The 59,907-nt window shown below is 38.2% G+C and overlaps 3 protein-coding genes and 1 pseudogene across 3 annotated transcripts; 2 read left to right on the forward strand and 2 right to left on the reverse strand.

The window, feature by feature from the left end:
* The first annotated feature begins 15,750 nt into the window (after positions 1–15,750).
* Positions 15,751–18,366, forward strand: LOC145786388 (N(6)-adenosine-methyltransferase subunit METTL3-like). Its single transcript, XM_082598035.1, has one exon. The coding sequence runs from the start codon at positions 15,778–15,780 to the stop codon at positions 17,575–17,577; it is 1,800 nt and encodes a 599-aa protein (XP_082454161.1). The 5' UTR covers positions 15,751–15,777; the 3' UTR covers positions 17,578–18,366.
* Positions 18,367–24,109: 5,743 nt separating this feature from the next.
* On the reverse strand, positions 24,110–28,460 carry LOC145786726 (endoribonuclease LACTB2-like). The gene has a single exon (XM_082598450.1). It carries the CDS (start codon positions 26,870–26,872, stop codon positions 26,000–26,002), a length of 873 nt encoding a protein of 290 aa, XP_082454576.1. The 5' UTR covers positions 26,873–28,460; the 3' UTR covers positions 24,110–25,999.
* An 84-nt stretch (positions 28,461–28,544) lies between these two features.
* Positions 28,545–30,475, reverse strand: LOC145786546 (PRKCA-binding protein-like). Its single transcript, XM_082598219.1, has one exon. It carries the CDS (start codon positions 30,433–30,435, stop codon positions 29,272–29,274), a length of 1,164 nt encoding a protein of 387 aa, XP_082454345.1. The 5' UTR covers positions 30,436–30,475; the 3' UTR covers positions 28,545–29,271.
* Positions 30,476–55,431: 24,956 nt separating this feature from the next.
* Positions 55,432–57,547, forward strand: LOC145786162 (sodium-dependent phosphate transport protein 2B pseudogene; annotated as a pseudogene).
* The last annotated feature ends 2,360 nt before the right edge of the window (positions 57,548–59,907 follow it).

The raw sequence follows: 59,907 nt of genomic DNA on the forward strand, positions 1-59,907 counted from the left end.
CCTTGAATATTTTGTGTTGCTGCCAAATTGATTCACTTGAACTTGGCATATTAATGTTCTAGCTCAAACGCTTATGCTAACATAGCAAAACTAGTTTAACTGTACAACTAAACAATACAAAGTGCAATATTCTTAGTTTGTTAGAGTAAACACAAATGTTGTTTGTTTACAGTAAAATAGGGTGAAAAATGCATTACAAAACATTGCAGTTGTTTTAGGCGGCAACTCACTTCTTGAATTCAGGCATTCTGTGCTGTAAGTGATGCCATTCAAATAATCTAATAATTTTCATTGACCAACATTTTAAGATGTTACAATTTATTTACATGATGATGAACCGTTAATTGACAAAAAATTTGTTTCAACATACCCTTTTTTATTCTTAAAATGCTGAACAAACAAAGAAAAAGATTGCATACCTTCAAACAAACGCAAAACAAACTCCTGCATATTCATGAATGGCATCACTAAACTGCTTGAACTGCTGAAGATGACGTCAGAAAGTTTAAAACAAATTTTCGCGCGACGTCATGTCAAGCGGAACAGATTCTAAACTCAAGGTATAAAAGAGTGAGAAGGGAGGGAAACCTTTTATTTTGTCTGCTGCGAAAAGCAGTATGCGGTATAAATATAAACCGGTACAAATATATTCAACAACAGACAGGAAGCAGCGAAAGACTATATTAGTCATCGAGTCAGCTGCTTCCCGTGTTTTTAATGTGACAAATTAGTAAAGCATCGGCATTACGTTGCAAACAAGATAAGCATAAGTTCCGCAAAAATGTAAACAAAAAAGTGGGTTCCTGTGGTTTCATTGTAACATCAAAAAATATCATGCCCTGCAAAAGTAAGTCAGTATGAGAAAAAAAACACCTATGCCAAAACAACAACTATTAACTGCTAGTATGAAGGACGAAGCAAAAACACTAAAAGTAGGCCTATCTTTATAAATTCATACTTTAACAAAATCTGTCAGTTCATAGGCCGACTTGAGTACAGTTAATAAGATTGCAGTCGATAATAAGTAGTAGGGGAAGGGAAGGTAATTTGATACGGAAGGTAATTTGATACACCCCCCCTACAGAAATGTACAAAAAATATTAGTCAAAAATATTGTCATTAAGTGGAAGATCTGTGAAAATAATGCCTACAAAAATTGCAACATGCAGCTAACTCGTGCTTTTGCGGCATAAAATTGTAAAAGTGTGTTTTTTGAATATTTTCGTAAATTTTTTAACTCATGATTATTTCCATCTTGAAAATTAAAGAAAAGTTCCTGAAAGATGAAACCAAACTCATTTGACAGTTCATTGATAAGGCTTCAAGGGCATGTCACGTTTTTTCTGCAATGTGCATCCAAGCATACAAAAATCAGAATTTTATAACTTTTTTTGAAAAAGGTAAATTGATACATGCGGAGAAGGTAAATTGATACAGTATATTAAATTATTTTTTGTGACTGTAATAAATGTTGTCATTGATCTAGTTGATTTAAATAAGTTGTTCCTTATTAACTAGACCTGCTACTTTGGGAAACAACTATTATATAGGCTTTTGTAGGCCTACACGCTATCTGCTGTCAAAAAATGAGAACAGCGCAAAACACCCCCCTTGAATAAGAACTCCAGCCAATCATCCTTCCCATGTCCATCCCGCAGCAGAAGTTTCGCCGCAAACATATGCCTCAACAGTCATCCTTGCACCCAAGCAAGCCAACCACATAATAAATTTTCATTTATTGCTTTGCTGTCAAAGCGGATTTCTGTGTTAGTTTTACTGTATCAAATTACCTTCCGGGTGTATCAATTTACCTTCCGTGGAAGGTAAATTGATACATTTGAGTGAAGTTTTTTAAATTTCAATTAAAAAAAAAGTAACAAAAATAGAAAGTGAAAATGTTTTTAAAAAGTGTGTAAGGGATCAGACTTTCATTTCAGCTTAAAATCAATAGTTTGTGTCACGTAATTTTCAGTTAACAGGCAAAAATGTTAAAAGTGTATCAAATTACCTTCCCTTCCCCTACGTCGCACAAGTTCGTGAGTGGTTAATAGTAACTTACTAACAATGTTCAATCCGAAATAATCGTCAATGTTGTGACAATAAAAACAGTCACGGACCAAGTTCATCCATATAATAAATTTTTAGTTTTTTTGTGAAAGTTTTAATAAGCTACTCGTAGCCTCAGCTATTTCTGAAGGTAAATCATTCCATATTTTTGGGCCTAAGAATTTCAAACTGCCTTGACCCTTTCTTGAGCTGACACTACGTAGGCTAAGTGAAAGTTATTTTTTTGAGAAGCTCTCGTGCCATGGCAATGCACCTCAGTAATTTCTTGAAAGTAAGGTTTAAAGCAGCCAGCCTACAGAACTTGAACAAAAAAGCATGTCCGTGAAGTTCAGTTAAGTTTGTTGTTATTTCTGACCATCACAACAACGAAAAATAATATATGTTAAACATAGCAGTGGTCTAGAAAAAGGTAAAAGCAATAAAACGCGAACGTTATAATGTGCATGATACCAAAGCAGGACAATCAGTTTAAAATATGGCACGGTCGCAACACCTTAAAAATATAAAGAGAAATTCAAAGAAAGAATTAGAATGTATTTCTTTTCTACAGTATCATATTTCAATGTCTTCACTGGCCCCCAAAATTAAGCATTGCAAGTACAATTACATGCAAAAAAAAATTAAGTTTTTGTATTCAACTTTTTGAATATTCGGAAGGTGTAAAACCAAATTTAAAGTTGTTATTCTGTAAAAAATAGTTCTTTAAAAACTTCTTTGAGAAGTTTTCACGTTTCTTAAAAACTTGTTTTAATTTCCACAAAGATGTCATTGCTGTGATGTTATTCGTAGTTTTAAAAATGATATTTAAAATAGCACACCAGTTTACTTTTTAGTTATCTGCATGCATTGCATGGTCTTGAAAATTTGAATACACTTTGAGTTTGTAACTTGATGATGTTGTTTTATTGCCGTCTAATCGAAAAAATAACAATATGAAAGTCTGGGATTAGGTTTTTCGTTAGCAGGCAAAGTCACAAATTTCTGATGTCGGTCGCATTCTGTTTCTCGGCGGCCGAATGCGACAAAAATTAACAGTGGTGTGACAGCAAAATAGCTGCGTGGCCGAGTGGTGAGAACGCCTACGCGTCTACGCTCAAAAGAACGTCTGTGAGAACGGGGGGGAACAACTTAGCCTACACAGAATTGCCAGATGAGCCTAATTTTAGCCAAAGCGCACCGGTTGCTGACTAGACTGAATCCCAACACTGATTGCGTCTGCAACTGCAACATATAATTACAGTCAGTGCTGTATTCGAGGGTATACGGCGGTATACGCAGTATGCTCTCTGTTTTTTCGAGCAATTATAGTATGCCCTCTGGTTTTCCAAAAATATATAATTTTGTACGTCTTGTCCAATTTTGATGTTGATAATTCATGTTATGGTAGAATAAAGGTTAGTATTTTGCAAGTTGTGAATTATTTATCATTTTGGCAAATCTGACAGTATACCCTGTGCTTTTTTTACGAATACAGCACTGATTACAGTGAAAAAATTATAAGGGCAGCTGATCACAAAATGCAGTTCTCTCATAAGGATGAAGATATTTAGAATTAAGAGAAACAATGAAATTTCACTCTGAAATCTATGAGCGAGTATCTGAAGTAAGTCAATCGATCGTAAACACAAATTTGTGATATTTTGAAAAGGCAAAAAAAATTAGCCTCAATAAAGTATGCCTAGCCCAGTTTAAAGGTTCTGGAAGTACAATTTAGATAAGCAAAATAAAAAGATTCAGGGTTACCAGATTGGCCTTTTTAAGGCCAAATTTCTCGAATTTGGCTTTTTTTAAAGCCGTTTGGCCTTAGAAATTATACGTTTGGCCTTTTTCTAGATTTGGCCTTAAATTTGGCCTTTTTTAAATTTAATCTTTAAAATGCATAATAATCAATATTTCTCTTACATATAGGCTACTTGCTACTTTCAGAATTATTTTTGCTATAGTTTATTAAAATTCGCTACAAGTCATAAGATATCGATAAATATGAATGTTATAGACATTATTTTGGAATTATAATGTTAACGCTCAAAAGTAGGTGGCCTACACAGAAATGTAACGACTAACGTGTTCACTTTCAGTTCAATTTATTTTTGTTTTGTTGGCAAAAAAAAAGAAAAAAACAAAGATATACAAAAACACAATAAACACAAATAATTCGCACAACAAAGATGGCAGCGATAGACCAAAAGGTCACTAAAGTCAGCTGCATTTTCGATCGATCGGTAGTCCAACACAACCGCTGGCTTGCCAGCAGAGCATGCTTTCAGAAGTTCAGTTGTTGAGCAATACAAGTGATTCGTGGTTGTGCAATTGAGTGCGTTTCAAATTACTATTATTGTGATGTTATAAATAAATTTGTGATGAGCAAATATATTATTGATCATAGACTTGTTACAAAAGAATCTTTTTTTAATAATTACTGTAGTAATGTTCACTTAAATGATACATACATCAATACATCATTCATTTATTTTTAGTCATTAACGCGTCCGGGACGAAAAAGATACTAACTAAGTATAGTAACTACAATAGTCGATATAGGCCTACCAGGACGTTAATGAACGGGAAATGGTGACAAAACCTTGAAAGGTTTAAAACGTGCCTGAATAGTAAATCATGTAGTAGCCTGTATGTCTGTAGTTAGCACGGCCACAAAACCCAAAAAACAAACAGAAGCACACATGTAGCAATAAATGATAGCCTAATGAAAAGTGTTGTGGTTCGCATTTGCCAGTTCCAATATTAATGTGGATGAGCAGTCATCATAATAAAAATAGGATGGAGAAAGAAAACCAGGCATAAAAGAAACCCATCCTTAGGCAAAAGCCCGTTTTGATGCGGCCCAGGAAAGCAAAGTGTTGAGCTCTTCCCATGGTCAGACTGCACATCACGCAGTAGCCTACGACGATTGAGGAATTTAGACGACATGAACATAAATTATTCAATTATGACGATATGAATTTAGCTTTATTCACTGACGACATTTTAATATTGATTGCCTTCATATTTGACCTTCTTATGAAAAGTGTTCAGGTCTGTTCGACACTACAGTAAGACTCTTTCCTGTTGGACCATTCCTTTCATACCTTGCTAAGGTATTGCCTTTGTAGCGGACATCGAGTGGTCTGAACATCCTCCCATACCTAGCTGTAGCTGCTACAGCAACATCCCGGGTACTAGCATGTAGTGGGGATGATCTTGAGAACAATACCTTGCTTCTTTTGTGAGTAGGAGTTTATTACAAAGAAATGAATGAACTTCCACGTCGGAACGTTGTAGCCAAATAATGCCTTGAATTCAAATAGAACGAGCTAAACTAATTCAGAACATGAAAAACTACACTACAACCATAATTAAACTAACACCGTGACTTCCGAGAAAGGCATCCGTGACAAACTGACTGAGAAAATAAGGCACCACATAACTGGCCGACAGAAACCATACTGGAAACTCACAAACTGACTGTGTTTATTTAACGCTGAACAATTGATTTAAAGAGGCTTATTGCTTCAAGCAATGCAGCATGCAGGGCCGTAGCCAGACCGCAGAGCAAGGGGGTCCAACTGTTTTTAGGGAGGGCCGAAAAATTTTAAATGGGCAAAATCATTATAATTGTGGCTGTTGCTCGAGAATGTTGGGATTTTGCCAAGGGGGGGCGAATTTTTTTTCAGGGGGGCAAGGTCCCCCGGCTGGCTACGGGCCTGGCAGCATGTGTCAAATGCGCAACACCTACAACAACGTAAAACTACGTACGGTATGTAAAATCAAACCCTGATAAGTGGTGAAAATTCACGAGAAAACGCCCTAATTTTCAGCCAGCTTTTCAAATTCCTACCAAGCACAAATTTCACAACGGCAATTAAACTGTCTAAAGCAAACATGAAAAAAGATCGCAGGCGCTAGGCCTACACCTCCTAAGAAAATTTTCCATGGATTTTTCTTGTATTATTTTGGCATTAAGACCTTTTCACAGTCTGACAACCCTGATAACAATGCTTATTTTATCTTGTTTAAGTTTGGCTTATTTTTGGCCTTTTTTCTACCTATTTGGCCTCAATTTGGCCTTTTTTCTTGTTGAGTTTGGCCTTTTTTTCAATTTTTAGTCTGGCAACCCTGAAAAGATTATTGCCATGGCTTCTCCTGTTGTTCAGTGCTGTGTTGCCAGATTGGGCTACTTATCGCAAATTGGGCTACTTTCCATATGTGATTTGCGACAAAAAATTGAGCTTGGCGACTTGCGACGCATTCTCATGTTTCCAAGACGTAGCAAGGGACATGGTTGAGTGAGTTTCTAGTCTATTCTAGCGTTACATTATCTCCGTTTTATGTCTTTGACCGAGTGGTTAGCGCGTTGGGCTCGCAGTCGAGAGCCTGCATGTTCGACTCCAGCCACCCGCACTTGCTGTTGTTTCTCTGGGCAAGAAACTTTACGATAATTGCCTCTACCCAGTGATCGATTTCGAGTAATGGGTAGTACCAAATTTAAGTCATAAGTAAAGTAGACAACCGGAAACAGACAATGCAGTCGGCTGCAGCGTGGGTCAGGTGTACGTCGGAAGGCGTACACCGATGCATAGCGCTCAAGTCCGCTTTCCCGCAATGCAGGATAAATACCGGTATATGAAAAAACAAACTCTTACTGTAGAAGTCAGAACGCAGAAGTGCTTGAAAAGGGGTGCAACCTAGTTCGTACCTTGAACAGTTCGGATCCTCAGTTCGAACCCTGAAAAGATCGAGAGAAAAATTAAAAAAAACCGAAGTCGCTGATCGCAGTTTAATAGCACAAAGCCGAAGTCGCTGATCGGAGTTTCCGCAAACAAACTCAAGGTTAGGGTTAGGTCAGGGACCTCAGAATACTGGGGTTAGGTTAGCGGAAACCCGCGGTTAGCGGAAACTGAGGAAAAATATTTGCAGAAACTGCGATCAGCGAGGGTTAGGGTTAGAGAGCATAGATTACTCGATGGTTAGGGTAAGCCGAAACTGCGGTTAGCGGAAACTGCGGAAAAATGTTTGCGGAAACTGCGATCAACGAGGGTTAGTTAGAGCATAGATTGCTCTATAGTTAGGGCTAGGGTAAAGGTTAGCGGAAACTGCGGGAAAATGTTTGCGAAAATTGCGATCAGCGAAGGTTACGGTTAGAGCATAGATTAATCTATGGTTAGAATTAGGGTAAAGGTTAGCGGAAACTACGGGAAATGTTTGCGGAAACTGCGATCAGCGACTTCGGCTTTGTGCTATCTTTCTCTCGATCTTTTCAGGGGGAAAATTTTCAAATGTTTGCGGAAACTGCGATCAGTGACTTCCGCTTTTTTTAATTTTTTTTCTCGATCTTTTTAGGGTACGAACTGAGGGTCCGAACTGTTCAGGGTACGAACTAGGTTGCATCCCTTGAAAAGTAGTGTGCTGAAAAAGTAGTGAGAGTCTAATCTGTACCCGATAGAGCCTGATGTGAACGTGCCTTACTGTACTGGTAACTCTGTTGCTATTTAGCAGAGTAATTTGTGCAATTTCACAGGGTTTGTTAAGTTGATTTTTCATATATGTGTTTTTTAGCTGTACATTCAAGAGCATTTGACGCCTTGTATGTTATTAATTAACATTTTTTTCAGGCTCTTCCACTGACTGGCATGCAGTTTTTACATAGTTTACTAATCAATGTAGTAATAATTGGAATAAGAATGAATGGCTTGATGAAAATGTATGTTTGTTGAATTTGTGTAATGATGATTGTACACCTTGTCCTTCAGTGAAAAAAAAAACCCAACACATGAAAAAACTGAGGCTAAGCAGTTCTGTTATGAAGTATGCCTAACAGAGACATCCAAAAGATTGTGGCTGTGTCAGTGTTAGAACGCCTCACGGGGGGTCTGGGGGGCGAAGCCCCCCAGAAGTTGGAAAACATAGTTCCCGCGTCCCCTGCTATAAATTGGGCTACTTTGGGAGCAAATTTGCTACTTTTTTGGCTACTTTTTTTTCAAAATCTGGCAACTCTGGTTCAGTGAACAGTCACCTACTGTTTTGCTGCTGTTAGTGTTAACCATGGTTGCCAGTTTGGATTTTTTAAAGCCAAATTTGAAAATTTAGGCTTTTTTTGAACCTCTTTGGATTTTTTTGTTTAAAAAAAAATCCAAATGAAATTTGGCTTTTTTAGGCTTTTTTTTGTTTCATTCAAAAATTTCATGAGTGTTATGTTAAGAAGAGATCAAACTATCACAAAAGAGAAAAATTGCCTTGAAAACCTTGAAGTGCTTCTCAATAAATACTAGCGTAACATGTTGTGATGGGATGATGATGATTTTTCAAGGCTTAAGTACTTTGCACTTATCTAAAGTCCTTTCCCAAACTGCTCGAGTCCTCTTTGATCAGTTGCCAGTGAGATTTCTCCAAGGTGATAATGTACAGGAAATAGAGCAACAATACAGGAAGATAGGCTTTATTGACTGGTTGGTCATCTGAAACTGAAGTAGCCTATTTGCTGGAAAAATCCCAAAAGATACAGCAGATTTTTGGATTGGTGTCAAAACATATACAAATTCTGTAGGTACACATGGATTTGCAAACTTGGCCACATATGCTTTGTCTTGTTTAACAGATCAGTTTGTTTTTATTTCTGACCACCACAACAACAAAAAAACAATATAGGCCTATGCCAAACATAGCAGAGGTCTAGAAAAAGGTTAACCATGCCAAACTGTAGAAGGGATTATTTCTACCGTCACTTTGACCAAAACAAAGGAGAGAAATAGAATGCGGTTGCAAATGTTGGACTCATTGCTGAGAATAAAATCGCATTTGCATTCCTCAAAGCAATGCTGACTGCTGTAAACACTTTAAAGTAACACCAAGGATGCTATCTTTGTTTACATCAAAGAACATGTATCAAACTGACAAAGTTGATGAAGGTTCAGTAAACGAAGCCCTTTTGTGGCTGCTGCAAGAAGACGATGATCCCATTTAAATTTTTTGACTAGATGACCGCTATGTTTGTCTATTCGCTACAGACCCAGTCGCTTTAGAATATTGTTAAACTGTTATTTTTGTCTTTTAGTGTCTTGTCGCGACTGATTTTGTTTCATATAAGCTAGTTTATAGGTAGCTTTGTGTCTTTTAAGGAAAAACATAGGCTTGTTAAGAGTTTGTAGTAGATTTGGCTTTTTTTGGCTTTTTTTTTAGGCAAGTTTGGCTTTTTTTATTTTGGCCATCTGGCAACCCTGGTGTTAACGTACGCCACTGTTTTGCACTAGGCCTATGTCGTACATATAGTCTGGTGCAATGAGGATAAAGAAGACAGATTGTCCCTCTGCAAATTGTAAGTTAGCAATGACGCTACGTTCAGTTTATTTTGATTTGTTGGCGTAAAAACAAATTTATACAAACACAAAAAAATTGCACAACAAGGATAGCAGCGAAAAACCAAAAGGTTATCTAAGTCCTCTGCCACCTTAATAGTAATAACATATAACAATTGGAAAGAGGGCTCTAGAACTTCTTACTTTCAAAACTTGGAAAGTTAATAACAAAAGAAAACTTCATCCAGTGATCCAGTCAGCTGCTTTCCAGCAGGCTTGCCAGATTGGCTTTTTTACGGCCAACTTTGTCAAATTTGGCCTTTTTTGAAGTTACCGGTAGTGGTTTGGCCGATACATTTTTGTTTGGCCTTTTGGCCTTTTTTTAATTTCCTGATTGCCACCATCATTTTGTTTAGATTTTCTATGAAAACTGCAAGAAAAAATACTCAGGCAATTGGTGTGCTAGAGAGAGGCACGTTGGCAGCCCACTGTCAATCAATCATCAATCATTTTATTTTTCGTCATTAACGCGTCCGGGACAAAAAAGATACTAACTACAAAAATCGATATAAACCTACCAGCACGTTAACGAACGGGAAAAGGTGGCAAAACCTTGAAAGGTTTAAAACGTGCCTGAATGAAAAATTATGTAGTAGGCTATATATCAGTAGTTAGCACGGCCACAAAAAACAAATAGCAAAAAATAAAACAAAAACAGAGAGAAGCACACATGTAGTAATGAATGACAGCCTAATGAAAAGTGTTGTGGATTGAATTTGCCAGTTCCAATATTGATGTGGATGAGCAGTCATAATAATAATAATAGGATGGAGAAAGAAAACCGGACATAAAAGAAACCCATCCTCAGGCAAAAGCCCGTTTCAATGTGGCCCAGGAGAGCAGGTGTTGAGCTCTTTCTACGGTTAGACTGCACATCACACAGTAGCCTAAGACGATTGAGGTTTGATATCCAGTTTAAGTTATTGTTTCTTGTCCTGGTGGGTGATGAAATGGATGAGCTGGTAGATGATGATGTGGATGATGATGTCCTGATGGTGTTGATGAAGCTCTCATCCCCTTTTGCAACGTGTCGTGTTGATTATGGAGTATTGCGTTTGCTGTTAATATCTACAAACAAAAAAGTACAGCACAAGCAATCGATATTACCGGTATTGTTAGGTAAGCCTAGTCTTTTGTAAATAATTTCGGATTTCTACTAAAATTTTCACAAGAAGCCTTTCTACGTTATCTTTCTATTCAATCTATACTATTGCGTGTCCGTTTTGCTTAAATGTTGTTTTAGTTTGTGAATAAAAAGTGACTTTGTATCGGTCTTTCTAATTGAAGAAGGAAATTCGTTCCATGTTTTCGCACCTGTGAATTCTATTGAATGTTGAGTAAGCGTTTTTGAGAAGTATGGAATGTTTAGAGAATCATTATCATGGTTTCTTGTAGACAAGCTGTGAACCTCTTTGACATATTTAAAAAGGTTGGTGAAGCAATCTGGTAGTAAATTGTTGTGAAATTTAAACACGAAAACACCAATTTCCAGTTTGAACAATTGCTCAATTGATATCGGGATCTTGCTACAACTTCTATCATTGTTGGGACGGAAAATATGATGAAATTTGTCACAGATTTTTTGAAGTTTTTGTTTAAGTCCTTCGTTGCCATATTTCCAAGTCGTAATGCAATACCTCAGGTTACTTTCAATTAAAGAATGGTATAAGCAGATCAAATTTGACAAATTAAGACAGGGTCTAATCTTGGTAATTATGCCAAAATTTCTTCAAAGCTTTTGCAGCAAATGTTGCATGTGTGGTTTCCATGAAAGATTTTAATTCAGAGTCAGGCCAAGGAAACTGATATTTTGTACTCTCTCAATTGGTTGATCATTTATACTTAAGATTTGCTTACACTTATTCGCACGTAAACTGTTAGTATCAAATACCATGTATTTTGTTTTGTTTACATTGAGTGATAACTTATTTGCTACAAGCCATTTGACATCTTCTTGCATTTCTGTATTGGCCGCTTCATGCAATTTATCCACACTCTTACCTGACATCAGAAGATTTGTGTCATCCGCAAAAATGATAGAATCAGTACAATTTAAACAATTTGGGAAGTCGTTAATGTAAATTATGAATAATAGGGGGCCTAAAATAGAACCTTGGGGCACACCACACTTTGTCTCTAATGGAGTTGAAACACTACCAGAAATTTCTACTGTCTGAAAACGATTATTTAAGTAGCTTCGAAACCACTGGAGGGGTGTTCCTCTGATACCATAGTGATAAAGTTTTGTCAGAAGTATTTCATGATTTACTGTGTCAAAAGCCTTTGATAAATCTAGAAAGATGCCAAGGGTTGCTTCTTTATTTTCCATAAAAAACTGATAGGAAATAGGACCGTAACAGGTTCTATTTGATATGAACAATAACAAAAAAAAACTATATATATTGTTACAATTTAAAATATATTAGCACTTTTGTCTTATACTTTGGTAGATCTCTATTTCAGCTAAACTTTTATATGAGATGCCGCCTTAAAAGTGGAAGACCAGTTATGACAGTGGCTGTAGGCAGGGGCGCCGGAACGATTTTTGACTGAGGGGCCAGGGTTGTGAAAAAATGGCACTTTTGTAGCTGAAAGGCCAATTTTTTTTTTTTGGTTTTAAAATAAAGCGATAATGTTCATCTATCAGCTCATTATCGAGTAATGTTACAAGTGTCAGTATACAAAGAACAATGGCACGGAAGGGCATCATGCTATGTTATAATGATGTCACCGACTGTGATACAGAATTTTGTGTCGTGAATATTATTTTGAGGCAAAAATGAAAAATTATAATTAGGCTAAAAGCGAATAGCAGGAATTGTTATACAGTATATATTGCAAAATGTGCGGTAGTTTACATGACCTCAAAAGGGCACCATTGCTCCCCTGCCCTCCATCCTCAAGCTCCCGGTGCCGGCACCCCTGGCCGTAGGTATAATTCCAATTGATATAAAACGTATTTTTGGGTGAAGAAAGCTGCAGGTAGACCGGAAAATGCTTATTGCAGGCTTTGGCACATTTCTATAGCACCAAAAGCGAGTAATCTTTTGAGTCATGAAAAATCCAAGAAGCACAAAAAAGAACCCCAGATAATTTGCAGATGCTGGGTGTGAGTGGCTTATAATGTAGGTTTCTTCGTTCTGCAAATGATCTAATAACTTTTGTATAATTTTACCAAAAAATCTTTGCTGATGATGTTACTGAATCTTTTCTTGTGCATGTTTGCAAATCTTTGATGATATGTGATAATTACTGCTTTCAAACTGGGTTATTTGCCTCACAAATACTGTCGCAATGCTTATTTTATCTTGTTTGAGTTTGGCTTTTTTTTGGCCTTTTTTTCTAACTATTTGGCCTCAAAGTTGGCCCATTTTTTGGTGAGTTGGCCTTTTTTGAAAATTAAAGTCTGGCAACCCTTCTTTCCAGTGTAAGAGTTAGTTAAGTAGGGATTGCTAGGGGCTTTATACAATAAACTGATGTAGATTTCAACAGGATTTATAGGTATTTTATACAGTAAGTGAAAATTCTATATATATAGCTATGTTGCTGCTGTTAATCCTGTTATGTTTAATAAAAGGAAGAGGCTATTTTTCCACACTTAATGCCATGGTTACAATCAGGTGTTGCCAGAGTTAGGATTAAAGTTAGGAAGGGGTAAGGGTTAGAGTTAGGAATAAGATTAGGGTTTTGATCTTTGCCCAGGACTAAAAAAATTTCCAAAATACAAGTTTTTGTATTCAACAGCTTCAAACTTTTCTCAAATTAAGGCAGAATTCCTTATCTGGAAACAGTATTGAGGCTATTATTACACTATATAGTGTAAACATAGCCACAGCCTTAATAAAAAGTGTACCGTATCTTTGAAGAAAGGCAGAGGCTATATTCACCATTGTATTACAAATCGCAGTGACTATTCTTACCATGTATTGTGCATATAGCCTCAGAGGCTATATGCGGACAAAATGTCGGATTTTGTAGGTTTATTGCGGCGATGGCCGCCTTCAGTTTCGAGGCCTGGGTGCTGGGCAGCCTACCTAATTGATTATTCTTTTTTGTTTGTTTATCAACTAATTTCACAAGTTATATAGTATACCAAACTGAAAGAATAACGTAACAAACACCACAAAAAATATTGGAAATGTAATAGCCTACTTTTGCAATTCTGCTTTTGTAGCCTATGCTTCAGAAAAAAAGCGTATTCTCAGCGAATATCAAGTCTTTTCGGCAGCGTTATTCATAATCACTCACTGGGAACGACACGCACATTGACGCTCGAGGTAAAATGCAACAGCCCGCCGCATATGAAATCTATTAGACAGCGTTATTCATATTCATTCACCCGGGAGGACATCGGCATTGACGCTCGACCTGAAATTCAATAGCCTGCCGCATATGAAGCTTTTTCTGGTGGCGTAAATAATTGCGCGTCCCGATGTATGAGGGAACGACATCGTCGCCACCCGGTCATGTTTGGTCACGGCTTCCACAAACCAACATTTTTTCACTCCATTTGTGTTTCACGTTTTTTTCTCCAGTTGCATTCGTACATGAAATTGTTTTCTCTTATACTTGCATTTGCATTCACAAATAAGTCAAAGTCTCTCACACGCTGACAAAAAATATTGCTGATAAAACTTTGACAAAAAGTTTAAGCATCGACCTACAATAACTCAAAAGACTCTACTTCGACTTGGGAAGCAATGCATTTAAATACAACTGCAAATATATTTTAGAGCCATGTTTGGATTGTTTTCACCTGAGTGAACGCAAAAATATATCAATTAACAGATTTTTAAAAACATGAATTTGTAACAGCCGTTTTATTTTGGCTATCCGGCACAAGAATTTGGTCGCCGGGAAGAAGCTTTGGTAGGCCATGCTTGGTCATCGGAAGAATAAAGGAGCTTAGAGGACTGGGTGAAGAGCACGTGCAACTTCGTTTGGCTAGTGTGGTCACACCTCCTATCGGTGAATTAAAATTTACCAACGGAAGTTCTCAAACTTCAACACAATTAAAAAAGCTCTTGCAAAGAAAAGGCAGAGCTGGAATCAGCAAAAAAGCATTATCATCGTTCAGCCGATTTGAATGTGAATTAAGTTTTTTAAAACAAAAATGCTTTTGGGCTGTGTCGAACCAAGGCATCATTGGAATACCGCGTCAGAAGTTAGAAGAGATGAGCCATTAAACTTGTTGTTGAAAATTACCTGTTTAGAGGTAATAAATGGAGCTCACTTGTCAAAGAAAGAGTGAAAGAAAAAAATGCGTCATGCTCAATTGGCCTAGTTTAGTTTAAGAAAACTAGTTTTTTGTTGACAGCTAGCCTACCAACATTAGACAATGATGCTTGTTTAGGTGGTCTACATTTAGGCCTGGTTGACTTGTTAATAGTGATGACAATCATGTAGAAATATTTTTAAAACAGCTTACCATTCAAAACAAGTTTGAAGAAAAGTGAATAATGTGTCCGTTCTTAAAATAGTTGGATTCAAAAGAATATGTTCACAGCAATCAAAAGTTAACGACGTACCAGCAACTAAACCTATAAGTATTATGCAACAGCTCTTCTGCAAGTCACCAGGTGTATTATATTTGGAATTCTGCTTATGACAAATGTTTTTATGAGTTTAATTACAATTTTCACTCAGCTTTTGAAAATATATCATTCTTTTAGTTGTACAGAAACAGTCTTTTCTTGCTCGAATGGTCTAATTTGTCAATAAAGAAAAAGTTTTTGACCAGAGAAAAGTTAAATCTAACTTATATAATAATTTGAGATGGAAAAGGTTAAGCTGTTGTTTTCCGACAATGAAAAATAAATTGAATTTAATATTGCAACCATTGCATGCAGTCAAACTAATGAATTTTTCTTCCATTTTCTTCCTCTGGTCTTTCGCTTCCTTCCTCTCTCACTTCTATGTAATGTACCAGTGGATTTGTCGTGATAATTTGAGAAAAAAATAAACCAGTGATTGATTGAATATGTAGCTACTATATAGCATGTATTTCAACAACAAAAAACATTTGAACTTGTGCATCTGGTTTTTTTCTGTCAGTCAGTCTTGTGCATCTGATTTTGCTTCACTTATCTTGCAACTGTTGCAAAGTAATATTCCAGTTTCAAGTGTGAGTTTAGGTCAGAGTTGTCAAATTGCTCTGTTGACCAAGTGAATGCCGCACCCTTGCCGCATGTTTGAGGCCCTTGGTCTATTTGAAATGTTGCAGGGCAATTGTTTTAGAAAATTAGGATTTTATGAATTAGCTTTGAGTTGCATTATATACGCAAAACATTTACTACAGTATAGCTACAACATTATCTTGTGTTTATAGGATTAACTGGAAAAGTTGTGTTAACTAAAAACAATGTCTTCAGAAACTTGGAAGAGTATTCAGGAACATAAAAGAAAGCAAGAAAATCTTCGTGAGAGAATTCAAAAGCGAAGAAGAGAGAGACAAGTTGTGACAAGTGAAATAAAAGACAATAACAGTGACATCACTAATGCTTCTACTTCTAATGCAGCAGTAGAGCCTGCATCTTTAACAGTGGTGGCTTCCGTTAATCCACAAGTAGAGCAAATGCTGCAGCAATATTTATGCTTAAATTCTCATGTGTTTCCTTTGACATCAAGAACAATATTGAATGGCTTGCAACAGGTACCCATTTCCTGTAAAACAATTTCCGACTCCCTCACCATTGAAGAAATTGAGCTTCTTTTGCAAAAACAGGCAGCACAACAGTTTATGTCAGTTTCTAACTGCTCTGATACAGAACAATGTAAGGATGGGTCATTGATTGAGGTAACTTCTGTTGAACTTGATAAGTTAATTGCTGTTGCTGGGGAACTCAATGAAAAAATTGACTTGAAATGCAGCGATGGTAACAAAGAAAAAACAAATGCCAGTGAATCCACTGACAACAGGAAAGAAAAGTCTTCTCGTAAACGTACCAGTGACAAATTGCATGATAAGCGTGAATCAAGTCGAAACAAGGTCACAAAGGCTGATAAAGAAAAAAAAGAGATTTCTGATGACATCGATGATATACAAGCTTTGTTGTCTACCAAAACTGCCAAAGAACAAGATACAACCAGAGTAGCAGATGAAATCCAAGAACTGCTCAGTGTAGCCTCAACCAAAGAACTCACACTTGCTGAAAAGTTTCGATCATTAGGAGGATCACAAGTCAGAGAATTTTGCCCATATGCCACAAGAGAAGAGTGCTTGAAGCATAACCGGTTCTATTCTTGTCAAAAACTTCATTTCAGAAAAATACTGAAACCCCACACAGATGAATCTCTGGGAGATTGTTCCTTTTTAAATACCTGTTTCCACATGGACACTTGCAAGTATGTTCATTATGAAATAGACTACAGGGGAACCGATCTTGATCCAAGAAAAGGTCGGAAAAGTAGCAGAAGAAAAGATCCTGAAGAAGGGGGAAAAGCATTGATTCCAAAATTTGCATCAGATGATGATTACATCCAGCGAAAAATGCTTCCTCCTCAATGGATTAATTGTGATATTCGTTATCTTGATTTTTCACTTCTTGGAAAATTTTCTGTCATAATGGCTGATCCTCCGTGGGATATCCACATGGAGTTACCATATGGAACAATGCAAGATACTGAAATGCGAAATTTAAGGATACAAGATCTTTCCGATGACGGTTTAATATTTCTATGGGTAACTGGAAGGGCAATGGAACTGGGGCGGGAATTATTTGATTGTTGGGGATATAAACGATGTGACGAGTTGATATGGGTAAAAACAAATCAGTTGCAAAGACTTATTCGCACAGGAAGAACAGGTCATTGGTTAAATCACGGAAAAGAACATTGTTTAATTGGAATTAAAGGAAATCCCAGTGGGATTAATCGAAGACTTGACTGTGATGTTTTGGTTGCTGAAGTTAGAGCAACAAGTCATAAGCCAGACGAAATTTATGGCATTATTGAACGGCTGTCGCCAGGGACAAGGAAGTTAGAATTATTTGGAAGAATGCATAACATACAGCCAAACTGGATAACCCTTGGAAACCAACTAGACGGTGTTCATTTGGTTGAATATGACGTAGTTGAAAAGTTTCGATCGAAATATCCCGACGGTTTAGTGACAAAACCTAAACCACTGCTTGAAGTACCAGTTGCTATGGAACCATATTGATTGCTATTTAAGTACCATGTTATTAGCCTATCTTATTAAACTTTTTTATATTGTTTGGTTGATAATGCTATGACTTCACTAAATCTTCTGAATTGCTTGTGGCCGGAAAAATTATTAATCTTAAATGGTGATTTTTACAACGTTTGTCTCGTCTGGAGCCTACAAGTAAGATCAACTCATAACGACCACGGTATGCTTCGTGTTTTTACTGGATTTTCACCATACCGTTTTTAGCTAATAAACTGTTCCGTCCAGGGATATTTATCTAATATGTTTTTAACTAATATCCCTGGTTTCGTTTATAACTGTGTTTGAAGTAGGCTAGAGCCTGCATTGCCAGGTTATAGAAATCGGCAATGAATTTAAAAGCAAATACATTTGCCCCGCTTGTTTGTCAACCTCGTGAGTGGAGATAAAATGGTTCAGTTGTTCGACACTGAATTTATCAGTCAAGAGATCTTTTTAAATGTAAGTTTGTGAGGTAGTTTTATGATTCGCCACTGCCACTATGATTCGCCACATATGTTTTTTTTCCGTACTGTTAATCCAATTATATATTGTATCCAGTAATCCAGTAAACTAATTGCTAGGAATGTGCCTGCAATCTTTGATAAAACATGAGACACAAATTGAAAAGCAGTCCATATGCGAACAAAACTAGTGTCTCATGTTTTATCAAAGAAAACTTACTTGCAAGCGTTGTGGTTTAATGTGTAGATTCGATTGTATGGTCTGTTAGCTACTAACCAACTTTACTTTCATTTTCCATCATAAGACACGATTACCAGTTACGTTGTGTAGCGTATAGGCTACTGGCACTTATCAGGGTAGACTTTTTCAAAATCGAAACATTTTTTTATTATCCTATTCCTACGACTTTCAAAAAGCACAAACAGGCCTCGAAATTCACGGCGGTCATGTCCGCGGGAAGTACCATCTAGATCGGTCATATTTGTCCGCAGAGAAACTCCGCAGAAATACAGAAACTAACCATACAAATCGTCATTGTATAATACAAACAATTGTTGCGAGAATATAATTTCCTGCGCATTCTAGCGCGCATCTAGAAAATGTGAATACTGTATCTCTCACCCAGATAACAAAATCTATCGTTCTTATATTAATTCAATGTAGACGCAGACGTTGAATCAATGTAAAAATGATAGATTTTGTTGTCTGGGTAGCTTCCATTCAAGCAGGAAAACGTTCGATTTTTACGTTGCTTCAACGATGGATGCCATTGAATTAGGGTAACAAAGGTGAAATCTTCGCTAAGAACCGATGGGAGTACAGGTACTTCCACACTAATCAGTGCAACTTAGTTCAAGTTTTACGTCACAATGTCTGGCTTTGATCTCCGAGTAATATTGATAAGGCAAGGTTGGTTACAAAACGAGATGATACAGGTTCAGTAGGCTATTACAGTAGTCTACAGCAAGATGCAGAAAAATTTGTTAAGTTTTGGTATTACTATAAGAAAGAAAAGGCCCAGGGAAAATTCACTTTCGCTCACATGACACGCAAAAATAAACTTAAAGAAAAAAGCTTAGTGAAACTTTGCACTGCAGAAAACAGTAGCGTTAGTGTAGAAGTTTTTCCGACTCGTTCCCAGAGCATTATGACGCAAGAAGCCACACGACCTCGTTCGGTAGAAGTTAATCAGTTAATGCAGCTACACGGCGCTTTGACTCTTCAAGCGCACGTCTTTCAGAGTGACTTTGCTGAAATTTTAAAAAGCTTTCTAAACCGTAGCTATAGTTCTCAAATGGCGAAGAATTTTCAAGATAAACTGATTAAGCATGACGATGGACGCAAAAACTGGTGTGTCCGCCGTGAGGCTTAATTTGTCAGCCCAGATAGCTGCTCAGACCGGACACGTTTGTCCGCCGTCAACAAAAACGAATTTCGAGGAAGCACAAGTGTGCGTTTTAGAACTGTTTAAGTAACATACTACACCATTTTTTAGCTTTTTTCATCTTACGTGATGTTCACATAATATGATGACTCTGGCAATTTCTCAAGTGTGTCCCCAAAGTGGCTTTCCCTTTCTGGTTTGTGGCTTATGAGAATTTAAGACGATGTGAGTGATCTGGAGCAGGATAAGTAGGCTATCCACCAGTCTTTCTTTTCTTGGCACTAAACTCACCCCCGTCAATTGGAGTGCAGTCGATGATATGGTTTGCGGTTTGTTCCTTCTCGTCGTGCTCACAGATAGCACCATCCTCCATTATTGGCCTATAACTCGGAACAATCCAACGTTGGTAGCCTACAGCGATCGTGGAGGCCAATGTCGGAGACTGAGGTACGGAGTCCTGTTACAAAATGTCCATTCGTCGCTCCCTCAAATACCTACACTTAAGAGAATGTGTTTGGCACAGGCCCGGATTTAGGGGGGGGGGGGCAGAGGGTGCAGGTGCCCCCGGCCCCAGACTTTTAAAGGCCCCCCTACGTGGAAAAGTGTGATTTTGTGTTATTTTTTTTTCTTTCAACCTTTGAAGTCTTTACAAAATGCTGTGCAGTGGTGGATTAATACTACTGTATACGTAGAAATAGTTTTTCGCGCCGTAGGCGCGAAAATTTTTTTGCATGGGGGGCCCCCGATCTAAAAGTGCCCCGGGCCCCCCATCAGCTAAATCCGGCCCTGGTTTGGCATGTTGGTGGTTGTAAGTTAGAAGGGACTCTGATTTTAAGGATTCTTAACTTTCTCTTATTTCATTTTTATTAGCAAAAAAAAAACACTTTCTGAAAAAAAATATGACTGCGCTGACCATGCGTCTGTCCGGGTATGGGGGGGGGGGTGACTTGTCCTCACACCCGTTGGTCGACAATTTAGTGTTGAACTGTTTTATTCGCAAGAGTACAAACAAACATAGCCAGGTCGAAGACTTTAAGAAACCGGCCTGCCACACCCCGCGGCGGCGGGAGCGGCGTGATTTATGGGGTGACGATGCACCCGGAGGGTTAAGTCCACCAGCTTAGGTCGCGAGGGCCAGGCTGGGGAGTCGAGGTACCTGTGGAGGGAGAGTGTAAATCAAAACACTATATGGCCCGTCCGCAAATTTAGAATGGCGGAGCGGGCCAGGGAGACAGGCTCTTTCTGCATAGCCCAGAATGAAGCTCTGCGACGGACCGGGCGACCCGTCGCGTGTGGACGCTGGCACCGGCAGTAATTGACCGCCGGGCAGCGCCCACGTCTCCTTCACGCGTCCTCGCGCAGGTACTTTGACTCTTATACCCGGTCTGCCAGTAGGCAGAGCGGATAAAATTTGGGGTCTCCCACGAGGAGGAGAGTCGAACCATTTAAGGATAATTTGGCTCTCGTGGCAGACGAATATTCAATAAAAATGTGGAGCTGAGGCTCGATGAATCAATATACTGTAATAAAAAAAAAAAAGATATGTAATTAATACTCACTGGAGAAGAGTAAGCTTTCATTCGGCGAGCACAGATGTGCACTGGCCAGACGTTGAGGCAGGTTCGCCCAGCTGGGTCGGGGAGGCTAGCGATCGAAACCAGAGGCACTGATAGGCTACATTATCGGTAAAAATAGAAAATTGGGGTAGAAGTTTTGAGGCTGCATCGAGTTGATCAGGGGATCGTGTTGATCAATGCATTGAAAGCGGAGAGATGTTGATCCGAGCGGGCAAGAACAGCGTTACAAGGCGAAAGCAGCGTATGACAGTTCGAAACAATTGATTGATTAGTACATAGAGAATCTAGTGATGATTGAAATTGCTTAATTGCTATTAAACCAGTCTCAAGTCACAATGTACATGAGGTATTTTATTTCCTTCCTTTTTACTTTAGAATGATTGTTTTTGAAGAGACTGGAGTATCATATAAAAAAAATGGCGCAGGTTTATAGAAATAAGATGATGACATACAGGGCCTATGAGAGGGGAGTACGGAGGGTACGGCGTACCCTTGAGGGCCCAGGCCTGTGTTTGTTGGGGGGCCCGAAATTGTGGTTTTATAGTTTACGCGCAAAAATGTTTGGTTAAAACCATCCTAAACGACTAATTTCAAGCATAAAAGTTGTTATTCTTTAGTCCTGGGGGGGCCGTAATTTAGCAAAAGGGCCCAGAAAGGTAATCGATTGCCTTTCGAGCAAATTAGGGGCCTAAAGTGGTAATTTAATGCTTTACGTGCAAAAATGTTCTGTTAAAAGCACCCTAAATTAAATCATAAAAGTTAGTTATTCTCCTGTCCTAGAGGGAGGAGGGGCATAGTGTAGCAAAAGCAGGTTTGAGAAAAAGCCGGGGTGTTTTTTTGTTTTGTTTTTTAAAAACTATCTGACAGAGGTAGTTTCACGCTTATTTCACTTCAAAATGAATTTCGGAGTTAGAGCAGGAGCCGGAGAATACTATCGGAGCAGGACCGGAGTCAAAAAAAGTGACTTCTCTCGTTCACCTCTGCTAGTGCTGGACATGTGGTGAATGCAAAAGTTAATGAAGAAAGGTTAGGATTGGTCAGATGATTAACCTGATTATGTTTTAACAAGATTTTATGTTTGAGACTTGGTAGAGAGCTTGGCTTGCACCAGATATAACACTCAGTAACGTTAATGGATTTAACATTAAACACACAAAAAAATAACATGAAAAAACTACTAAATCCAACGTTTTCGACATAACATACCGGTAGTGTCCTCTTCAGAAATAATTATAAGCTACATCTAAGAGAAATAAAAAATGAATTTAAAAATTTTACATTGAAGATGTACAATAAGCGACACCTCTCAACAGCACCATCAACAACTGACACACGAATTCAATCCAGGATACACAAATTGGCGAGGGACAGATCACATGATATGCACAACACAAAATAATAGTTTTATTGCAGCCTGGTACTATTATTGCGCACAGATGTCCAATTCTGCTGTAAAATGTTGTGTGGTGTGCAATACGCCTAAGCAAACATCACACTTTTTGCCCAAGACAAAGGGGTCCGAAGTGAGAGGGGGGCCCGGAATGACTCTTCGTACCCCTAATGAAAATTTCTCTCAGAGGCCCTGATGACATAAGGTGATCAATTTTAAGCCAATATTGTTATAAGGTTATAACGTCTAAACGGTTTGCTGTCTTGCGCGCTCGGATACTTACTGCAACGTTATTAGGAAATAAGTTTCTGATCGCTGATGTCGTCTTTTCCTTACATGCGAAAGTGGGAGCTCCTGATGTTGGGTTTTCAGCGAAGGCAAGTCGACCTTTGTGTTCTACTAGAAACAACTCAGGTTTGTGGTACCGAAATAAAGCAAAATCCCGAAAGCGGATTAAGCTGTTTCGTGCCACACGGGAATTATTGTTTAAACTTTGGTGCCATTATCTTATCTAGTGGTTGTTTTTCTTTGTTTTTGTGTTTTTTTTTCCGTACTATTAATCCAATTATATATTGTATCCAGTAAAACATCCCATGTGGGGGCACCTTGACCTAGATAACCGCATGGTTTTTTCGGTGCCTCCATGGTGTAGTTTCCATATCAAAAAAGCGATTTGTTATATCTCCTGATGTGTAGCCTACATTGAAAATGAATGTGGAGCTATGCCGAAATAAACTTGATTGATTGATTATCTCGACTCCAACGTACCGGTTATTATTAACTTATTTAGTCTTGGATAGTGCAAGAACTTTATTTGGCTACTGCCGGTTTAAATTGTGTTAGGCCTAGGACTACTACCGAAATGTCTTTCATGAAAAAACTGTTGGTTTTAAATATTGCGCCTTATTTTTATTATAACTAAAAATTATAGAAAACCAACTCCCAAACCAAAATAGCCTATGGGACGTTATCAATGAATGAGTTCTGTTTAGAATAAGCGACCTTCTTAGCGTCAGCACAAGGCTGATTAGACCTACTATAGCTAGAACAGCGAGGAAGGCGTTTCGCTAACCATACCGGTTGTAGCATGAATCGAGGGGGGGGGGGGATCCAGAAAGTAGCCTTGTAGTGGGCGGTTTTAACAAAAGATCGATGTGTAATTTGACTTTGCAAATAGCCCACACACCATGAATAAAGTTAATTTTCTGCGTTTTAAGGGGACGATCGCCCGCCACTGGCATGAATGAATTAGTGGTGCGGTAATGAGCCCAGCCTTGCAAGCGTGTCTGTCGCTGTCATATCTTGCTACACTCCACTGCAGAGAGACAGAAATGCGTTCTACTGTTTTAACGGATATGACTCACACTCAGCTTCACCACTAAATAATTACACTGTTTGGTTTGTGCGTTTACCATGGGCAATTTCCAATTTTTGTTTACAAAAAAGTAAGAATTTGACAAAAACTCCATAACGTCGACCGAAACATCAAGCATGTTAGCCTATAGGCCTAGCTATGGTCTATAAAAGTAGGCTTACGTCTCCTTACAAACATGTACGTCCGTTATCGCTTTCCTTCGGCACAAACAAGCCTTAGCCGATTTTAACTGGATACACGAGCTAGCTTGCTTCCCCACAGCAGCTAACAATATCGCAAGCTGCCATTTCTGCTTAAAATCCAGATAAAATATTTTCGCATATAACCAAGCATCATTGAAATTGACCAATCAATCAATGGTTTATTTGCCAGAAACAGTACACATACAAATATGCGAGTTACATATTGGCTACACTGCGAAAGTTTCCACACTAACAGTGAAACAAGGAAGCGACCAAACGGTCCACTACATATTTAAACTTTAAAATAATCAACAATCATTGCGGTACATAGCCTACTAAAAATTAAACGAGGCTGTTCACCAGGTATTTAGTTAAAACATGATATAACTTACATTCTTCTGGTGCAAACTAAGCTGAACTATCACAAGATGTACAAAGTGATAATCTGCCTGCGATAATTTTTGTTTGAAATTTGAATTTCTTTTTGCATGTTTGGTTGGTTTTCAGCAACATGGTTCTATGTTTTGCCATGCTGGACAGGTAGTCACTACCTGATCTAGCCCCTTAAAGAAGTCAGTAGTGTCTGATTGACGAAACGTCAGTATAAAGATAAAATGCACTTTAAAATTGCTGAAAAAAATCTGAAAACATTTGGCCCTCAGAGCAAATTGAGTTTGAGACTCATATACTAGACCAGCGTTTCTCAACCTGGGGGTCGCGAAGGTCATTTCATGGGGGTCGCAAAGATATTCAATTATTCTTAAGATTTTCGAAATCGGAAAAAATTTCTGGATAAATGAAAAATCTTTGCAGCAATCACTTTTGTGTACAGTAATGTCGTAGCAAGTTACCATATTATTGGTTGCACTGTTACGAAAGAGAACGTGTAGCTCGGTTGTATGCCAATTATCATCGTTTGTTCAAGTAGAACGATATTTCCGTGAGCTCAAAGAAAGAGATGCCGCATTTGTACGAAATCCGTTATCTACTGCTTTGGATGTTGCTGATATTCCAGATGAATTACAAGACCAATTTTATGATCTTCAAAATAATTCTTCCGCATGTGACGTTTTTCATGAAATGCCACTCTCTCAGTTCTGGTGTGCTATGCGTAATTCATACCCACCACTATCTGAACTAGCTTTTCGAATATTAATTCCATTTGACACAACATACCTCTGCGAAAGTGTTTTTTCAGCTTTTGTCCATATCAAAACGAAGGCAAGAGATTGAAGGAAAGTTGAAGATGATATGAGATTGGCGTTATCAAGCACTCAACCACTAATTTCGAAGTTGGCCAAGCAGTTGCAGAGTCAACCATCGCATTAAAAGTTGTAACATTCAACAGTTCTTTGAAATTAAATGTTATCGAAATGTATTTTTGTGCTAATTTGTATATCTATAGAAAACATAGCAGGAAGGGGGTCGCAGGCTGTTTTAAATACCTAAAAGGGGTCATGAACCACAAAAGGTTGAGAAACACTGTACTAGACAATTGCCATACTACAGTGATGATAATTTTGTAATTCAAAATGCAAAAGTATGAATTCATATAAAATCTTTTCAAGACTCGCGATAAAATGTGATTGTAAATGAAGTTTTTTAAAAATATTTCTTGGTTTGGCAATGCGCTTTGGAATCTAACTTCTAAATCACCAACTCAATACAACACATGTGACACTTTTACTGCTACAAGAATAGAACTCTGTAACTATTAAGGGACTGTTCAAATATCATATGGCCCCTTCGAGGAGCAGTTGTGACATTATATATATTGATGAAAACGCTATACAGGTTTTTTGGCATTATTATGGGAATGGCAAACAGCAATAAGGTGGCGTCATGTGATGTCAGAAAAGTCCTTAAGCGCAAAACGAACAGTTAAATATGGCACTTGCTCAATTATATGTAAACCTTAATTGCATGTTTCATTGTAACACAATATGAGAAAAGCCTTGCTTAAAAAAAATTACAGTCGGCAGTAAGTCATTTACTGTAATTGTACTTATATCCAGAGTGAGCAAAAATAACATTTGAATTAATTCACATCATGCTCGCTGGAGACGATTTTATTACACTCCATTTTCCATTAACTTCAACCACTTTTTTTTCTTTCTTGAGTTTTTCTAAATGATTGTTTACATTTTTGTCTGCTGCAATGTGCAGTACAATAGGGACATCAGTATAAATGTGCTTAACTATCACCATGCTTTCAATCGGATTTGGATGAAAATGCTGAAGACAGTCAAGTATTTGTTGTTCTCTTTCATTACGATGATCAATGTAGTGTTTTATGAACTCAGTTGGATTAGTAACAACCTTTCCATGTCCTGGGTATAGTACATCCACTTGCTTGCTTGCTATTACAGATAAAGAGTTCATGTAATCATACAAATCTTCAAAAACAGCAGTACCTTCACCTAATATACAATCACCGGTAAAAATCGCGTTTTCTTCTTCTAAATGTAAAGCGATGTGATCTTCTGCATGGCCGGGAGTATGCATCACTTTGAGAGAAGCTCCTTCTGTGACGAGAGTTTGGTGATTTTCAACAAAAGTATAATGTAATGATGGTGATGTTGGTATGTCCTCTTGTCCAAGCTTATACTTATACAATGGAGTGGTATTGTCAATCAGTTTGTGGCTGAACAAGCCGTGTACGCCACCAACATGATCTGTGTGCCAGTGGGTTAATATAACAGCCTCAATTGACATGTCATGCTCGTTCAGGCATTCTTTGAGGGAAGCTAGATACTCTGGGACTTCTGGGCTTCCAGTGTCTATCAGAAACCGCTTTTTTCCGGTTCCAACGAGGTATGTGTTTGTTCCTTGCAATGTCATATGGCCAGGATTGCATCCTAAGACTCGGAATATTCTTTGTGACAACTGTTCAAGTTTGGGTATTACCGAAAGCATGCTTCTTATCACTTGCACGTATCTCACCAGTATTTCATTGACAAGACTTTGTAAGAAACAAGAAGTTAATTGGATACAAATAAATTTTAGTATACTTGCGGATCCTGAAATACAATAACACAATTCACACGTTCACATCAAATATATATGGGCAAAAACGATGCGGTAGCCTACATAATGTAATCTATCAGGTATACAGCATGGTGGGGAACTTTAATAAATGGATAATTTTAACGCATTACATATAAAGAAAAAAATAGTACCGGTATTTACTGTTTTGCTTAATATGTACAGTTGCACACTGCATAATACTAGATGCTTTATCTGTCCTAACTCTACGGAAATAAATGGATGACAAATATAACCAAGCTAACATTAAAAACAATTTAGTTTGTTTTTAATATAAAGTATTAAGTACAAATTGTCATATTTAATTAGCCATAACTTTTGAAAAAAATGCCCTGTATCAAAAAAAAAAAACGAGTGAAACTTGCCAAAACTGCCAACAATCTAAATAAAATTCATGTTTACAAAACCATGCCACCGTACATATTGTGTGACAAATAAAATCACATTGCACAACACAAAATATAACACATATAAGACTATTAATCAAATTTGAACAAAATCCCTTCAAAATTTTACTTTGAAAATCAGAACATAAAAACTGTGATTTGTGGTAACATAAACTTTTACTGCATTGGTCAAAAAGTTGACATAATTTTTAATATTTAAGGTCTTTAAAAATAAGCTATATACACTATACAATATACATACTACATAGCTTTTAGAACACATGTTATTGGTAACAACGCACAAGTTAAAAAAGGTTAATATATTCTTTCAAAACAAAATGGTTTTCAGGAAGCCTATGCATTTTCACAACAAGCACATTCAAACGTGGTACAAACAAAATCTTTACTGTCACACCTACAATGCAATTGAAACAGCCAGTTTACAAAATGACTGTAGACACGATTTCACCATATAAGAGTAGCAACTATTGCCAATGCAAACTTTACTTTTTATATTTTCAAATCTAATATGCATCACGGTACAGTAGCCTACTCAAGTTTGTGGAATATATATTCTTAAAACTATACAAAGTGTCAATGAAAACATATACCACACAAAAATGTCATATAAACGTGACAATGACAGCCCAAATTTGAATCCGCTTACACTACAACTATACATACAACAGAAGCTCATAGAATTTTCTCAAATAAAACAGCAGAGTGCAAACAATACAGCTCTCAACTTACCATTTCACTGAGCATCACACAATGAAAAGCAAGCTAAATATTAATCATCACTAAGTTTGAATCCTGAATTCAAAACCAATAAACCACAACATTGAAAATTTACACAAAAACCTGTTTTTATTTCAATATAAGCGCCAACTGTACATGATTGTTTTTCCATTAACAGACACAGTTCAGTTTTTTAAAACTTTGGATACGATAACTAGACAACGTGGATATCACAATAGTAAGACAAATGAGAGTGTGCACTTAGCAAAGACTCAATAAAAGGAAAACTTGTATATACAGTAGAACTCGGTTAATCCGGATTCGGTTAATCCGGATCTTTGACTAATCCGGATGGAATCACCGGACAAATTGAATCCGGATTAACCGAGTTCTACTGTACTTACAAGAGAATTGCCTGGAACTGAAATGTGATTTAATGAAAGAAAACGTTGTCAGTTGTTAACTCACATATGAGTTCAGACTAGCCAAGTAGAAATTAACCATGAAGATTGAAAAGTTTGTATGTCACTATGCTACGGTTACAGAGTTATCTGAAGTACACGCCACACAAGGATCTGTATAGTGTACTGTATATACTACAATGTTGGTAATTAAGACTAAAGACAAAACACTATTATATAATAATAGTAGTTCCAAATTTAAACTTAAATTAACTTTTTTGTCGAAAAACTGACATTTTTAGATTACAATATATTACAAAAATACCTTAGGCCTACTTCATATATATGTTTATAAGCTTCTTGCGTTTTGTGTAAGCTTCTGAACTGCATAGTATTTAGCAATGGTTTGTGTTAAAAATGAGCATGTTTTACTAATTTTTCTACTTGAAAAAAAAAAAAGATTCTGCCATCAATGCATCTTCTATTGTATGAAACAATATAGGTACAATAAGCACCTTTCTAGTTATAATAATCTGCATTTGACAACAACTGCACAAGAAAATACAAAACAATTGAAAAGAATTAATTATGATTTATTGCACTGAGCTGCAAATATAATACAGCTGGCAGCAATCAATTTATGACACACTTTAAAAAGTCCTTAAATGATATCAAAAACTGTTGACGTTAGACAAACCAATGCAAAAATGACAATGAAGACTAAAGATATAGATTATCTCAGGAACTAATGTTCATTTTCAAGTGATTCTTCATATTCAGGGTCATGAAAACGATCTTTTTTTTCATACTCAAAGGTTGAAGTAGAAAGATCAACTTCAATTGGAAAAACATCAGCAGTCTGCATGCATTGGTGACATGATTCATGGTATTCAGAAACTGCAGAGACAAATCTTTGCAACTGAAACACAATGTCTTGCACATGCTTGTTGTCTAGCAGTTCAAGTTTCTCCATCACATCTTTTCGTAGCTTAGCAAATTGCGACCGCGCTAACTGCCTACATCTCAAAACTAGTCGATACTCATAATTTCCAGTTTCAACTCTATACAGGGGCTCCTGTAAAGCAGCATAACTATATTCTTCATCATCCATTTCTTTCACTTTGAGACAAAATGACAAATATTCAAACTTAACATCAGCATATTTCTTTATAGTCAGTTTTGTGTCAGGTATAGCTTTGTTCAGATAAGTACTAAGATCAGACAGCATAGGCTTTAAAGTTTTCAACAACTTAAACCCTGACTTCTCAAACTCCCGATGTGCATCTCCAAATTTAGTAAATGCTGAGCTGCTATTTTGGTGAGGTTCTCTTACTCCAATAACAGAAAATAAATCTCCAAATTCTCTGTGAGTTTTGCAGAGATCAAAGTAAGCCCTGAGAAGCTTTTTGCAGTGTTGCATAAGGCCACGATACACAGAAGCGGTTCTTTCCATATCTTGTAACCTTTTGATTAGAACATCATTGCACAAAATTGCCCTGCTTAAGCCCAAAGCATCAGCGGTTCCTGAATCCATTTGTTCAACCATTTTATGTTTCAACTTTTTCAGAACAATGTCTAATGTTTTTCCTTGTTTTGGATCTGCATGAAGCTTGTTGTAATTCATTTTAACATCACCTTTGATTGCTTGAATAGTTTTAGCAAGTTGAACTTTGGTGAGACCCTTTACTGATTTTCCGTTAATTGTTACTATTTCATCACCAGCTGCTAATGATCCATCTTTAGCTGCAGGGGTATTGTCAAACACTTGAACAACATACAAGCAAGGACATAAAGGAGCACCACCACCTATACTTATTCCAATTAGATTTTGGCCATCTTTAGTAAGTGTTACAGTTCCAGAAACAGTTGTCATTCCCATTTTATCTTCTTCAATTCCCCATTCATCCATTTTTGTAGCCAATGTTTAATAGTTACAATTTTTTCAAATACTGTTCTCTAAATTGAAAAATAGCTGTAAAATTTTACTAAGTTACTACGGTATATGGTAAAAAAAATTATTGTTTGTTGTGGTTCAGCCCTGGCTCTGCTATTAAAACTTCTGTTAGTGATTTTCATTTACAAAAGGTCACAATTAACAGTCCTTCAATATTTGAAATAATATTTTTAGGCAAAATACAAATATACTGCATGAAAAGATCATAAAACAATGAAAATGCAAAATATTTAACATAGTGGCTACTGGCTGTAGTTGCCATATATGGTAGCCACTAGCCATGGCATCTAAGGCTATGGTCCTGAAGTCACTTATTTCTTTCATTGACGCTTCACCAATAAAAAATTGTTGGCCTCAAAAGTTTTATGACTTGTCACTTTTTGCGTCAACTTAGATAGCTTGTCCATAGGTTGGTTTTGAATCTTCATCCTCAAACTGAAAAAGTCTTTGAAAGGTTGTTGCTGGCAGTTTTGCACACTTGTACAGGCCTTAAATCACTGTCCAGTTACAGAGATTGGCTGATTAAAGTTTCCAATTGTTGAAGTGTTGTTGTCTGTGAACTATTTTATCCACTGAATCGAGAATGGTCCTAAAAATGTGTTGCTCATGCAGGCCTTAACACTATTTTTTTTCTGGCAGCCATCGTGGCCTACCGGTAGCTCCTTTTAGGCGGCCAAATCTGCGTGCTTGTAGGCCAAAATACAAAATAACGATAGCACAAGTAAATAGAATTAAAGTTGCAACAATGCTAAAATGACCACTTAAAAGTCTTAAGTAGCGTTATTGAAGTCTGGACGACGTCCTGGAATAGAATCATTGTACCACACAATAACTGCTTTATCGGGATTGTAATCCAGTATTGTGGGACCATCTAATGACACTCGCATGAGTGCCTCCAATGTGGGTGATTTTGAAGAAGTGCGCCAGTCCGGATGCAACCTAGTTTGTACCCTGAACAGTTCGTACCCTGAAAAGATCAAGAAAAAAAATTAAAAAAGACGAAGTTGCTGATCGCAGTTTCCACAAACATTTTAAGATTTTCCCTCTGAAAAGATCGACAGAAAAATAGCACAAAGCTGATCGCAGTTTCCGCAAACAAACAAAAACTCTAAGGATCATTACCAGAAATTTTAAAATGTTTGCGGAAACTCAGATCTCAACCCTAACCCTTTTAAAATGTTTGCGGAAACTGCGATCAGCGACTTCGGCAAACTCTTAGGAGCATAACCAGAAATTTTAAAATGTTTGCGGAAACTGCGATCAGCGACTTCGGCTTTGTTCTATATTTTTCTATCAATCTTTTCAGTTTGTTTGTTTGTGGAAACTCCGAACAGCAACTTCGGCTTTTTTAAATTTTTTCTTTCGATCTTTTCAGGGTACGAACTGTTCAGGATACGAACTAGGCCTACCGGTAGGTTGCACCCCGCCAGTCCCCTACAATTCTTTTTAGCAATGAAAACGTTCGACATGTGTAAACGATAACGACAAGTTAATAAGTATTTCAATAATGTGAAGGACACTACTAAGAAAAGTATAGTTTTTACAAAATATGATCGGCCAATTGGAATTTACATTTTGGGGAACTTGCAGGACTGCAGGCGTGCAGCAAAACGCTTTAGTTTGACCCACTTGATCAATATTAAATCTGGGTTACACTTTCGCTTCAAAAGAATGTCAATAAAATAGTTCGAAATGAATTGAATTTCATGATTACCAAATAAAACCAAACACACAAAATATCAGACTAACACAACACCATGCAGGCTACATCAAACAACATACAAAATACTATTGCAATGAATATAACATGTAGAATTAAAATAGTAATCAGAAGACATAACATTGGGAAAGATTTATTGATTAAATCTGTATACTCAGATTGAGAAAGCTTAATCCTGACAGTTATGTATACTTGTAGTTGCAGCCCGATCACCGAGTTTGACATGGTGAAGTTTCCGATTGTTGAAGTTGAAGTGATGTTGTCTACTTGTCTGTGACTCTGTGAAGTATTTTATCTACTAGGTGCCGCTGTCCTCTAGGTTCCATCCACTAGGTGAGCTGAAACATGACGCAAACACTGTTTGTTTTGCGCCATGTTTCCCATGCACTGCACATGAACTGTTACTATTGTGTTTGTTGTCATTTTAGTTCACCCTTTTTACACATTGTACATTACCATTGAGTGGACTGGTGTTTTGATCGCTGTATACAACTTCTTTTTCATGTGATTAAACTTAATACAGAAATTAAACTTAATACTGCCCCGATAGCTCAATTGGTTAGCGCGTCACTTCTGGAACGAAGAAGCTTCAAGATCAAGCGGCGCTGGTTCGACTCTCGGGGTGTGCGCTTGAGCAACGCACGTTAAGGACTGCTCTCCATTCAGCGGCATCTAATGAATGGAATAGTTCCCCGGCAACAAGACTTCAACAATCGGAAACTTCACTCTGTCAATCTCGGTGACCGGGCCTGCGTCAGTAAATCAAAGCCTCTACAATTATGCGAAACTGCTAGGATTAAGCTCTGCAAGAAGCTTTCCCAGTCCGAGGATAAAGATTCAATCAATCAATCAATCAACCATTTGCCTTGTGATTTATTAAACCTTGCATGAAAAGTAGTAATTAGTGCTTCATGATTACGTGCAGTTTTGCTTCATGATCCAGGGCAGTTTAATATTCATCAATATCATGGGACGCGTCCAGGAGAAATTTAGAAATTTTGCTGGGGGGGGTGGTTTGCTATTGACTTTTTTAGCAGTTATTTTATGAAACTTTTTAAATGGCAAAACTTGTGCAAAATAATGTTATGTGACATACGGTACGGTAGCCTATAACAGGGCTTCTCAAACTTTTTTGCTCTGCGACCCCATTTTGAAAAATATATTTCTATGCGACCCCATTTATTTATTTATTTACATCAGACTCAACATGGTCCATTTTACAATCAAACATAAAATGTAGAAACAAAGCAGATACTCAACTCCGAAGAGCTGAGTTGCATTGTACCACATACAAAGATTGATAGTAACAGTCTGTTGGCATTATTTCATAAATTCATTGATTGGAAAACAAGTTACATCGTGTTACAAACTGGTATAATTTTTACGAATGAGAGCTTGCAAAGTTGTGGAGAGCTGAGTTGCATTGTACCACATACAAAGATTGATAGTAACAGTCTGTTGGCATTATTTCATTAATTCATTGATTGGAAAACAAGTTACATCGTGTTACAAACTGGTATAATTTTTTACGAATGAGAGCTTGAAAAGTTGTGGTATTGTTATCAACGAATGCAGAGGTGATGCTGCGTCGTCTCCGCAGATTAAACAACATTCTGCAACAATTATTGTATCCAACACGTAAGCGATTACTATTGGTTGAAAAATAGTTGCACCATAGTTGACAGGCATAAAAAGGAATACAATAGGAACGAAACAACACATTTTTAACAGCAATCGAACATTTGGAAAACCTTGCTTTTAACATGTTTCCAGCACAATACAACGACCGTAATTGTCGTTTCGTGTCTTCATCATCGGATAGCAAGTCGTTAATTATTACTCCTAAATATTTCACTAGGTCTCAAAGCAGATACGTTTTTCATTTAAATATATGATCGGATTAAAGTCAAGTTTCAACATCTTGGATTTAAATAAAACACCAACAGTTTTGTTGCAATTAAAGTTTTGTTGCATTATGGGGACATCCACGTTAATGACATTAAAACGGATCATTTTGATCATTATATTTTCTTTTTCTTTCTGACTTTTCAATTGTTTTCTTTGTGCTTGCAATTGTTACCGCATGAATCTACGGAACCTAACCACTGATCCATAGTCAATTAATCTTGTAACTGGTTCCTTCAGAAACTAGTTGATAAGCTACTCTGAAATCATAATGCGAGCGATAAGGTTACTTTTGGTCAGCACGTTACAGCAATGATAGCGTAACAATGCATCAATTGTTACGATTGATTATATTTTATCGTTCGACATTTCGCACCGACGGTTGCGGTCAATTGACATCATGGCAAGACTACAACCCACCGGCACTAGAATTTCATTACGACCCCAAAATTTCATTACGCGACCCCATTTGGGGTCGCGACCCATAGTTTGAGAAGCCCTGGCCTATAAGATTGAACAAACTGCTCAATTAGGGGTTAGGGCTTAAAATATACATAATAAGTGAGTGTTCAAAGTTAGAATACGAATACCCCGTCCCCAACCCTAAGTTTGAACACCCAAAATTTGGCGGACAAAGCCCCAAAATTTTACTTGTTGAAAAATAGCTTAGCCAACATGCACCTCATTGAGCGTCTACACACAGCCCTCATTTTGGCTAAATCTGAGCTTTCTAAATTAAAAACGCGTGAAAATACAAGGAAGCAAATACAGTAAGTGCAAAAAGCGCTCAAAGTTGTCCTGGTTGACGGTAGCGCAAACAGCGCTCGGTTTCTAACCATGCAATCCTACTCATCTCGGTGCAAGTATAGAATCCGCCACCCTGGTCAACAAGACGTCACAAAACGGACGCAACTACTACATAAAGGGTGAAAAAAAGGATGCTGAAAAGCGGCAGAATGAAGGTGATAAAGCGGAATGGATATAGATTTTTTGACAATTTTACTGTGTTTTTACAATAAAATAATTAAACCAACGTCGAGTGTTGAATATAACTACATAGAATGACAAAAAAATTACCAAATTGCATCAATTCAACTAAAAATTTACCCATTAAACTTTAAAAATATGAAACGTTTGCAACTAAATGTGTTGTAGCTATCTAATTTCTGCTCGCATTTTAATTTTTACAATAAAAGTACCAATGTAACGCAACTGCAAAGAGTATGTCTTGCTTTATGCACGTGGAAAGTTTCAGGTTTATATCTTATTTACAAAACGGGCAATCGTCGTTCAAACGTAGCCGCTGGACGACACTTTTTTCCAATGCGTTGTAAAGGCGAATCGATCCTTATTCAGTAGGCTATACGCCACCCCCTGTTTGCAGTGATCGGTAAATAGTGCTTCCACTAAACTTGCGGTAGTTTTCTCGTTTCTGCTCAGATTTTAACAATTTTGCCATCGTTGGAAAACACGATCATACATCTACACGAATCAATTAAACAATAGCACAAAATAAGTACTAGCTTTATCTTGTGATAACTTAAACTTCACCAACTTGTACCGATTCTCAGCAATTTAATTTTTGCAATAAAATCATTAAACTTTTGTAAATGGAAAGAGTATGTCTTGCTTTATGCACCTGAAAAGTTTCAGATTTATATCTCATCTACCAAACAAGCAATCGTCTTTCAAACTTAACCGCCCAGCGAAGCTCTTTTTCCAATGCACTGTAAAGGCGAATCGATCCTTATTCAGTATACGCCACCCCCTCTTTGCAGTGGTCAATAAATAGTGCTTCCACTAAACTTGCTGTAGTTTTCTCGTTTCTGCTCGGATTTTAACAATTTTGCCATCGTTGGAAAGTACGATCATACATCAACACGAATCATTTAGCTACAAATCCAGAACAAGTACTATCTTTATCTTGTAATCAGTGGCGTATATTCAGGGTGTTCAAGGTGTGCACTGCACACCCCAAGAAATCCAGAAGAAAAGAAATTTTCCATCGGTTGTCGATGTTCTTTACTTTCATGATATTCTAACATCTTGCTGCATGCTGATTGCTTTCTTTTCAATTGCAAAACTCTTCCCCTTCTAATTTTAATACTTCAACGTTTGAGGTCATTGCCTTTAATTTTATTCGGTCATTACCTTTAAGCTGGGTGTGCACTGAGGCAGACTCATTAACATAGGACAGTTTTCCGTGCGAATCAGCTGATTTCAGTCATGTGACTCAGCACGTGATATTCCGATCTTCGGTCTTCTCGATCCGATCTTCTCCAAAGATGTTTGATACAAAGAAAATTAAGTGAATGCATCGCCACAGCAGCGTGGCCTAATGGGTTGGGGTTAGGGCAAGGGAATAGTCATTTCGATTGCGTGGGTTCGATTCCCACCTTCTGCTATGGAACTTTTTTCTTCTGCAACTGAACTGAATGCAAGAAGGATCTTAGACTGTAATCAATTGAGTTTATAAGGTTACAATCATAATGGCGTGAGTCACATGACTGTAAACATCTGATTCACGAGGAAACCTGTCCTACGTTAAAGTGCCTACCGCCCAGTCAGCAAAGGTTCGTGGGGCCCACTTGGGCTGCATATGGGTTACCCACATTGTACTGCGTGGGCCCCAGTACCTATGTGTCCACGGTTTGCAGAAATGTCCCAAGTGGGCAGCCCACCTACGTCTAATGGGTGGGCAGCCTACCATGAAACCATTATTAAAATGTACACCGCCGTCGCATTGTATCGTTGTATATATTCAATTTTTATGATTATTGCACTTTAATATAGCTAAATGGACCGGTGCAAACGTATATTTTATAATTTTTCATCATGGTGGGTAGCCCACTTCATGCCCACAGAAAGCCCAGAAAGTTTATTTCAAGAAATAAAAATAAATTCCCAGATACATTTTCATGATATGATAACATTATTAAGATAAATTCAATAAAAGATGTCAGGAATCGGTTGTAAAGAAAAAAATATGAAGTAGGCCGCGCACTTGGGGCCTAATCGGAAACATCAGATAAACTCACCTTAAGCCCACAAGCCCACGAATGCCCATGAAAATCCCACGTGGGCCCCACGAACCCTTGCTGACTGGGCGTGCACTGACAGCTTTGCGAGTGCTATTTAAAATAAACAATTAAGAAAAATGACGTCACAAGGCAGCGAAAACAGCAATGCTTTTAGGTCAGCCAGGCTGTGCACTCGCTGATCTGCACACCTTGGCGCGTCATTGGGGGAATCCCAGGCAATAGCAAGTTTTAGCTTGTTGGATTAGAGCAGGGGCGTCCAACCCGTGGCCCGCGAGAAGGTTCTGAGTGGCCCGCGTGATATTTTTCGAAATGACATATATTATATAATCAACTCAATCGCCAACGTAATTTATGGCGAACTTACATTCCGATAAATTGGCATTTATTGTTTGCTTTCTTTCTCTATTAGGCTACTCTATGATCCCGAGTGCATGGGGTGCGTAACTGTTCAAGTTAATTTTATTGTATCACAATGCACATTGTTACGCATCACATTTTCCACATTGTTACGTCCACCCTTTTCCACACAATAGCACTGGTGCTTCAAGAGTCAGTCAATCAGCAATATTTCTTGCTTTTAGCGAGAGAAGTTCAAAACTTTCTATTGCTAGAATTTTACAAACAAAATTGTTTTTTAAGAAAAAGATCAGAGGATTCATAGATTGGCAGTTTTCGTGACATCATTATTCGGCAGCACTTACTTGCGAGCAAGTTTTTCGTGGATGAACCTAGGGACAGCCGGACAATATATTACGGGACGCGCAACTCCGCTGTTCCGGCAACATCAGAAGGGTCAATTGCCAATTTGACATTTTTTACGCTTTGCTGCTGGCTTGCTTTCAACTAAAAACCTTAAACCACTTTAAAACCAGCTTCACTCTTCTTATGTAACCCATAAAATGTACAAACACATTTCTAAGATTAGAATTTGGGTGTGAGGGTTTTAATTAGAAATTATCAGACAGTCATTTTTAAGATTACAAATTAGCAGTAAATACTCAAGTGGCCGCGCAATCATTCGTAAACTACATGTGGCCCTTTGGTCAAAAAGGTTGGACACCCCTGGATTAGAGTTTGAGGTGATCAGCGTTGGAAACAACTTTTGCTAGAACTAAAGCAAAAGCAAGCTTTCTACGACGATGTAATTCAAAAATTTATTGCACAAACAAGAAGAATCGAATTATGCTATTGTTACGGCCAATCTCTGTACAAATCAAACGTCATATAAAACCGTTCAAGTCTACTGAATATTACGTCATGGAAGTTGCTAGAAAATGTGCCAAAATTGCACCATCGTTCATAGACTTGTGTCAAACTTGTTTGGACTTGTTTGGGCCTGTTTAAACAGGAAATATTACATCAGCTTTAAACACCTGTTGGAATGACTTCATAATTGTCTTTCATTTATTGCGTCACAGTTACTTTCTACGTGAATTTGAGATATTGATATCTATTCTGGTCATTCGTAAAATGATTGTTTGAAAGTTGGCCGCACATTTAACTGTTGGCTTAGTGCTTGCTAGCTGGACAAAAGTTCCGTCTTTTATCCAAGTAATCTGTTCTGTAGTGACAGTTTTCAGTGGTGTACGCGTTGCACCCCCTCGTTTTCGGTAGCCGTGGGCTAATTTTTACAGAAATACACTTTTTGAAAAGAAGTTCAAGTGTGTGTTTCTTCGGTCATTATATGCAGACGAAAGGATCCGGGAACTTTAAGTTACAATTTTCCCACGAAGAGATTATGGTTTACCGCTGTGACCATAAAAAAATAAAAGACGATTCTCTGTCTAGTGTTTGGCACAGAAGCACTTAGAAGCAAAGAAATAATAAAAGAAGATCTTATTGGTTGGTAGTCTAAAGAAGCAAAGAAAATTAAAGACATTTCTTCTCGGTAGGCAACTGAAGAACTTTAAGCTAAAAAGTAAAGACATTTCTTCTCAGTTTGGTACAGAAGAAAAATAACTTTGACATTTATTGGCAAGAAAGAAGATTAAAGGCAATCCATCTGTGCTTGAAGATTCAAGTGGAAGAATCCAAGCAAGTTTTGTGGACGTTTGGACTTCACATACTCGTACAGCTACGGTATCGTGCATTTAAATTCTTTTTTGTATTTTTACGGTCTTTGCAGTTAAGTATTTTATAACTACTGTAATTTTGTGTGTTTGTGTAACTTAATTTTTTAATTGTTAAATTTAGCCCTAACATTTAATATGTCTACACTCGGTGGTGACAGGGACTCGACCGCCGTCGACTCGACTGAGTTTAAGCCTGATGATGTTCTTTGCGGTCGGGCAGGCCATTCTGGGGAGGGACCCATTAACGATGAGGCTAAGTCAGTTCGAGAGGCCCGGCATCTTAGACGGGATATTTTGACTCAAATTGGGAAACTTTCTGTGGCCCTAGGTTCTTTGAGTGATAAGCAGGAACTGTTAATTTTTAGATCTAACTTATCTACTTTAGAAGAGGAATTAAGGCATTTCCATGCTCTTTTGAGTAAAATTGTTAACTCTGCAATCTTGGCAGAACTTCGTGATAGGGTAGATCCCGAATTTAACTCGTTAAAAAATAACTTCGAACAAAAAGAAAGTGATTTCTCAGATAGGTTAGATGCTGACATACATCCTGAGGATAGCGCCTCAAATGTAAGCACTAGGATGTCTGAGAGCTCGTCACGGATAGTTGCACAAATTAACCTACAGCTAAGACGAGAGGAGCTCCAGATCCAAGCCGAGGCCGAAGCAAGAGCTGCTGAGGCCATAGCGAGAGCTGAGACCATACGAGTTGAGGGCGAAGCGAGAGCTGCTGAGGCCGCCGCGAGAGCTGAGACCATACGAGTTGAGGCCGAAGCGAGAGCTGCTGAGGCCGCCGCGAGAGCTGAGGCCGTACGAGCTGAGGCTGCCGCGAAAGCCGAAGCGAGAGCTGCTGAGTTCGCACTCAAAGACGCACAGTTGAGGGCTGAACAACGTAAGGAGGTAGCTTTAGCTGAATATCGTTCTGAGTTGGGCTCCCGGCGTAGCTCTAGGAAGGGCTCTTCTAGGCATTCCAGAAGTGAACATCAATCGCAGTTTAATTTACCTAACCTTTTCCAGACGCCTGTTCAATCTGTAAGTGGACCTGTACAATCCACATGTTTTCCAGCTGTTTCAGGAGGTCTCGGGGCCGCGGCTAAGGGTCTTCCGAAGGCTGTAGAGCCAAGGTCTGCAAATTACAACCGAACTCCTCCCCCAGAGCGTACAGGTCACGGGGCCGCCATTAGCAGTAATGCTTTGCCCCCTTCACAGTTTTCTGCGCCGCTAGTTGCTGATCGCCCAGCTACACGTAATTTAGGTGGTTGTGAGAGGCGTATCGTGTCTCCTGATTTTAACGTGTTTGAGGATCGTGATCAGGCTGTGCATGTGACTGAGCCCACTCAGCCCCTTAAGGGATATAGCTTGTCTTCTCCCGCTAAATCGAGTTCTCAACAGCAGGATTGCTTTTTTGAATACCAAAATAGTAGGACGTTCTTCGATAAGGCGGCCTTGATTGGTTACGATGGTAATAATATGCCATTTGTCTTCTTTAAAAATCGTGTTATGGCCTTGATGGCAGCTTCGCCCTTTAAGGGAACTCGTTTGACTTTGTTGCAAGCAGCTTGTGTTAGAACAGCTGCACAAACGATTGCTAATTTGGTTTCCGACACTCCTGGCTTGTCAGAGGAAGACAGGATAGAAATGTCGTTATCTCGCTTGTCCCAACGTTTTGGAGTTCGTGGAGGTCTTTTCGCAGAACCAGAAATTAGAAAGTATCGCTATGGTAGCAAATTGACTTCTATCTCTTCCAGTGATTTGAAAGAGTTTAAAGATGAATTGTCGCAGTGTTTGCTTTACGCGAAAGCTTATGGTCAGCGTGATAAATTAGAAGGACGTTTTGTTTTGGATTTGGCTAAACGACTCCCGTTTGACGCTAAGCAGCGTTATCTTGACTTTTTAGGTGATCAGTATGGTAGCACTGAGGAACCTACTTTTCAGAGTTTGTTTGATTTTGTAGTACGGGAGGAAACGCGCAAGTCGACTGATTTTAGTATTATGCTAATGGGCGATTCTGGTGAGTCGCAGCATTTTAAAAAGTTTGGCAAAGGAAAATTGCCTTCATGTCCGGTTAGGCAGACGTCGGTAAAACCCCATGATAATGTGATTTCAGGGAGTTCGCAGTACTCGACTGCTGTTGGCGCACCGCGCGGCGGTGTGGCCAGACATAGTGACATACCGGCGTGTTTTTGTTGTTCGTCACGTGGTCAAGTTGAATATCATTTTTTGTCTAATTGTAAAGAATTTTTGCGCTTGACACCTAAAGATCGGAGAGATGTCATTGTGAAAGCTGGCAAATGCTTGAATTGTTTGCGCCAGCATATGGTTAGAGACTGTAATCATGCAAATAACTGTCGTAAGTGTGGACCTACCAACGATAGGAAACACTATTTTCTTCTGCATGATTTTTATGTGACGTCACGTGATTCTCTGGATTCGGTCGGTAAAGATGAGGCTGGTGCCAGAGTTCCTGTGCGTAATGTTAAGATTGGAAATGTTAAAGCAGCCTTTAACCGCGTTACTGCTGCTCGTGTTTTGAATCCAATGACTGGCAAATCGAAGTTGGTGTATTGTCAGCATGATCCTGGTTCGCAGTTGACCTTTGTTTCGAGTGACTTGGTGTGCGAACTTGGTCTTAAACCGTATGATAAAGCGTCGTTTAAAATGGATACTCTGGCTGGTCAGAAACCTACTTGTGCTGACCTTGTTAAACTCAACATCCAGTCGTTAGAGACTGATGAACTGTTTTGTGATATAACCTCGGTGGTTAACCCAGCTTGGGCTGACGATGTTAAAACTTTACCCCATAAACAAGATTTAAGTGGTTTCCGTCATTTTCATGACGTGAATATGTTTCATTTGAATGATTGTAGTACTGTAGATGTACTGATTGGCAACGACAACGCTTATTTGATGTGTGCAAAAGAAGAGCGTGTTGGTGACAATCGTAGTGAACCGCATGCTTTGCTCACTCCTCTCGGTTGGTTGGCTTGTGGTGGTAAGTCACCCTTAGTTGAAAGCGTTGCTAAAGTGTGCAGAGTGCAGACGTCTTCAGAGTCGGATGTCATCTCTGGCTTTCAGCGTAAAATTGAGTCTCGCGATATGGAAATAGCAGACCTGAATAAAGTCATTCAGGATTTGACTTTGCAAAATGAAACCTGTGAATTGTCTCGCAATGATATTTTGGCTAGAGAACTTGTCGAACCGAATATTGAGTTGAAAGATGGTCGATTTGAGATACCTGTTCCGTTGAAGGAAGATATTGATCTACCTAACAATTTTGTGTTGGCGTCAGATAGAGCTGCTGCTTTAAGAAAGAAAGCTTTAAAACAACCTGAACTTCGTGATTTCCTTACTGACACCATGAAAGATCTTAAATCTAATGGCTATATTGAGCGTGCGGGTGAAGCAGGAAATGTCAAGGGATTTGAATGGTATTTACCATACTTTGTGACGTCACAATTAAAAAAACGCATTGTTTACGATGGCAAGTCTGAATTTCGAGGAACTTGTGTTAATGATGTAATGTTTTCGGGTCCTGACTTGTTAAACCCTCTTGTAGATGTCTTGGCAAGATTTCGGCTTGGCAGATTTGGTTTCGTGGCCGATATGACCAAGTACTTTTTTCACATTTTGGACTCTTCAATTCGTAAGCCCAATTTCATTGAATTGCTTACGTACTCCAGCAGTGCCGTTCGGATCGTGAACGAACGCCCTTTGGTACCTTTGAGTGACGACCCTAGGGATTTTACTGTCATCACCCCTGCCTCACTTTTGACCCCATACTTAGACCCATACTGTGCTGTTGGGCAACCACATGATCGTGACCAACTAAGAAGGGATTATCGGTTCAATTTGTCACTTTCTCAGCAGTTTTGGAGTAAATGGATCGATTTTTACTTGCCAGGTCTTCAGGGCCGGAAAAAATGGCTAAAAATGGCCGAGAATTTGGAGCCTGGTCAACTTGTAGTGGTAGGTTCTCTCCAAGACATTGGTAAACGTGGGAAGTATCAACTTGGGAGGGTGCATGAGGTAGTTCCACAAATTAGGAAAGGGAAGCCTGTGGTTCGTAGAGCCAAAGTTGCCGTCTGCAACTATGATGAGAGTACGGGGAAAGTGAAAGTAGACTACGTGTTGAGGGATATTTCGTGCCTCGCCCCCGTAAAGAACACCTAAGTGTTAGGGTTTGAGCCTGGTTTTGTCTGCGGTGGCCGATACTTGTCTGAGCCCGGAACAGTCGGTTATTATCGCAACTATTGTATATAGCGTCATTTAGCGTGTACCTATGGTACCAATTTCATGTATCGTCGTGTTTATTCTTATTGCTGTTCATTCTTTGCATGCCCTTTGTATTTGCGTATTAACTTAAACGTGAGTGATTCAAAAAATTTGTGTATCGTGTGTTTTATTCATTGACTCACGATTGTCCTTCAATTCTTTTTTAGTTATGCCATGTTAGACTGTCATAACTAGGGGCCGCTATGTTACGGCCAATCTCTGTACAAATCAAACGTCATATAAAACCGTTCAAGTCTACTGAATATTACGTCATGGAAGTTGCTAGAAAATGTGCCAAAATTGCACCATCGTTCATAGACTTGTGTCAAACTTGTTTGGACTTGTTTGGGCCTGTTTAAACAGGAAATATTACATCAGCTTTAAACACCTGTTGGAATGACTTCATAATTGTCTTTCATTTATTGCGTCACAGTTACTTTCTACGTGAATTTGAGATATTGATATCTATTCTGGTCATTCGTAAAATGATTGTTTGAAAGTTGGCCGCACATTTAACTGTTGGCTTAGTGCTTGCTAGCTGGACAAAAGTTCCGTCTTTTATCCAAGTAATCTGTTCTGTAGTGACAGTTTTCAGTGGTGTACGCGTTGCACCCCCTCGTTTTCGGTAGCCGTGGGCTAATTTTTACAGAAATACACTTTTTGAAAAGAAGTTCAAGTGTGTGTTTCTTCGGTCATTATATGCAGACGAAAGGATCCGGGAACTTTAAGTTACAATTTTCCCACGAAGAGATTATGGTTTACCGCTGTGACCAGCTATAGATGAATTTTCCTTCTGTAGTCGAGGTGTTAAACATTTTCGTTTTTACTAAGTAGTACGGCGGATAAAAGTACAGCCGACCAACATAGCAATCGACTTTCTTTTCTTGTTTATTATCGAGTTGCTTTGCTATTGTTTTTTGTTTTAACTTTCACCTGTTTGTTTTTAATTCGCTTGTACACAGTGGCGCCGGCAGGGGGGGGGCAGGCGGGGCAGCTGCCCCCCCAATGTTTTGGGCATCATCTTTTTAATTTTTTTTTTTTATTAATACATATTAATATTTTTTTTTTAATATTTGGATCCCAACCTCAAGTAAGTCAACTCAAGTTGCAAGGGGGGGGGGGGGGGTAAAAGCTCTCTCTTTAAAAAAAGTATGGAAAACCTTGATGACTGAATTGTACAGTAGAATAAAAGATTTTCTACAGAAGCAAAGATATAGACTTTTTAAAGTTTTAACTAACGTCACATTGATGTAGAAAAATAACAACCTGTTAAAATTTTGATCCCTCACACTCCCATGACTTCTTCCGCGCGCATTTTGGCATTGGTTGCTTGCAGTGATTCTTTCACTTAAACAAAACGTTTTGTTTCAGCAGTTTTGAGTTGTCCGATTCTTAAGTTGTAAAGGAGACTCAATTTCTCCAATATTTATCATTTATGTTTCTTCTTTAATCTCAGCAGAGTATAAAACTTGTAAAAGTTTTTCATCCATACGACGTCATGAATGAAATTATATCTCAAATCAGCGTAATGACGTGACATCTTCTAAACATTTTACCGAATAATAAATTAACAAATTCGATCGTCAAAAGTGGTTTGGAGGTGGTAAATATTACGTAATGAAAAAAATGTGATAAGGTTGGAAGACATTACGTCATGTATTTTCAATACAAATATGAAGTTTAAAATTTATTCTTTTGTTCATAGTCGTAATCCACCTTCGAAGCGGTACTACAAAGAACAATTTTCGATAAGGGGGGCATCAAGAATAAGTCGACATGACTTTTAACCCTTAGAAGGTTGGGCTCCTGGAGTCTTGCTCAGTTTGGGGGGGGGCTGTCAATTCTTCTTATGCTTTAGGAGTGATATCTCTGTTATTTTGGCATGGTTTTAAAATTTGGGATTCACTTTGTAAAATTATTCACGCTGAGCATATCCGAAAATTAAAACTATGTGAATTTTAGAACTGCTCATATACGTTGAAATGTTGAAGTCACTTATGAGTGTAATTTGTAGCGTGAGTTTACACATTATTTTTTGGTAGAGTAATGAAGAACGTGCATAGTAATGTTGTGATTAATTTTTTTTACATTGTTTTACATACAGCCAATGCCCTTCACGCTGTGAAACAGTTAGGATTAACGAGACATGGGCCAAATTAATTAGGCTACTTTCATCCAGCTGGTGGGAAAATGTTTCACAATAGAATATGAAATATTTCAAAGGATGTGCTGAGAAATGACTTATATCTTTCAATTTATACCCTTTATTCGCTCAAAATTTCAGCTCAATAGAGGTGAATAAAAGTTAGGAAAAGTCAAGAAATCTCGTAGTCGCAGCCTCAGTAGTTTTAGAGATACAACTGTTGATACAAAAAAGTTGAATTGACAGCTCCCCCCCCCCAACCTTCAAAGGGTTTGCATTCAGTCAACAGATCTATGCCTGGTTTACGTCAGCTCCGGGGATCAGTGAAATATAAGGTTGTCATCTTCAGTGCAACAAGACCATTGATTGATTGGTTTAGTGAGGATTCGTAGTCCCATTGCTTTCATTTTGAGTGATCATACTGATTTTCAATTTATTTCTACAAGACGTTACGTAATGAAAAAACATATAACTAAGGTTGGAAGACATTACGTCATGTCTTTTCAATTCAAAATGAAGTTTAAAATTTATTCTTTTGTTCATAGTCGTAATCCTCCTTCAAAGCGGTATTACAAAGAACAATTTTCAATAAGGGGGGCATCAAGAATATGTCGACATGACTTTTAAGGTTTACGTCAGCTCCGGAGATTAGTAAAATATAAGGTTCTCATTATCGTGATTGTAAGCCGCGGGAAATTTTTTCTCTAAAAAACAGATTCCCGGAAAGTTAAAAATTTTTTCCAGCCCTGGTAGAAAACAAGAGAAATTAAATAATATACCACTGTCTTGCACCAGTGGCGTAGCCAAGGGAAGGGGGTTCGGGGGTTTCAACCTTTCAAAGTGAATTTACGGATGTTAATACATTGTTTACAAGAAAAGTTGTAGCCTATGATGTAGTTTCTCGTCAAACTGTGCAAGGATGCAAGCCATCTGCAACTGCTGAGATCGCCTGTTCGATCTAGATTAACATCTAAACAGCTATTCGTTATACAAAACTTGAATATATCAGAAATAGCCTAAAGTAACTTCATTGTCTCAAAGCTTTTTGTTTGACACTCATCAAGATGTATGACCTCTATGACGTTACATTTTCTAAACTTTGGGTTGACTTCAGAGCATAAAAGTTAGTGACTTAACGGAATAAGATCGTTTTTTGAATCAACCAAGGAGAAAATTGACCTAATAAAACTGTATTAATCTCGCAAAAAAAAGCAATCAACCTATGTCTCTAAAGCAAAGTTTGCCTAATTTTAAACGAAACTGCATTAAAAGAGCGAGTTTTGCCAGTACCAAACATTCAAATATCTCAGTCTGGAATTAGCAACAAGAAAACATAGAGACTTAGCTTTATTTTCGAAAAATGCCGAAGAAAACATGATCTTATCCTTTTGCTATGCCACCGGACAGCACCATTTTACAGAAATATTCATACCCACAATTTTGTTGAAAATGCTCTCAGAATGCACCAAACTGAAAGTGATTTTTCAAAATTTTCTGGGGGAGGCCCCCCAGACCCCCCGCCGCTAAGTGTCGCCTTCGGCGAACACGCCATCGGGCTTCGCCCGCCGGCTGTCAACATCCCCCCTTTCAAAATTTTTGACTATGCTACTGTCTTGCACTGTCAATATTTTGCCCCCCCAATGTTGAAGGTCTGGCGGCGCCACTGCTTGTACATTTCTCAAGGTGTTGCGACCGTGCCTAATCCTTGCATGAAGTAAATCATTTCCATCTCGAGCACGCTTTAACTTTCTCGTTTTTTCAGACTCCTGCTGTGTTATGGCAAGTAATATTGTTCGTTTTGATGGTCGGAAATAAAAAGTGAACTGAAGTATGTGACTTTAGAAATGCAACTTAATGTTTGATATTATTAAGTCTTTCATTCAATGCGCTGTCAAATAAATATCTATTTTGTATTCTTCTCCATTCCGACAACATTATTTTTGTCAGTTCTGTTCATGTTCAGAATTTGTGCTGAAAATGCTCTCAGAACGCACCAAGTGGTTAGCGCGTTGCGCTCGCAATCGAGAGCCTGCATGTTCGACTCCAGCCACCCGCACTTGCTGTTGTTTCTCTGGGCAAGAAACTTTACGATAATTGCCTCTACCCAGTGATCGATTTCGAGTAATGGGTAGTACCAAATTTAAGTCATAAGTAAAGTAGACAACCGGAAAAGACATTGCCGTCGGCTGCAGCGTGGGTCAGGTGTACGTCGGAAGGCGTACACCGATGCATAGCGCTCAAGTCCGCTTTCCCGCAATGCAGGATAAAGATAAACAAACAAACAAACAAACAAACAACAAACAAACAAATGGTAATTTAAAAAATTTTCTGGGGGAGGCCCCCCAGACCCCCCACTGTTGCTTTGACGTCACTGAACACCCTGTCAAAGTGGTCACGGTACGCCACTGCTTGTAATAACTTAAACTTCACCAAGTTGTACCGATTCTCAGCAATTTAATTTTTACAATAAAATCATTAATCCATTGCAAATGGAAAGAGTATGTCTTGCTTTATGTACCTGAAAAGTATCAGATTTATATCTCATCTACCAAACAAGCAATCGTCGTTCAAACTTAACCGCCCAGCGAAGCTCTTTTTCAATGCATTGTGAAGGCGAATCGAACCTTATTCAGTATACGCCACCCCCTGTTTCAGTGGTTCTCAACCGGGGGTCCGCGGACCCCAAGGGGTCCGTGAAGCAATTTCAGGGGGTCCGCGAAAGTTTCCGAGTTTTTGGCATGATTGATAAATTATGAAATTTAAAAATTGTTTGTGGTTTGTTATGTACAGTACTAGCCTACAGTGATTCTCAAATTGTAAGTCGCAACGCATTGGTGCGTCGTTTGAAATTGCAAAGGACATGGCACAAATGTTTGGTTTGGTTAAAACTTAACAAATTTAACAAATTCTTGTAAGTAGGCTATGGTTTTTGTTTATTTGTCATATCTTTATCCTGCATTGCGGGAAAGCGGACTTGAGCGCTATGCATCGGTGTACGCCTTCCGACGTACACCTGACCCACGCTGCAGCCGACTGCAATGTCTGTTTCCGGTTGTCTACTCTATTTATGACTTAAATTTGGTACTACCCATTACTCGAAATCGATCACTGGGTAGAGGCAATTATCGTAAAGTTTCTTGCCCAGAGAAACAACAGCAAGTGCGGGTGGCTGGAGTCGAACATGCAGGCTCTCGACTGCGATCCCAACGCGCTAACCACTCGGCCACTGCTTATGTAGTAACATAATATTATGATTCCATAAGGAGACGCAATATACCAAAATTTCAAGTAGAATTTTTAGGGGTCCGCGATCGCTTCGAAGGCACCAAAAGGGGTCCACCAAGACAAAAAGGTTGAGAACTACTGCCCTGTTTGCAGTGATCGGTAAATAGTGCTTCCACTAAACTTGCTGTAGTTTTCTCGTTTCTGCTCGGATTTTAACAATTTTGCTATCGTTGGAAAGCACGATCATACATCTTCCCGAATCAATTAGCTACAAATCCAGAACAAGTACTGTCTATATCTTGTAATAACTTAAACTTCACTAATTTGTACCGATTCTCAGCAATTTATTTTTACAATAAAATTATTAAACTTTCGCAAATGGAAAGAGTATGTCTTGCTTTATGCACATGAAAATTTTCAGATTTATATCTCATCCACCAAACGAGCAATCGTCGTTCAAACTTAACCGCCGAGAGAAGCTTTTTTTCAATGCATTGTAAAGGCGAATCGATCCTTATTCAGTATACGCCACCCCCTGTTTGTTGTGATCGGTAAATAGTGCTTCTACTAAACTTGCTGTAGTTTTCTCGTTTCTGCTCGGATTTTAACAATTTTGCCATCGTTGGAAAGCACGATCATACATCAACACGAATCAATTAAACAGTAGCACAAAGTAAGTATTAGGTTTATCTTGTGATAACTTAAACTTCACCAAATTGTACCAATTCTCAGCAATTTACTTTATACAATAAAATTATTAAATCTTTGCAAATTGAAAGAGTATGTCTTGCTTTATGCATCTAGAAAGTTTCAGGTTTATATCTTATCTACAAAACTGGCAATCGTCGTTCAAACGTAGCCGTTCGGCGACACTTTTTTCCAATGCGTTGTAAAGGCGAATCGATCCTTATTCAGTATAGGCTAAGCCACTCCCTCTTTGCTGTGATCGGTAAATAGTGCTTCCACTAAACTTGCTGTAGTTTTCTCGTTTCTGCTCGGATTTTAACAATTTTGCCATCGTTGGAAAGCACGATCATACATCTACACGAATCAATTAACTACAAATCCAGAACAAGTACTATCTTTATCTTGTAATAACTTAAACTTCACCAAATTGCACCAGTTCTCAGCAATTTAATTTTTATAATAAAATCATTAATTCATTGTAAACTAAAAGAGTATGTCTTGCTTTATGCACCTGAAAAGTTTCAGATTTATATCTCATCTACCAAACAAGCAATCGTCGTTCAAACTTAACCGCCCAGCGAAGCTTTTTTCCAATGCATTGTAAAGGCGAATCGATCCTTATGCAGCATAAGCCACCCCCTGTTTGCAGTGATCGGTTAATAGTCCTTCCACTGAAAGTGCTGTAGTTTTCTCATATTTGCTCGGATTTTAATAATTTTGCCATCGTTGGAAAATACAATTATATATCTAGCCGAATCAATTAAACACAAGCACAAAGTAAGTATTAGCTTTGTCTTGTGATAACTTAAACTTCACCCAGTTGTACCGTTTCTCAGCAATTTAATTTTTACAATAAAATCATTAATCTTTTACAATTTGAAAGAGTATGTCTTGTTTTATTCACATGAAACGTTTCAGGTTGATATCTCATCTACAAAACTGGCAATCGTCGTTCAAACGTAGCCGCTCGGCGACACTTTTTTCCAATGCGTTGTAAAGGCGGATAGTGCTTCCACTAAACTTGCTGTAGTTTTCTCGTTTCTGCTCGGATTTTAACAATTTTGCCATCGTTGGAAAGAACGATCATACATCTACACGAATCAATTGGCTACAAATCCAGAACAAGTACTATCTTTATCTTGTAATAACTTAAACTTCACCAAATTGCACCAGTTCTCAGCAATTTAATTTTTACAATAAAATCATTAATTCATTGTAAATTGAAAGAGTATGTCTTGCTTTATGCACCTGAAAAGTTTCAGATTTATATCTCATCTACCAAACGAGCAATCGTCGTTCAAACTTAACCGCCCAGCGAAGCTTTTTTTCAATGCATTGTAAAGGCGAATCGATCCTTATTCAGTATACGCCACCCCCTGTTTGCAGTGATCAGTAAATAGTCCTTCCACTAAACTTGCTGTAGTTTTCTCGTTTCTGCTCGGATTTTAAAAATTTTGCTATCGTTGGAAAGCACAATCATAGATCAACACGAATCAATTAAACAGTAGCACAAAGTAAGTATTAGCTTTATCTTGTGATAACTTAAACTTCACCAAATTGTACTGATTCCCAGCAATTCACTTTATACAATAAAATCATTAATCTATTGCAAATTGAAAGAGTATGTCTTGCTTTATGCATCTACAAAGTTTCAAGTTTATATCTTATCTACAAAACGAGCAATCGTCGTTCAAACGTAGCCGCTCGGCGACACTTTTTTCCAATGCATTGTAAAGGCGAATCGATCCTTATTCAGTATACGCCACCCCCTGTTTGCTCGTTTGGTAGATGAGATATAAACCTGAAACTTTTCAGGTGAATAAAACAAGACATACTTTTTCAGTTTGTAAAGGATTAATGATTTTATTGTAAAAATTATATTGCTGAGAATCGGTACAAATTGGTGAAGTTTAAGTTATCACAAGATAAATCTAGTACTTACTTTGTGCTTGCATTTAAATGATTCGGGTAGCCTACATATATAATCGTACTTTCCAACGATGGCAAAATTGTTAAAATCCGAGCAGAAACGAGAAAACTACAGCAAGTTTAGTGGAAGCACTATTTACCGATCACAGCAAATAGGGGGTGGCTTATACTGAATAAGGATCGATTCGCCTTTACAATGCATTGGAAAAAAGTGTCGCTGAGCGGCTACGTTTGAACGACGATTGCCAGTTTTGTAGATAAAATTTAAATTTGAAACTTTCTAGATGCATAAAGCAAGACATACTCATTCAATTTGCAAAAGTTTAATGATTTTATTGTATAAGTAAATTGCTGAGAATTGGTACAAGTTGGTGAAGTTTAAGTTATCACAAGATATATCTAGTACTTATTTTGTGTTTGCATTTAATTGATTCGGGTAGATATATAATCGTACTTTCCAACGATGGCAAAATTGTTAAAATCCTAGGAGAAACGAGAAAACTACAGCAAGTTTAGTGGAAGCACTATTTACCGATCACAGCAAACAGGGGGTGGCGTATACTGAATAAGGATCGATTCGCCTTTACAATGCATCGGAAAAAAGTGTCGCCGAGCGGCTACGTTTGAACGACGATTGCCAGTTTTGTAGATAAGATATAAACTTGAAACTTTCTAGATGCATAAAGCAAGACATACTTATGCAATTTGCAAAAGTTTAATAATTTTATTGTATAAAGTAAATTGCTGACAATCGGTACAAATTGGTGAAGTTTAAGTTATCACAAGACAAAGCTAGTACTTACTTTGTGCTACTGTTTAATTGATTCGTGTAGATCTATGATCGTGCTTTCCAACGATAGCAAAATTGTTAAAATCCGAGCAGAAACGAGAAAACTACAGCAAGTTTAGTGGAAGCACTATTTACCGATCACAACAAACAGGGGGTGGCGTATACTGAATAAGGTTCGATTCGCCTTTACAATGCATTGAAAAAGAGCTTCGCTCGGCGGTTAAGTTTGTACGACAATTGCTTGTTTGGTAGATAAGATATAAACCTGAAAGTTTTCAGGTAAATAAAGCAAGACATACTCTTTCCATTTGCAATAGATTAATGATTTTATTGTAAAAATTAAATTGCTGAGAATCGGTACAAGTTGGTGAAGTTTAAGTTATCACAAGATAAAGTTGGTACTTACTTTGTTCTTGTATTTAATTGATTCGGCTAGATATATAATTGTATTTTCCAACGATGGCAAAATTGTTAAAATCCGAGCAGAAATGAGAAAGCTACAGCACTTTCAGTGGAAGGGCTATTTAACGATCACTGCAAACAGGGGGTGGCGTATACTGAATAAGGATCGATTCGCCTTTACAATGCATTGAAAAAAACTTCGCTGGGCGGTTAAGTTTGAACGACGATTGCTTGTTTGGTAGATGAGATATAAACCTGAAACTTTTCAGGTGCATAAAGCAAGACATACTCTTTTAGTTTGCAAGGATTTAATGATTTTATTGTAAAAATTAAGTTGCTGAGAATCGGTACAACTTGGTGAAGTTTAAGTTATTACAAGATAAAGATAGTACTCGTTCTGGATTTGTAGCCAATTGATTCGTGTAGATATATGATTGTGCTTTCCAACGATGGCAAAATTGTTAAAATCCGAGCAGAAACGAGAAAACTACAGCAAGTTTAGTGGAAGGACTATTTACTGATCACTGCAAACAGGGGGTGGCGTAGGCTATACTGAATAAGGATCGATTCGCCTTTTCAATGCATTGAAAAAAAGCTTCGCTGGGCGGTTAAGTTTGAAAGACGATTGCTTGTTTGGAAGATAAGATATAAACCTGAAACTTTTCAGGTGTATAAAGCAAGACATACTCTTTTATTTTGCAAAGATTTAATGATTTATTGTAAAATTAAGTTGCTGAGAATCGGTGCAAGTTGGTGAAGTTTAAGTTATCACAAGATAAAGCTAGTATTTACTTTGTGCTATTGTTTAATTGATTCGTGTAGATGTAAGATCGTGCTTTCCAACGATGGCAAAATTGTTAAAATCCGAGCAAAAACGAGAAAACTACAGCAAGTTTAGTGGAAGGACTATTTACTGATCACTGCAAACAGGGGTGGCGTATACTGAATAAGGATCGATTCGCCTTTTCAATGCATTGAAAAAAAGCTTCGCTGGGCGGTTAAGTTTGAAAGACGATTGCTTGTTTGGAAGATAAGATATAAACCTGAAAGTTTTCAGGTGTATAAAGCAAGACATACTCTTTTATTTTGCAAAGATTTAATGATTTTATTGCAAAAATTAAGTTGCTGAGAATCGGTGCAATTTGGTGAAGTTTAAGTTATCACAAGATAAAGCTAGTACTTACTTTGTGCTATTGTTTAATTGATTCGTGTAGACAGGCCCGGATTTAGGGGGGGGCAGAGGGGGCAGTTGCCCCGGGCCCCCCGACTTTTGAAGGGCCCCCCTATGTGGAAAAAAATGTGATTTTGTGTTATTTTATTCCTTTTGACCTTTAAAGTTTCTGCAAAATGCTGTCCAGAACTAGACTGATGCTACTGTAGACGTAGAGATGATTTTTACGCGCCGTAGGCGCAAAATTTTTTTTTGCACGGGGGCCCCCCGATCTAAAAGTGCCCCGGGCCCCCCATCAGCTAAATCCGGCCCTGCGTGTAGATGTAAGATCGTGCTTTCCAACGATGGCAAAATTGTTAAAATCCGAGCAGAAACGAGAAAACTACCGCAAGTTTAGTGGAAACACTATTTACCGATCACTGCAAGCAGGGGGTGGTTTATACTGAATAAGGATCGATTCGCCTTTACAATGCATTGGAAAAAAGTGTCGTCCAGCGGCTACGTTTGAACGACGATTGCTTGTTTTGTAGATAAGATATAAACCTGAAACTTTTCAGGTGTATAAAGCAAGACATACTCTTTTAGTTTGCAAAGATTTAATGATTTTATTGCAAAAATTAAATTGCTGAGAACTGGTACAAATTGGTGAAGTTTAAGTTATCACAAGATAAAGCTAGTACTTATTTTGTGCTATTGTTTAATTGATTCGTGTAGATGTATGATCGTGCTTTCTAACGATGGCAAAATTGTTAAAATCCGAGCAGAAACGAGAAAACTACAGCAAGTTTAGTGGAAGCACTATTTACCGATCACTGGAAACAGTGGGTGGCTTATACTGAATAAGGATCGATTCGCCTTTACAACGCATTGGAAAAAAGTGTCGTCCAGCGGCTACGTTTGAACGACGATTGCCCGTAACTTTCCACGTGCATAAAGCAAGACATACTCTTTGCAGTTGCGTTACATTGGTACTTTTATTGGCTACGTTTGAACGACGATTGCCCGTTTTGTAAATAAGATATAAACCTGAAACTTTCCACGTGCATAAAGCAAGACATACTCTTTGCAGTTGCGTTACATTGGTACTTTTATTGTAAAAATTAAAATGCGAGCAGAAATTAGATAGCTACAACACATTTAGTTGCAAACGTTTCATATTTTTAAAGTTTAATGGGTAAATTTTTAGTTGAATTGATGCAATTTGGTAATTTTTTGGTCATTCTATGTAGTTATATTCAACACTCGACGTTGGTTTAATGTTTTTATTGTAAAAACACAGTAAAATTGTCAAAAAATCCGTTTCCATTCCGCTTTATCACCTTCATTCCGCCGCTTTTCAGCATCCTTTTTTTCACCCTTTATGTAGCAGTTGCGTCCGTTTTGTGACGTCATGTTGACCAGGGTGGCGGATTCTATACTTGCACCCACATCTCTAGGTAAAACACCACTCATTTCTACCCAGGGGCAGGGTGTAATAGATTGGGTGGGCGAAGCCTAGTTGCTGAAGGCGGCCGAGAGAAAGAAACTGGCCACCCTACTCTCGTTGGAGCCGAATGCTTTAGCAGTCTATAATAAGACCTTGTCTTCTCATTCCTTAATGTTTGGATCAAGTATGGGACTCACCTTTTAGGTGTCGCTGAATGGGTTCTTGAAATGCGTTGCTTGAGCACACACTCCGAGAGGCGAAGCAGCGCTGCTTCATCTTGCAGTTTCTTGGTTCACAATGTTGGGCGCTTTACCAACTGAATTATCGGGGATGACAAACGATGTAGCCTACCTAACATAGGCAGAGATGTTCGTATACGCCGCAAATTCTACGCCGTAGACTTTTTGTTTATGCTAACGCTTACGGCCACATTTTTTTGGATAATTGTCGCTTGAGGCTACGCCGTAAAGTTTTCGCGGTTTTTTAGTGTGTAGCGTCAACGTATAGCCTACTTTTTAATGTCTTAGCTGTTGTTTGCATTTTTTTTTTTATCAAACTGCGAAACGTTGACGTCTTGCACGTGACATGTTTTCAATGGGCAAAGACATATTGAAACCAAAACGCAGCAAAATGTCAGAGGAACAATCTCAGATGCTTGTGTTTCTTCGTGGAAATTCAAAATAAAACTTGTTTGTTTCGAGTGTTTTATACCGTGTGAATGTTTACGCTAGTGTATGCGCTGACGCCGCCAACTTTTTTTACAAGTTACGTTGACGCATACGGCGTATGATTTTTTGAACGTTTGCGTTTAGCCTACGCTGACGGCGTCAATATTTTTTGTATACGCGTATATCACTGAACAGAGGATGGTTCATCGTTTGCACGCAATCGAGTCGTGTAGCTATATCAAACATTGTTATGGCCTTGTCGGTTTGACACCTGTCAAAAGATGTTTCTCCCTTTTTCTAGGCTTATATTTTTATGATTTCCAGCAGGCAACAAAAGTGACTTCTTGTTTGCCCAAAGTGGATTATCAAAATCCTAAGTTGGTGGGATATTGTTTGCTGTGTCATTGATCATGTTGGTGGCTTGCCTGTTTTTGATGGTCAAAATTCTTTAAAGGGAAGTTTGAAAACAACTTTGCAGAAAGCGATTGATACCAACTTTCCTAAACCGTTTGGATGGCTTTCAGGTGAGATCTACTACCGCAGGCTATATCTGGTGAGCTAAATAGGCTACTAGTAGGCCTATTGGCTTAGCCTAGGATTTTTTGTTTAACGAGTTTACTCTGCATGGGCTACATGCTTTACTTTTGCGGTCATCAAACGATCTTTGGAAAGATAATATTATCTTGGTTAGGCTACGGTATTACAAACTTCATAAATATGGTTAATTGGTTAGCCTATGTCTTGAAACTTCTGCAGTTTGTTGTTTTGGGCTGCCAACAACGCAAAAACACGCAACAAGTCGTTGAGTTTTATTTGTAAACAATATAAAATGATAGACCAAACATTTGTTTGAAAATACAGGCTATAGCCACGTTTCTGTGGGGTGCGGTGTAACGATGCTCATCCAAAGCAGTTCAGTCGTAACTTCAAGGTTGATTTCTCTGGTCGGGCTTGGTGTGGTCAAACTCAAATGAATGTTTGCAGTGACTGTCGGTGCCAATATGGGTACCACCTCAAGTGCGGTTTTGGCTGCTCTAGCTACGGTACAGGAAATTCAAACGCTCTTCAGTCGGCCATTTGTCATTGCTTTTTTAACGTATCTGGATTTTTACTTTGGTATCCACTACCGGTACCGTTTATGCGACATCTTCCCATAAAAGCAGCAATGGGGTTAGGAAATGTCACTGCCAAGTAGGCTACTGATGGTTTTCGCAATTTTATATCATAACAGTCTTTTTTGTACTACCGTTGATTGTTATTCTTGGGCCTTCCTTTGCTCCCATGTGGCTGTTTCTTACAATACTTACTTGTTACAATAGCCTAACTGTCGTTGTTGTGAGTTTAGTGATTGTTGTAAACGTACTGCAACGTAGCCTAAACGACCAACCTACCTCCCGAAAACGTTACAGTGATGGAATTTCTTGCCAGTTCATCTGCATTCTTTGAAGCCTATGGATCGATTCGTGACCAAGGCGTGCGGCAGGTGTCTTTGTAGATGTTGCAAAAGCAGTGAAGCAGAAACATACTTAAATAATGAATTTGAAAACATTTCTAAAATGCCGATGCAAAATGTCAACCAATCACATGAATCGCTTCCTGCGCTGCATTGTGAAAAATAATCATTGAGTAACCCCATAGGCTATGAGATAGTCGGGGCAAGTTCAGTTCAGTTTATTTTTTGTTTTGTTGGCGAAAAAGAAAGCAATGAACTTGGATGTTTATCAGGCAAGATTAATTTTATTTCACAAGTTGTGTGCTAGTGCGCTTCAATGGCGCCAGACAGAAACTTTTATTGGTTGGTAATTTATTTATCAATCGGACATATTGGTAGAAACTACCCAGCCTACGGTATACGCTGGATTGTGTATGTCACATCAGTAGCGCACCCAGCATGGGGCTAAAGCCCCCCCCCAAACTCGCCACAAAAAATAAAGTTTTTGTATGTTCCCTATGTATACCTTTTGCTTACAGGTTAGATATGAATAAGACACAACAATACAACAGGGCCGAGCATTATAACAATATATTTTACATATTTGCAAATAGTTTTCACAGTCGAGCGTTTTCGGCTTAATTTTAAGCCCTAATTAAGAATCAGAAAATAATTAATAAATGCAATAAATTTTAACTTCTTGAAGGTAAATTTACATTAGGAAAAGGCAACTACATAAATAACTACAAAAAAATTTGCTCCACAGGGAACGTGATAGGCTACATCAAGTAAATGTTGAGGAGAATGGACGCAACTCCAGTAAATAATTATTTGTTTAAATTTGGGTTGTAGCGTATAGCGTTAACAGTGCTTCCTGAATTTTGGTGTCAAATTGGGATGGCTTTTGCGTAAAATTATAAATGAATCAGCAGAGAATTTTTAATCTGTGCAAAAAGAACGCTCCATGATATGGTCTTTGATGGCACCTTTCTTTAACTCCCTATAAAGTTCAGATGCTCCCGTACTCTCGTGGTCAAATGTCTGGTGGACAACTGGACATACCGATGTACCATACCGTCATACGTCAATGCCGAATCACCCGGACATGTAAAACTGTATAGGCCTACGACATTTGAGCAGAGAAACGAAAGCATCTGGGACTTTAATTGAAAATACGAACTAATTTTGAATGTTTTGTAAATAGGAAAAACGTCCACATCAAATTTAGTCTACTGTTTACAAAATTAGTGTTTTGTTTCAAACTGTTTTCGTGCTAGTTGTTGGTTTCGCACTTATCTGTGTTGGCAAACGGAAAGCTAATTTTATCTTGTCATAGGCCTACATGACGAAAAGTCGAGATCTATAGAAGATTGCGAGAGTGGACGTAGGGATGAGAGTGTTGATGGTTCTAATAGCTTGGGGTTCACTAGGCCAACTTCTAATCTGATTTGAGAGAACGAAAATTTTGAAAAATTGCTTTGAATTTGGGGCATTTTGAGAGCATGTTCAACAAAAATTCAGGTATGAATATTACTGTAATATGGTGCTGTCCGGTGGCATAGCAAAAGGATAAGATCATGCTTTCCTCAGCACTTTTCGGAAATATAAAGCTATGTCTCTATGTTGATTTGGATGCAACTTATTTCGTCCCCTAAAAAATTCTTACCCCGATTCCGTACCCTGAAATTGGAGTAACAAAATCAAATTTCGACCAAATTCGTCCCCTGAAAAGATCGAGAAAAATTTTGAAATGTTTGCTGCAACTCCGATCAGCGACTTCGGCTCTGTTGTTTTTTTCTCGATCTTTTCAGGGTACGAAATGTTCAGGGGACAAAATAGGTTGCACCATGGCCACCTGGAGATGCGGCCTGATTTGTCACATTTTGCAGATTTTGATTACAGCTACTGCTGGTGCTTGACTGACATTTTTTGAGATGTTTTTACTTTTTACGGTTTCCTAATGACATAAAACTTTTTTGTTGCTTTGGGGAAGCAGTAGCAAATGAGAAAAAGTAAGTTGAAAAACGCAAAATCAGACTGTTATTGAAAATTAACAGTCTGACTAAAATTTTCGAAATCAAATTTTCTGTTTTTCAACATGTGAAGATGTTAAAACCTATTGTGTCATCTGGGGAAAAGAATAAAGAAAGCGTAAAAATATAATTTTTAGAAAAATTTATTTAAACGTTCGCCCAAAGTTAGAAAAACCTGGAAATTTCTGCTAAATGTGACAAATCAGGCCGTATCTTTAGGTGGCCATGGTTGCACCAATGCACCCGTTGAGTCTCTATGTTTTCTTGTTGCTAATTCCTTTGTTGAATTCACTTTGTTGAATTTTTCCATTGGAAATAACAAAATTACTGCATTTTCTGAGTAAATTGCGGCCCCTGTGCAATCGCACGATTTGCACACCCCAAAGACCGGCACTGATGGCCGGTGATGGGCATTGGCCTACTGTCACTATTGTCGCAAATCACTCGGCCGACATTTCTGAATTAGCCCCTTCCTAAAAAATTTTCTGGGTGCGCTACTGTGTCACATGGACTA

Source organism: Aplidium turbinatum, chromosome 17 (genome assembly GCF_918807975.1).
Source record: "Aplidium turbinatum chromosome 17, kaAplTurb1.1, whole genome shotgun sequence".
Taxonomy (NCBI): domain Eukaryota; kingdom Metazoa; phylum Chordata; class Ascidiacea; order Aplousobranchia; family Polyclinidae; genus Aplidium; species Aplidium turbinatum.

Coding starts and splice junctions, on each gene's coding strand:
- LOC145786388 (XM_082598035.1), top strand. CDS start 15,778: ATGTCTTCAGAAACTTGGAAGAGTATTCAGGAACATAAAAGAAAGCAA.
- LOC145786726 (XM_082598450.1), bottom strand. CDS start 26,872: ATGCTTTCGGTAATACCCAAACTTGAACAGTTGTCACAAAGAATATTC.
- LOC145786546 (XM_082598219.1), bottom strand. CDS start 30,435: ATGGATGAATGGGGAATTGAAGAAGATAAAATGGGAATGACAACTGTT.